Source organism: Eubalaena glacialis, chromosome 2, assembly GCF_028564815.1.
Source record: "Eubalaena glacialis isolate mEubGla1 chromosome 2, mEubGla1.1.hap2.+ XY, whole genome shotgun sequence".
NCBI lineage: Eukaryota > Metazoa > Chordata > Mammalia > Artiodactyla > Balaenidae > Eubalaena > Eubalaena glacialis.
The window spans coordinates 36,407,807-36,470,570 of NC_083717.1; the positions used below are offsets into that span (position 1 = coordinate 36,407,807).

Below are 62,764 nucleotides of genomic sequence, written 5' to 3' on the forward strand. Positions count from 1 at the left end.
TTATATATCGAACCTAAAAAACAAAAGAACAAACATGCAAAACAGAAACGGACTTATAGATACAGGAAACAAACTAGTAGTTGCTAGAGGGGAGGGGGTAGGGAGATGGGCAAAATAAGTGAAGGGGATTAAGAGGTACTAACTTCCAGTTATAAAATTAAAAAGTTGTGAAGATGTAATGTACAGCACAGGAAATATAATCAATAATATTGTAATAACTCTTTACAGTGACAGGCGGTAACTAAATTCAAAGTGGTGATCATTTTGTAACATATAAAAATATCAAATCACTATGTTGTACACCTGAAACTAATATAATACTGTAAGTAAACTATACTTTATATATGTGTGTGTGTGTGTTAAACTAAGATATATTTTGACTGCTAAATTGGCAAAGAATAAAAAAATAATTTTTCATAGGTTAGAGTCCAGACTGCTGGGAGGGGGGACGATCTGACAATGTACATCTCAAACCTTTAAAGTTTGAGACTCTGCAATATCACTTACATGAATTTATACTAAAGAAATAGTTAAGAGTGTGTCCAAACAACTATCCACCAGGTGGTTGATCAGCAACTTTGCTTAAGATTTTGGAAATCAGAAAGGAGCTATGTGTTAAACAATAAAGGTTATGTTGAAAAATGGTCCATCTAGCAAATGAAATACTATTCAGCCATTAAAAATGATGTTGTAGGGACTTCCCTGGTGGCGCAGTGGTTAAGAATCCACCTGCCAATGCAGGGGACAAGGGTTCGAGCCCTGGTCCGGGAAGATCCCACATGCCGTGGAGCAACTAAGCCCGTGCGCCACAATTACTGAGCCTGTGATCTAGAGCCCACGAGCCACAACTACTGAAGCTCTCTCACCTAGAGCCCATGCTCCACAACAAGAGAAGCCACCACAATGAGAAGCCCACGCACCACAACGAAGAGTAGCCCCTGCTCGCTGCAACTAGAGAAAGCCCGCACGCAGCAACGAAGACCAAACACAGCCAAAAAAATAAATTTATTTTTTTTAAAAATGATGTTGTAGAATTAATATTTATTGCCATGGAAAGATGTTCATAATAAACTGTCAAGTGAAAAATACAGGTTACCAAATAGTATATACAGCATGAACCAACTTTTGTTTTAAAAGCTGTGCATGTGATATCAAAGAGCCAGAAAGCTGTATACCCAGCATTACAGAGGGTGTCTCTGGGTGAGGAGAATACCATGGATTTTTCTTCTTTTAAGCTATTTTTTTTGCAAGTACTATATAGTGCTTTTGTAATAAGGAAACAATTACTTTTCACTTTTTAAAGGAATGTAATGTGAAACTGAGGGGGACACTCCCTTTTCTGAGATGACACTCTCAGATGCATAGGAAATGGAAACCAGGAGCAATGCGTAAACTGCAGAATAAAATATGGATGGCCTTGGAGGCCCGACTCTTTCAGCTGTATTCCCACCATAGTATTCTTTCCATTGTATTTCTACAATATTCTTTCCCCTGTATTCCTACAATAATATTCTTTATGCTGTTTTCCTACCATAATAGCACATGATTCTGCTAACCAAAGGGGTCTGCTCTTGGAGACTTCCCTGGTGGTCCAGTGGTAAAGAATCCGCCTTCCAATGCAGGGGACGCAGGTTCGATCCCTGGTCGGGAAACTACGATCCCACTTTCCGCAGGGCAACTAAGCCTGCGCACCACAACTACTGAGCCCACTGCCACAACTAGAGAGCCAGCATGCCACAAGGAAGATCCCGTGTGCTGCAACTAAGACCCAACGCAGCCAAAAATAAAATAAAATAAGTCATAAAAAGGGCTCTGCTCTTGAAAAAATTTGGCAGCTTCAAAGAAATGATGCTTCTTGAAGAGTATCGTGTGTTCTTAGAGAAATTTTTATTTCCCTAAATATCTTATCTCAGAATTCAGAGATCCCCCAAATCACTGAGCAAAGGAGGAGGTAATGACATCAAATTAGAGCAGCTTAATGGGACTCGTCTCCACTAACGATAATAACTAACATTTATTCAACACTTACTACTTGCCAGGCTCCATTCCAAGCATTTCTCACGCACTAACTCATTTAATTCTCACCGTGATGCTATACGCTAGGTACTACTACTAACCCCACCTTAGAATGGGAAACCGAGGCACAGAGAGGTTAGGTAACTCGCCTAAGCTCACAAGATTCAAATCTAAGCATTCTGGCTGTAGTCTTGTCAGACTTTTTAGGGTCTCTTTAACAACAAATCTATACTTCTGGGTCCAAAAAACATCTTGCCATCGTCATTTGGGAAAGCTTTCTTACCCTGTCACTGGGCTATCATTACTCTTTCTGAGAGAGTCAGGGTGGTCCTAGAGAAATGTCCTGTATCATCTATATCCATTTGCTCCCTCCTGATCCTAAAGATGTGGGGTTCCTTGGATCCCCTGGATCTCCTTTCATGTTCCCCAACCCCACTGTCCCATGGGTTCACATCCAGAGAGCAAGACAGGGATGAGCCACCACTGGGGCTTTTGGCATGATGGAGCCTCATAGCACTGTATCCTCAGGGGATTCGGAGTTTGCAGATCAAGTCCCAGTCTCTCCCACCAGATGCTACGCACTGGGCGCATCCAGGGCCAGAACCTGTTCGAAACCCCAAGGTGTGGGCAAGAGTCTGAATTTTCAGTTTTTTTCTGAAGTTTCAGGAAGTTATTTTATTGAGTGACAAATGGAGCAGGGAGCACAGGAGGAGTCCACCTTCAGTGCAGGGAATAAGGGGTGCCTTGTCCATAGAGAATTTAAAAACAATAACAGAACTAACTAAAAGTTGATCTGCTTTCTATTATCTCCATCGCCAACAATTCTAAACAATGTCAGTGATAAAAGACTCCAACCTGGTGGACTGGACCACTCCCCCCGACCTCACCCACAAGCCCTGGTACACCACGGCTTTGATTCCTAGCTTTTCTGATGTTCTACCGTTTTATTTGTGAGGCTGACCATCAACCCCCAATACCCTCTCTCTTCACTGGGGTTCTTGGTACCCCAAGTAATGGGTGAGGAGGATGAGAGGCTTTATTTGGGAGGGAGGGAACAAGATGGCCTTTAAAGGCTGGGTCTGTCCGCTTCTTCTCCCCATGATGGTGTCTGGGAAAGAGGAGTTGCGAAACCAGGCATGGGGCCCAACTCTGGCTTTTCCCCTGAGGGCAGACGTTGTCCCCAAACTTAGAGTCAGGCTCATGCTGGGAAAGGGAGTGTCTTTGAGACCCAGCCCTGATGTCCCAGCTTCTCTTAGATGTTCCCTGTGCCCCAAGGCAGAGTTAGTCACTTCCTTCTTGTGCTCCCACAGCACGTCGTACACCCCTTTTTTGGAGCGCTGGGCACACTGGAGCACTCATAGATCACCCCACTCTCCAGGCAGCTCCCTGAGGGCAGGAACTTACTTGTTCTTCTTTGTTCCCCAGTTCTGACGTAGCGACTGACACAGAGCAGATGCTCAAAAATGTCCAGTGGAACCGAAAATGGAACCACACCCTGTCCTCATTTTTCCCCATGAAACTTGTGTGCTATGGGTCCATGAGAAATATGGTCTGGGGTAAGGCATCATTCATTCATTCATTCCACATACACTTGTTTATTCTTTTTTTTTTTTGCTTGTTTATTCTTATGTCATCATCATTATGCTTAGGTGTTGTTTGTTTTTCTTTACTGTCATTGATCTGAGTAATTTCATTTGTTAAAGACATTAATTTCCTAAGCTGATAGAGGAACAGCAATTCAATACAAAACGGGGACGTTTCTGGAAAGAAATTCGAACATTGCAGATGGGAAGCTGGTGCTGTTCATTCACACTGTGGTGACAATGGGGACCTGCAGAAGGAGTGGAAGAGGAAGTGGAGGTTGGGTCATCCTCCCCTGGGGGCAAATCTGATGAGAATTGTAGTGCCCTAGCCATCCAACCCAAGGCCTACCTGGGGATAAGGAGTGTGAGGCCTCAGTGCAGTAAGGGAATTACTTACTAATAACGGGTGGGGATGAGCTGGGAGGAAAACGTGACAGGACTCGTTCAGTCTTGTACAGGCCACACCCAGTTTAGTCACAACGTCTGAACCCGAAGAATGTTAAAGGGACATAGCGGAGGTTGTACCTGGGGTTTAAAATTTTTTAATGTCCACCTGCTCAATCCTCTACCAGGAAACGCCCCACACTGCAAGGATGGTCTCGAGAGAAGGATCTGTCCTGAAGAACATCCAATCTTTTGACTGAAAAAAACGAGTGGCTGATCTGACCTACTTCCTCCCCTTTAAGCAGAAGAATGTGTACACTCACTTCAATGAGAGCCATGTCAGCAGCAATCACTGTGAAAAAAACCTTCTGCCAAGATGAAATTCAACCTTCGTGGGCATATGCTGTGGTGGCATTTTTAAAATATATTTTCTAGGCACCTGAAATGTAAAAGCATGTAAAATAAATAAAAGCCAATTAACACTACCATCTGGGGAGATGCTGCTTGGGGAAAAGAGAATGGAATGTAGGGGAAATCCTTGGGAAGCACGCAGCAGATAGCTTCAGCAGCACTTCCTGAGGCCTGGCTTTGACCTATTCTGAGAACCTTCCGTGGCCTCTCAGGCAATATTAGCACAGGCAGGGTTTGCAAACCGAAGTCCCATGGGTCAAATCCAGCTCACAGATGTGTTTCATTTGGCTTGAACAGTGTATTCATTTTTTAAAAGTTGAAATCTGTAAATAGGACGTGTGCTTTCTAGTTTACCACAGTCCTCACCACTCCCAATTGTCTTACATTGTCTTGTCCATAGCCAAGCCTCTGTGGGCACATAGATCTGTGACCCCTATGCCCTAGACTCTGGTTCTCAAACTTGGCTACCCACTGGAATAATCCAAGGGAGCTTTATAAAATACCCATGTCTGGGTCCTACCCTCAAAGATTCTGATTTAATTCACCTGGGGTACAGCCTGGGCAGTAGCTGTAAAAGCTCCCCAGGTGATTCTAATGTGCAGCAAAATTTGAGAACCAATGCCCTTAAGAAAGCAAACTGGCTGGAGAGCTCTCACCCCAGGATGTTTCCCACCAGGCACTGCTTATCTCCAAATTAACTGGTTCCTTTTACCTAAGGCTAGGCTACCTGGTCAGGAGAAGTACTTCCTCACCTAGACCCTTGCATTTAACCTTCTCTGAAGGGGCTCCAGGCCAAACTCCTCAAAAGATCCCTGATGACTTGGGAGATAATGATCCCTTTTGAAATAAGGAGTTAGGGCCATTTTTCTAGAGCTTTTAATAGTTGGTGATTTACCCACAGGCACATTCAGAATCAGCCAACTTCTTGTTTTATTTTTTTTATTTTGGCCGCTCCATGCAGCTTGTGGAATCTCAGTTTCCTGACCAGGGACTGCACCTGGGCCACGGCAGTATAGAATCAGCCAACTTCTATTAGGCATGAGGGACTTTCTCATTTGATTCCTCATCTTAGATTTATAACAACATCACAAAGAAGGTATTACTCTCCCATTTTATAGGTGGGCAAACTGTGATACCTAGCTCTAGGGCCATAAAAGCCCCATTTCGTAATTCAGGCTACAGTTGAATTTATGTCAATAAACATTCAGTGCCTGTTATGCCGTCTGTAGAGGGCTATATTCCAGAACAGCCCTAATGACTGTTAACAGCCAGCATTTGCTCTGATTGGTCAGTGTCTGTGCCACATTGGTTGGTAAACATTTGAACTTAGAGTCAATGGACTTGTATTAGGCACCAAGCACTTTGTCATATCACCCCTGTTGCTGGATCCACAACAAAGGTGATTAAAATATGGTCCCAGTGCTTAAAGGCTCAAGCCTCAAGGGAGAAGTAGACACTGTGAAATACTTATAATAGGATCTACTACACAATAGAAGAGGGTGTAAACTGAGTGCTGTGAAAGCACCAAGAGGGAAGCAACTATCTCTATTTGGAAACACCAAGGAAGGCTCCACAGAGCAAAAGATAGTTAAACCTGCATGTTGAAGGATGAGTAGGAGTTTCCCAGGCAGAGAGGGGATTAAGGGTGGAGGTACTTGCCGAGCAAAGGCATGGAGGTGCCCCACGCACAGCATGTTTGGAAAACTTGGCTTTGAGTCAGGAAAAGAATTTCAGGTTCCCTTGAAAGTTAGTTTATCCTGCTTATCTATAAACCTAATGGTTCTGGATGTCCTTAATTATTTTTTCAGTATTTTGGCCCATCAAGGTGAGTTGCAGATGAGTTTCCCAGCTGCAAAGACAGAGCTCACTGGTGTAACAACATCCTTCATCTGTTACCTAGCATCTTTCCCTTTTCAAATAGCATTCCAGAAATCTGAACGTGACCCTTAGCTCCAGCAGAAAGTAATCTCTTTTTCTCTCTTACAGTCACGGGCACACAAGCGTTGCTAATTACCTTATGTTAGTTAATTCCAACAGCAGCGTTATTTTAAAAATCACAGGAAAAGAGAGAAATCAGAGAAAAGGAGCACACAACGTAAACACTAATACTTTGGAATATTTGCTTAAAATCATCTTGGGACAGTTAGAACCTAAATCATCCCATTAATTACTACACATTAGTGTCTATAATTCCTCTTAGCCATGTCTTTTAAAATCCACACTTCGTCCGTTAACTCTGGATGACTCTCAATGCTGTTCAATTCAGAAATTATGGATTTTTAATATTCAAACGTGAGTTATCTAGAGGCTTATTTGATCTAATTATGGTTCCACCTTCCAAAGTGAATGTATCATCAGAGGTAGAGCACTGTCCAAGATCAGCCAAAATGTCTGTGCATGAGCCTGAATTCTCCTTTTCATGTGCATGTGTTTTAGCCCAGAGCAATGTACATGACTTTGATATCTTCAATATTTTCAAGCTGGAAGATCTGTGCAAGATTAATTACAAACTTAGGGGCCTAATGTAGCTCAGCCCTTCATTATCATTAATGAAGCTTTTTCGTCTGTACCAAGAAGAGAGCTCTAATTGGGTTTATTTCTTAGAGTAGAAATACAAGTATCCCTCAGAAGTTTACTTTGCCAACCTATTTTGTCAAGTAAACCTGCTAATTCATGCAAACTGGAGGATCCACTGAGAATAAGTAAATTTCATGACATTAGCTGGTTGGGGGAAGCCCCAATGAAAATCCACTACATCACAACATACATTTTGTTCATTAATCTGTAAGCAGAACCTGGCCTTAATTATTCATGATAATAGCCCTTAATATACTAGTTCGCTGCAGTGTATTTGGTATCAGTAATGGAGGTCTCTATCCTTTAAGAACTTATTACAACTCTCTGCTATTAAATCTTCACTGAGAGGTGGGGTAAGAGCCTGACCAGGGGTAAGAGCCATGGGAATGTCATGTTCGAAGCATAATAATCAGGCTTTGCTGTTCTGAAGAGACTTTCTTCCTAAGGATCTCAAAGTGCTTTATGAGCCTTCATTAGTGCCAGGAATACCCCGAAGGCACCAGGGTTTTACTATCTTTGTTTTTTATAGGTGAAGAAACAAGACACAGGCTGGTGAAGTGACTTGCCCAAGGTCACAAAACAAATCAGCAGGACATCTTGGAGGGCACAGGCAGGTTTAGGCAGTGACTGTTTTTCTTCAGCCTTGCAAGAAACCAGTTGTGTGTCTTCTGAGCTAGAGGGTCATGGCCATGACTTTAAATGTTTGGGTGGCCCCCATCCACTCCGGCACATACAAGGCACATAAGAGGACCTCAGTGCCTGCTAAAGGGAGGAATGAATGATAGTCTTACCAGTGCTTTCAATTCAAAAACTCCTTATTAGCTACTCAAACTCTTTTATATACAATTTCTCTCCCACTTTGTACAGCATGTGGAAGAGTCCTGTGAAGTATGCTAAATATGCCGCTATCTCTTTTACAGTTGTACTATGAAGAATTAAGTGTTTGTGGGTTTTTGTTCTTAGGAAGAGAGATTTCCATCTCCCATATTACAGGATTTTAATAAAGGTCCTTTGCTCAAGTTAGCTTCTGCTGTTATATTAGAGAGTTCTAGATAATTAAGTGGTAGGTTCTCCTCATAAATCCAGCTATTTTTTTCTAAACCCTCAAGCTTCAAGAAAACCAAGAGAGAGCTTTTAAAAAATTATTTTTTATTGCAAGTGACATCTATAATATGGGTCCCACTTTGAGGTTGGTGGGGGAGATCTTTTTTGTTTGTTTTGCTTTAAATGTGTGTATTTGATCCCAGCTCAGATTTACATTTAAAACATTTTAAAAGTGTATGCACTCCCAATTGTGTGGAATGTCAGGAAACGAGTTCATTCAGCGAGGAATGAGCTTTCAGCTCTGTCCTTTGTGACAGATTCCAGAGCGTCTCTACCTTAAGGCAGGCGGGTCACCAGGCCGCTTCTGTGACCCCCCCTAACCTGTACCAGGCTGCCGGCAAGCACTCCTGTCAGCTCTGTTTACTCTGGCAAGACTGATGGCATCCAGGTGGATTTCCCAACCCCCGCGCCTCCTCACTCTCCGCCCCCACTTCCCCCGCTCAGGCCCACGAAGATGGTTGCATTTGCCAGTTGAATAGCTAGGCAGTGAGTTGCTGTGCAAAACTACAGTCTGTGAAAGCGGCTTTTCTCCTGAGTTAAACCAGGGCCTCCACCTGATTCTTCCGCCCTCCCCACCACCAGCCCCAGCCCCGAACTCTGTCCTCTGGGTTTTAGGAAAATGTGCCTTTTGCTTGTTACTGCCCCTGCCTCTCCCTGGATAAAGTCACTTGCCTGGGAGGGCTGCACTGTTAGGTAGATAATCCTGTTAAGCATCTGGAGGGCCTGGTCAGGGGATGTTCAGCTCAAGAATGTCAGGAGTAGATGGAATGGTGCTGGAGGTGGGCTCCTGGCTCAGGGCTGAGGGTAAACAGGCTGCTTCCCTGCTGGACAACAGCCTCCAGTCTGCCAGCTCCCACTGGCTGGTGATAAGCTGCTGACCCTAAGGACTAACTGCTGTGATGGCTATTACGTACCAACAAGTGTTGTTTGGGCCCCTTGGATGTGGCGCTAAACACTAGGGACTTACTATGAGTAAGACTCCATTCCCAGGCACTATGTGCAGAGGTGGGGGAGAGGAGGGGTGAAGTTAAAGGACAAGAAAGCAAACGCTAAATAACATGTTACAGAATCCAGAAAGAGAATGATCCCTGGGGAGTGGAAGGATTCGAGATGGTGCTTGAAGGAACCAAAGGCACCAGGACATGGAGGAGAAAAGGGAGGGTGTTCCTGACAGGAGAAATGTCCTAAGCAAAGGTGCTCAGGCAGGAACTAAGAAGCTGCATTCGGGGAACAATAACAGAGGAACATGGCTGGTGCCAGAGTTCACACTGGAAAGTAATGGAAAAGCAAGGCTGCAGAGCCAGGGTGAGGCTGCGTGAAGAGGGCCTTGAGTGCCAGGCAGAGGGGTTATTCAGCAGGCAAAAAGGAAAAAGTTCTGGAAGGATTACCCAGGAAGGTCGGAGGTGACATGATCCAGGTGGTGTTCTAGAAAAATTAATCTGGCATCAGTGTGCAGGTGGAAAGAGACTGAAAGCAGGAAGCCGGTTGACTGTAGTAACCCACACACCATTTGATAAGGGCTGGGAGGTGGCTGCTTAACCTATTCACAGTCTAGAGCCTTCTTCAACCCCCACCCTCCACACCCTTCCATGGTTAACTTCATTCATCCCTTAGGTTTTGGCTTAAAGGCCACTTCCTCCAGGGAGACCTCCCTGACCAACTTCCCATTAGGCAGAGTACCCCTGCTATATGTTCCCATAGAAGCCCACTTGCTTTGTCATAATTACCTCACTGTGTTGTGTGTGTGTGTGTGTGTGTGTTAGAAAAAAATATATATAACATAAAATTTGCCATCTTAACCATTTCTAAGTATACAGTACAGTAGTGTTAAGTATGTTCACATTTCCATGCAACTATCACCACCATTCATCTCCAGAACTCTTTTATCTTGCAAAACTGGAACTCTGTACCCATGAAACAACTCCCCATTTCCTTCTCTCCTATCCCCTGGCAACCACCATCCTACTTTCTGTCTCTATGAATTGATCCCTCTTAGGTACCTCATATAACAAGTGGAATCATACAGTATTTGTCTTTTTGTGACTGGCTATTTCACTTAGCATAACGTCCTCAAGGTTCATGCATGTGGTAGCATATGACAGAATTTCCATCCTTTTTAAGGTGAAATATATTCCATGGTATACATATCATATTTTGTTTATCTATTCATCTGTTGATGTACATCTGCAGACTTTTTAAAAAATACAATGAACTCTGAATAGAACAGAATAAAAATAGCAGAGTGTACTCTTGTCACAGGGGTAGGTATTGAGAGAGAGAGTCGCTTACCAGAACTCCAATATAATGAGATGAGCAATACAGGAAATAAAATTTATATCATGTGCCCAGAATTTAGTAATATGAAACAAATCCCTTCTCAATCTTATGCATAGTACAAGTGTTAAGGTGGGTGTTGCTGACTTTACGTACTGACTCTTCTCACCTTAAACCACCACAGTGAGTGAATGAGGAATGATAAAGTGCTAGTTCTCCAGGCCACATTTCCCCAGGCATTCTTCACTCTGTGGCAGTATCTGTCTCAGAATACACACAGGCTGGCTGAGTAGGACCAGTCCTCTTGGCTGCATGATCCTAGAGGCTCTCATACAACCAGACTGTAATCCTCTGTTCACTGGCCACCGGAGTCTGGATTTAGCTCCTAGTATGAGCCTTAGAACCCTTTCCCTCCCAATGCCCTTCAGTTCTTTGCTCCCAGAAACTCATGTTAAACCCTAGACAGCAGTCCTTCCTTTAGAGCAGGTCAATAGGGGTTTAAGGCAGCTGTCTGAAAAGTTTATACCTTGTAGCTACAGGTACACAAGTGTTGGGGGAGGACACACATCGCACACACACACACTCACCCTGGAGCCGAGGAAGCAGAAAAGAGAGGCTGCAAGTATTCCTTGGTGACTGGGGGATAGAAAGAAGACGATATGGGTAACCAACACCTCAAATCCTTTCCCCAGTCATTGGCAGGGACGCCACCCCCTGCCCTCCATGTTATCACTTTGTTCTGGCCATTACACAGACGTTTGGTGGACATAGCATGATGTAAGTCTGCACCACAGTGCATAGCCTCTGTGGGGAGGGCCTCTGCTGACCTATGTCTAGTGCATTTGATTGCCCCCAGGCCCCGGGACTGCACTGGGCCAGGAGCAAAGTCATCAATAAACATCTCTGCCTGAGAGAACCAACCAAATCTGTATAAACAAGAACTGTGAGCTGGAAATAACTTACACAGGTAGTTGTTTAATATAACGGCCATGTCCCTTGACAGATATCCACAGTTCAAAGAGTCATAAGGCATTCAAGTTTAGGTAGAAGCTGTGGTTGGGAGAATAATGTGTAATATGATTATGCTAATTTTCAATACAGGTAATAAAATAGAAATTCAAAATTAAAGAATCATACCTAACGCTTGCTTGCTGTAAGTGAACTATAAAATTGTTCTTGGAAATCAGAACACCTATTGAAATGTAGAGACACTGAAGACATGAAACTGATACTGAACTTCTAATATAAATTATACATTTGGAAGCAGGACTTAGTCAAAATTGAGTTAAGTTTACACTTTAAGCCCCTCTCCAACTCTAACCACATGACAATGATAGATAAAATGTAAAAAGAGAATACTAAAAATGTATAATCATGCTCAAAAAGAAAATAAGCACTTCCATGGACTATATATTTATCAGAAATACAAGCTTACAAGTAGTAAGCACTGGTACTTTTGATGGGTTCACAAGTACCCCATAAGAGATGGGGAACCAAAGCCAGGATCACTGCAGAACCACACAGATCCAAACACTGAGCAATGACATGGCTTTTCTCAGGTCCTGGTTGCTAGGTGGAGCTTCTCTCACCTCCATAAGTATGTGGCTTTTTTAAGAGGTAATAGTCTTAGTCTATTTTTTTTTTCACGCTTCTTTAATGGGTAAGGGAGTCCCACCTTAATCTCAGTTTTATACAGTGATACTGTATCTGGTCCCCACTCTTTTTAAATGAACAGTGAGTAGATGAATTCAATCCAGATGAAATGACAATAAAAGAGCTATCTGAAAATGATTTTAAGATGACTGTTTCAGGGTCTTCAAAGAGCTAAATGAATGAGTAACATCCATAAAAGAATAAAATAAAAGAACAAAAAGTGGGACTTCCCTGGTGGCACAGTGGTTAAGAATCCGCCTGCCAATGCAGGAGACATGGGTTCGAGCCCTGGTCTAGGAAGATCCCACATGCCGTGGAGCAACTAAGCCTGTGCTCCACGAATACTGAAGCCCGTGCACCTAGAGCCCGTGCTCCGCAACAAGAGAAGCCATCACAATGAGAAGCCCGTGCACCGCAATGAAGAGTAGCCCCCGCTCACTGCAGCTAGAGAAAGCCTGCACAGCAACGAAGACCCAACACAGCCAAAAATAAATAAATAAAATAAATTAAAAAAAAAAAAAAAGAACAAAAAGTTATGAAACAAAATAGGCAGAAATGAAACACGAAGAGGGGAATATGATAAAGAACTTACAATAAATCTTAGAATTGAAAAATATATTTATTAATGTAAAATATATTCTTCTATATTGAACACAAAAAGAAAAGTAGAATGTTGAGAGATAATACCAGGAAATTTATCCAAATTGAGCATAGAAAGATGAAGATAAATAACAAAGAGCAGTTCAGAAACCCAGGATAGAGAGGTTCCAGCATATGTTTAACAGGAGTCTGGAGTAAGAGAATAGAAAAAATGAGGAGAGCAATAGTTGAAGAAATGCTGGCTGAGAATTTTTCCTTATATTGAAATGCACACCAAATATTGAGCAGGATAACTTAAAATAAATCATTCTTAGGCACATCTTTATGAAACTGAAAAAAATCAGGGATAAAAAGAAAAAAATTATAGCTGTGTAAGAGGCAAGACAGATTTCCTGCAACAGAATGACGTTAGATCAACAGTGAACCACTCATCAACAATATCAGAAGCCAGAAGACTTCTAATGGAATAAACAACCATCCGTTCAGAATTCTTCGCACAGCTAAGCTACCATTTATGAGTCAGAGCAAAATAAAGGCTTTTTCAGATTTACAAAGTCTCAGGGCATGCGCCATTCACAATCCTCACTGGAAAGACTACCAAAGGACTTACTTAAGCAAGAAGAAAAGTGAACCCAAAGGGATGCAAGGCAGTATGAACAAAGAAACAGAGCCCAAAATAGGGAAAAATGTATTGGTAGATTAACTGTTGACTGTAAGTTTGGGCCAGAAGTTACCTGAAGATGCATAAGATAAAGAGGAAATGTTGAAACATGAGCCAAAACAAAGAAATAATTCACCAGCATTAATAAGAAAGAAATTGGTCTGCCCTAGATTCTCTTTGTTCAGCCATTCAGCAGAGGAGGAATGAGTAACCTGCATCTATTGATTGCCTTATACTACAGTCTTATTCCAAGAAAGATTTAGGTTAGCTAACCTTCAGCTATTCCTGGTCTATCCTTCATTTTCAGATCCAGGAACTTCCTAAGGGAGTCATTGGCAGCCTTTTGATTGAACCTTTGGCACTAGTCCCAGGGAGGGCTCTCCATGTTAAAATGAATCATGGGATGTGGGTTTTTTAAGCAATCCAGTCCCTCAAGTCCTCCAAACATAGTAAAGACTTTTAGAAAAACTCAAACTCAAAGGAAAAAGAAACATGGGACCTATGAAAAAATTCTGCAGCACTAAAGAATACGTAAGACCCCAAGGGATACTCTTCCTCCTCAAGTAGGTAAACTTGAAGATAAAGCTGTTTTATATTTCCAATGATGTAAAAGAATTCATTATATCAATCAATGAACAGGTCAGCATAAAAAGAATGCAACAAAATTATACCCATAACAGCTGAAATTCGGTCTTCATTAAAAGTAATAAAAGCAGAATGAAAACTAGAGAGAATCTATTCATTCAAATAGATGATAATGTCAAGAATGATACACCAAATACAGAATAAATCAATATAAAATATTTTAAATGAAACAAAAAATAAGACAAGAGATATTAAAAACAGAACACAGATCTGATAGCCAAACTATGAAAAAAACGTTCCTGATAAAGAATGAACAGCTGGTTAAGAATTGATTATCAAAGCTCAATTTGGATATATCAAAGCAGAATTTCGAGGGAAAAAACCTGACATTGGAAATCAAGAGGACTCACTGGATTATCCCAGATAAGATCAATAAAAAGGAAACAATATTAACACACATCCTCATGTATTCTTAAACCTCAAAGGAAAGAAAACACCTATTATCTGATAATCAGTAATCAGGTCTTTGTGAAATCTCCTACCCTGCAATGTGAGCTGGACCTAGGGACACTCTTCTAACAAAGTAGAGGAAGTAATGGGATGTCACTTCCACGATTAGGTTACAAGAAGATTCTGGCTTCCACCTTGCTCACCATTTCTTGTTCTCTCTTGCTTGCTCTGCCATGTTGCTGTAAGCAGCCCTATAGAAAGACCCATGTAGCGAGAAACTGATAACTCTGGCAAACAGCCAGCCAGGATCTGGCGCCTGCCAAAAGTCACATGAGTGAGCTTGGAAGTCGATCTTTTGAGGCCTGCCAACAGCCACATGGGTGAGTGAGAAGCAAATGCTCTCCCAGCTAAGCCTTGGGATGACTGCAGCCGCAGCCAACACCTTGACTGCAGTCTTATTAGAGACCCTGGGCCAGAGGTCCTAGCTAAGCCGTGTCCTATGTCCTACAAGACAATAAATGTCTGTTATTTTAAGCCACTAAATTTTAGGATAATTTGTTACACGGCAATATATAACTATCATACCTATTGTCTGATTATATTTTATTATTTTTTTAATTAATTTATTTATTTTTGCCTGCGTTGGGTCTTTGCTGCTGCCCGCGAACTTTCTCTAGTTGCGTCGAGCACGGGATACTCTTTGTTGCGGTACGCAGGCTTCTCATTGCGGTGGCTTCTCTTGTTGTGGAGCACGGGCTCTAGGCACGTGGGCTTCAGTGGTTGCAGCACACGGGCTCAGTAGTTGTGGCACACGGGCTTAGTTGCTCCATGGCATGTGGGATCTTCCCGGACCAGGGATCGAACCTGTGTCCCCTGTATTGGCAGGTGGATTCTTAACCACTGCGCCACCAGAGAAGCCCTGTATTGTCTGATTATATTTTAGATTTTAGAAGAATGGGAAGAGGAAGAGAAAGAAGAGGGAAGTGCAGGAGAGCATAATATTTCTTTTTTCCATCAAAGGGAGTCAAAAGATACCAGCTTTGATTAAGTACAGAACAAAAAATTTATAAAATGTTTCAAGAAAATTATTACTAGGATTAACAATATGGTGATTGGCTTCCAAATAGCCAAAAGTAAACAGAACATATTTTGTGTGTTGAAATAGCATGAAAATAGCAAAGAAACACTGAGAAAGCGTGAAATGAAATCTCTTAAGTCAGAGCAAGTATAGCAATTAGACCAGGTACCATTTTAGAGGACAAGGAATCTCAGACTGGTTTAAAAAAGAGAATCTAACAATATTTACTTACTTGGTAAACAAATATATCTATTGGGCCTCTACTGGGATACCTAATGAACAAGCCTGATTCAATCTGACATTAAATACAAACAAGCAATTATAACACAGGATAGTAAATCCAACAATGAAGGAAGTATAGGACACAAGAAAAGTTGATTGATGTAACCTTTTCTACCTTAGTATTTTTAACCCCTTTTATTTTAGACAATCCACATATCAGCACCACTCTCCAAGCAGCCTTTCAAGATTCCCAAGCCCTAACCCTAAAGCACACACAGACAAATAGAAATTACATTAGCTATAATCTCTGATCATAGTGTAGTAAAGTGATAAAGCGTAAAGTTTAAGACCAAAACATAAGGTATTAATAAACTGGAAAGCCTTACATAACATCTGGCTCAAAGAAAAAATACTAATAGTACAATAAGAGATGATCCAGAAAAAAATAATTATGGATATATTACATAACAAAATATAGCAAATGTGGTTAATGATATATTCAGAGTTGAATTTGTAGCATGAAATGTTTTTTTTTAAAGAATTCAGCATTCAACTTAAAGTTCTAGATATAGAACACTAAAGGAATCCTAAGAAAAATTAGATTAAGAAAATAATAAAGATAAAACAAGGTGACTTGTTGAAGGAACAAATAAAATAGACAATATAGTGACAAATCTGATTAAGAGAAAAAAGGAAACAAAATTAGAATTGAGAAAATTGACATAACAATAGCTATAATATTTTTAATTATTATATAATTGCACACAATTATGTTATTTAATTTAAAAATAGCAACTAGATGGATATTTCTCCCTGAAAATAAATAAAATAATTGAAAGCAGAAGAAACAGAAAACTTGAAAAGAGTAATAAAGGAAAATGAATAGAAAAAAAAAACTATTAAAAAAAACCTCTCTACCCCTACCAGCAGGTTTCAGGAATAAGGCAATACACAGGTGAATGCTGTCAAATCTTAGAGGAACATAATTTCCATGTTAAAAAAACTTTTCCATAGCACTGGGAAAAATGGGAAGCTACCAACTGATGTTACAAAACAAACACATCCATGGACTCCAAACTTCTTTGACTTACATACACACAATTACAGGCCAATTTCCCTTACAAATAGAGATATGAAAACCTAAAATGGAATGGAACTCCAAAGGACATTAACTCTACCATTCAGTCCCTCAACAGTCATTCACTGAACACCTATTACTGGGCAAAGATGATACACCAAGCATTATGCTAAACCCTGGGAAATACCAAATCAGTAAGATATGGTCCTTGTCATCAAGGAGCAAAGAGTCTACTTGTGTGTGTGTGGGGGGGGGATATAAAAACAATTAAAATGTGTTAAATGCAAAGGAAATCTATTCTCAGAGTACAGCATGGAATAGGGACATCTAGCCCAGCGTGGAAAAGGAAAACAGAGGGCTATCAGTAAAGACTTCTTGGAGGACAGTGAGCTTAAACCAAGCCTAAAGGAAGAGTAGGAATTAGCCAACAGGGAGGTGGGGGGAGCAGTGTTCCACCTCAGCCGGTGAGGTTATTCCAGGCAAAAGAGATAGGAGTGGAGGCATGGAGACAAGCTTGCTTAGAAAAAGCTACTATGCACCACAATGGTCTACAGGCCTAAGACGGTGCATATGGTTTTTCATACTGTATGTGTAGGGTCTAAACCAAAGGAGGCAGAGTGTGAAGTATAAACAACAGGAGGCTGAGGACAGAGACTGAGGAACATGAAAAATGCAGGTGGAGAAAAAGGAGCCCATGAAGGACATGGAAAATATCTGGTGAGAGAGGAATGAGGAGAACCAGGAGCATGAGATGCCATGGAACTCAGGGAAATCGTGGTCCACAGAGACGAATACAGCAGAGAGCGGTGTGGACAACTGAAGAATGCCCATCAGATGAGAAATCGAGGAAGCGAGCAGCCAGTGTAGCCTACTTTGAAAAGCTTGGACAAGAAGAAGAGAAAGAGTGGAGAAGGTGTGAGATCAAGGGAATGTTCCGGTTTTTTTTTTCTCAGGGTTGTTTCAGATATCTGCTGCTGCACACCAAACCACTCTAAAGGTTATGACTTAAAACAAGGATTTATTATTTCTCAGGATTCTATCAATCGGTGCAGTAGCTCTTCTGCGGGTCTCTCCTTCGGTCACTCTTGGGCTATATTCAACTGGTGGGTCATGTGTTTGGGCTAGTTGGGACACTAGACTTTTCGCTCCACATGGTCTCAGATCCTCTCTCCCAAACTGGTCAGTCACTCTACAGGGCCTCTTCCACGTGGCCATTCTCTCCAGCAAGACAGTCTGGACTTCCTTACAACATGGTGGCTGGGCTCCAAAAGGGAATACAGTAAGTCCCCTACATACAAGCCTTTAAGTTGTGAACTTTCAAAGATGGGAAGGTGCGTTCGCAGGTCCAATCTCATAAGTTAGTTCACGTGTCTGTCATACATTGTCACGTGCGTGCATCCTCTACAAGTGGTTGCGCATTTGTGTACTTTACTGTACAGTACTGTATAGAATGCAGTAGTACAGTATCTTTATTTCAAGCCCAGGATGTCTGGAAGCAAGTGTAAAAGCAGCGGTGATATAGATGGTACTGCTAAGAAGTTCCATCTGTTGTACTGTACTTTTCAAGGTACTGTACTGTAAGATTAAAAATGTTTTCATTATTTTTTGTTTGTTTTTTATGTATTATTTGTCTGAAAAGTATTGTAAACCTATTACAGTACAGTACTACATAGCCGATTGTGTTAGTTGGGTACCTAGGCTAACTTTGTTGGACTTATGAACAAATTGGGCTTACAAACGCGCTCTCAGAACAGAACTCGATCGTATGTAGGGGACTTATTGTAATCTAAGAGAGATAAGCTCAGCGTTGCCAAGCCTCTACTTGCATCACAGCTGCTAATGACCTTTTAGCCAAAGCAAATTACATGGTCAAGCCTAGAGTTCACATGGGAGGGGACTACAAGAGGGTGTGAATACTGGGAGACTTGGAAGGACAAATCTATCGATATAACAGTTCACTGTAATGGTGTTTCTTTTCCCCTTAAAATGGGAGTTTAAAATGTTTATAGGCTGGGCGCAAAAGAACTAACTGAAAGGGAGACATTGAAGATACAATAAAGAGAGATTATCACTAATAGAACCCCAGAGGGTGCACTTGGTGGGGGAAGGAAGAGGAACAGCATCCTCTGAGACTGGAGGAGGTGAGATTTAAAACAGGTGTTTAGGACTTCCCCGGCAGTCCAGTGGTTAGGATGCCACACTTCCACTGCAGGGAGCATGGGTTCCATCCCTGGTTGGAGAACTAAGATCTCGCACGCTGCACAGTGCAGCCAAAAAAAGAGAGAAAAAGAGAAGAAACAATTAAAAATAAAAAAATAAAATAAAACAGGTGTTTAAATATATTTTGGTTAAATCACTGAGGGGGAATAAAAGGGGAGTTGTCCACGGAAATGTGGCACTGGGGTAGAGACTTGGTATTTGTGGTAACACCAACCCCACCGTCATTTTGCTTCTCCATCAACGCTCAGTCTGCATGTTGAAGCTGAGGAGGCTGATTATAGTATTGATCCAGGGGGTTTTTCTTAAAGAGGAATTTTATTTTATTTTATTTTTGGCCACGCCGTGCGGCATGTGGGATCTTAGCTCCCTGACCAGGAATGGAACCCACGCACCCTGCAGTGGAAGCTCCGAGTCTTAACCACTGGACCACCAGAGAAGTCCCCTGACCCAGGTTTAGAATCTGGTTGTTGGATGCTGCAGAAGGATAGTGGTGCCATGGAATTATGGATTACTGGAGAGGGTAATTTGAATAATAGAAACGGGGTTTTTACTCCACAGGTAAGAGACAGAGGCCAGGAAGAGACTGATAGAGGAAACAGAAGAGTCAGGAAACTAGAGGTCTTTATAAGTTCAAAATACACTGAAGTGTGAACAAAGATGTGAGAAAGGGAAGAGAAGTTGAAGCCCAAGGAGGTCCAAGAATCGTAGGGCCAGATTACTGGGTAGGCAGACCACATGAACACTGAAATCCAGGAATTAATGAAGGTCCAGTTGGGGTGGAAAGTTCTAAGCCAATCCCCAGGGTCAGCAGTGAATGATGGGAAGTGACCAGGAGGTGACAGTTCTGCTGAGGGGCTGCTCACAAGGACAGAGACTGGGTCTGTTGTGTCCTCAGGCACCAGTACAGTGTCTGACACATAGAAGGCACTCAGTATCAATAATTATTGTGCAATAAACAAATGACTTTAATCTACCTTCTTCACTTAACAGCTGAGAAAACTGAGACTCCCAAAGCTACACAGCTAGTGTTCAGCTAGCCAATGCTTCCCACCTCCTTACAAAACCACACTAAATATGGATTTCCTTCTCAACCTTCCCAGAGGCAGCTCATGATTTTATTACTTTATTATCCCAAAACTAGTGAAGTGGCATTTGTCATCCCTTGGGTGCTGGGATGGAATATCCTAAAGTTGAATGACTAAAGGGAGTGGCTAAAAACCTTCCCTGAGGCCTAGAGGGACTCACTTATTAGAAATACATCACATGCATTTTCAAGGCACATTCAAGGAAGTTGGTCCTGTAACCATATCCTCGCCAGTTTGCCAACATTTCATTGTTCTCTCTTCTTCAGGTGCTGTGGTCCCATCTTCTTCGCTAAGATTCAGAAAATCAGGAAGTCACACACACGCACCATAGCTGTCCATCCACAGTCACCATAGATTTTTCCATAGACTCTACAGGCTTAAAGAAATTAATTAGCCTTCAGCTGAGTAGGTCTGGGCTGTTAAAGCCTTCCCAACTCTTATCTTTAAAGAAAAATGAAAACATCTCCCCCAAAGGCTATTGTCCACTATGGAATCCAACTGAAGAAGAAGGAGGGTGGTGATATGCTCCTCTTTCCCACTGGACCAAAATTTCAAAGCTTCAAATGTGTGGTAAATTTAACCAAAGATAAAGATTTGCAGGTGTTTTTTGCATAAAAGCAAGAAGGGCAGATGTATCTGAAACGTGTTTCTAACCGAATGGGACATCTGCAATCCATTAGGGGTGTCCTGAAGAGAGAAAGTGAGAGGGGAGGTTCAGGCAGAAAGCCTGCTCTGCAGAAACCCAAGCATGAGGACGTGTGTGGACCCTTCTGTCAGGATTTGAGGACGCCGAGGTTCTAAAACAGGTTACCTTTTCAGGGGTAAATTTACATCTCTACCCAGTAAACCAGTTCCTCTTTTTCCTTTCCTTCCATCACGTTATCTCTGAAATGTCAGTGCCTTCTCTTTACTCAAGTACACCTACATGTTTTAGTATTTAAGACTTGGCAGCCACCTCAGATAAAGAGAACATTCCCCTCTTGGAGCGTGCAGACCTTCCTTTCCCAGCACTCACGAGAGCAATCGGTGTCCTGACTCGGCTTCTTACACTCCCACAGAACAAAGCAAAATTGTCACCACGGCATTACTTGCAGGTTACTCACTGGCTGTTATGTGCTCTGTTTCAGACTCCCAAGAAAACCACTAACTTTTATTAGAAGGTGTGTAACAAAGGCTGTTGCAAAATACCCACGGCTGTGAAAATGATTCTGAGGTGTGTGAATCCCAGAATGGACGTTATGAAGGTCACTAGATTTTAATATATAGGATCTATGCCCAGGGCTTGCTTTTGGTCTCCCTTTGAAGTCTTAGATTGAGCTTCAGTGACTGGGTCCAAATTGAGCATAACATGTTAACTGGCATGCTCATTACATGAGTTCCTTCATAAGCACACAGGTCTATTTTCCTGTATAATGTCTCTTACTTACTGACTCACCTTTTGATAAACCATTAGTACCTGGGCATTTTGTTAATTACTAAACTCCTGGTAACAGACAAAACTGGCCTGTTAAAACTTGTGTTGTAACTTGAGGATTTAAAGCCACCTCTGGGAAACGTCGGTATCAAAACTGATTTGGTGTCAGACACAAGGTGTTAGAAGCCACAGTTTGACAAAGTGGATTCCCAAGTACAGTTGGCAATTACATTTTTAGAAGACTTCAATTATGCCATTTACAAGAAGGTACTTTTAAGAAGCTACAAGTCAGGAATGTGTTTTTAAATCTCTTCATATATACATTTATAGGTAAGCCCATATTTAAGAAGCATCGACTGCATACAGAAGAGCACTGTTCTAGAACGGTAAAAGTCAACAGTCCCTACCCTCTGAATCTCAAAAGCCAAGAAGAAAAGTCTCTTCAAAAATTAAAGTATGTGGGGACTTCCCTGGTGGTCCAGTGGCTAAGACTCTGTGCTCCCAATGCAGGGGGCCGGGGTTCAATCCCTGGTCAGGGAACTAGATCCCACATGCATGTCACAACTAACAGTTCCCATGCCTCAACTAAAGATTCCTCATGCTGCCACAAAGATCCTGCGTGCCACAACTAAGACCTGGCACAGCCAAAATAAATAAATAAATAAATAAAATTTAAAATTAAAAAAATAAAGTATGTGGTCAGTGCATTTCTGGAAAATATTTTACTTAAGATCAAGGAGATAATCATGACTACAGCATCAATGTGCTTTAATTAGAAGGATCTCCTCACTTGCCCAGGGTCTGTGGATTGAGGGCCTGTGTTCGGAGATTCTCTCCTAATCGTCTATCACCAAGGTCATCTAAGAGTGAAAGAATGAACAAAGACTGTTATCAACATAGGGCACTTGGTATTTCATTTATCCTTTAACCCGGAATAATCTTCCAGTAAAACTGAATGTAATACCGCAGAGCAACTGGGTCCGTGTGCCACAACTACTGAGCCTGTGCTCTAGAGCCTGAGAGTCACAACTACTGAGCCCATGTGCCACAACTACTGAAGCCCACACGCCTAGAGCCTGTGCTCCGCAACAAGAGAAGCCACTGCAATGAGAAGCCCTCGCACCGCCACAAAAAGTAGCCCCCGTTCGCCACAACTAGAGAAAGTCTGCGCACAGCAACAAAGACGCAACACAGCCAAAAATAAATAAATTAAATAAATAAATAAATTTATAAAAAAAGTCTATATCAGCTGAGAAGCTTTCCATTGAAAATAAGGGGGAAAAAATCTCAAATTGACTTAAATTATAAAAGTGATTTAATTGTTCACAAATCTAAAAAGGCTGAAGGCTTCACGCATGGTTTGATCAAAGCTTCAGCTGAATTTCCCTACAATTCTCTCAACTCTACTCAAGTTGCAGGTAACATCGGGGATTACATGTCTCCTTCTTCATGCCTATGGGGAAAGAAGAACTTGGCTTCCCATGACCATCAAACAAAAGTTCTGAGCTTTGAGCTCATTGGACTACCCTGGAACCAATCCCTGGGACCAGGAAAAACCCTGTGATTGGGTTACCTGAACCAATTACCTGTGGGATTGGGGTTGGGTACCCACCCAGAAGAAATGGCTGCGACATGCTTTAGAAGGAATGAAATGGAGGTTGAGGAGGCAATCATAGCATAGTATCTGCTGCAATCCTTTTTCATGCCTAGACTCTGGATTACTAATTAATTTTTATTCAGTATCAGAAATGAGGGCTGTAAAGAGGCATCTATTTCCTCTAAGTTTGATAAATCAAATTTAAAGATGGTTTTACTTTTTCAAAATCATAAAATGCATAACTCTAAGTTTGTTTTTTCATAGCTCTCTTTTCCCTTAAGAATACACTGAAACTCCCAAAGAAATATTTTAAAAGTTTGCTATCAGTTAGTAATTGAGAATGATTTAAAGTCCATCCTACAGTCCATCTTCCCTAACCCTTTCTTCCCAATTTCCAAAAGCAATATGACCTAGCTTGGAATTCTCAGTTATAGTAACCCAAATATTCTCTCCTTCAACTTGAATAATAGGTTGTTAAATTTGCAGAAGATGCCATGTTCCAAGGTATAATGAACCTTAAAAGTTTTCTTCTGACACATGTTCACCCGCCTCCCAAAACTGTCCTGTCCTGATAAAATCCACTCCAAATTCATCGACTCAATATGCAAAGTGCCAGTCTAAGGGATTTTCAACAACTAAGTATTTCTTCTACACTTTACATAGAAATAGAGCTCCTTGAGTTCAGAGTTGCAATTGTAGTACTAAATAAAGTGTCCAGGGAGGAGTCCACCTGTGATATTTTCTTTCCACTGCCTTGGTGAAGAGAGGATGAGCTGTTTGGAAGGCAGGCCACAGCCTTCTTGTGACCGTCATTGATTGTTTAACGGCCATGGAGGACAGATTAAATGAGAAGCTAACTTCACGCATCCCAGACATATCAAAACAATGGTAGCCAAACTTGCAATGTTTTCTCCAAGCATTACACTTGAAAGAACCATCATAAGCCTTCAATCTGTCCGTGTCAGAAATGAATATTCTTTCCTGATTGCAGAGGATGCCACGGATGCTCACAAACTGCATCACTGTCAGACACACTCAGGGAAGCAGTTTAGAATCGGGCCTGGGTTTGTTTGCAGGTTGGAATTTACAACAGTATTTATCACTCTTCCTTACTGACATCCCCTCCTTGAGATCTGGCAGTCTTGGCTACCAAAACCCCAAATGCAAGACACAGTGCATTCCCCTTGGTGTAGCAGGACCTTCAGGGCATTTTGGTCCCCTCAATCCCTGACCTTGTGTGAGAGGTGGAGAAACAGGAACAGTTTTCTGCCACCAAAACCCTGTGCCACCTCTGGAATGGCCTCATCTCCTTCCTCTCAATAGGGAGCAGCCCAGGGGCTAGAGGGAAGAAGTTGCGACACCTGGGCCAGGCCTGTGGCAGGCCAGCCTGCCCCCCAGCAGGCAGCTGGGGAGGGGGGGCGTGCAGTTTGGCCTCAACGCGGCTTAGTCAGGCTCCAATGCTGAGCTGAGCCACAGATGTGCCCAGACCTGCCAGGTGTCTGTGTCTGGGCTGGGAGGGGACGGAACAAATGTGACTCTTGTCTTCCAGTGTTTCCCAGCACCGTCCTCAGAGGAATGTGGAAGACTCAAGTGAGGCCACCTCAGAAGACTTTCGACAGAGCCACAGCTCTCTGCCCACACTGCCATGTCAAAAGCCTTTCCCTGTCCTGCCCCTTTGGCCCTCAACACAGCCTCCTGCCAACTGCCCCAGGGCTAGCTCCTCCTCCGGGCCACTGGTAAGCTCAGGAGGGAGACAGCTACCCACCTGCCCTGCTCTAATACGCTGTTCCCATCAGTGGTGCCCAAACCTCCATAGGTAAAGGTGGGGGTTTTTTTCCCCTTTTTAACACGATGATCCCATGATTAAAAATACCCTTTTTTAATCAAAAAAAATTTTTTTTCAAGTTCATTTGTCCCCACTGAGGAAAAATTTTCTTGTGAGAATTAGTTTCCCAATGAGAGGCTATTCTGAATTTCACAGAACTATTAACAACTAGACAGAGACTTATCAGGGTATAAATATTACAGATGTTTACCAGCCCATTAGTGGGCTCTGAATCCAACACACAAAGGTTGTTACTCGTCTCTGTGTGGCTTCTGAGAATTCCATTTAAAGGTTAGGCGGGCTGTGAGCCATTCACCACCAGGAGTCATATTCACTCTACAAATGTTTACTGCACACCTACTATATACTACAAGCCCAGGCCTCAAGAAGACATCCCTGTATACAGCAGAGGGTGCAAATGAACAGCACATAGGCCAGATTCAGCCCAAAAACATATTTTGTTTGACTCACACCATATTTATCAAAAATTTGAATTAGTTGCCAACTTTTAAATATCAGAATATTTCCAACTTCTCTTGAAAACTCAGGAAATCTGGCAAAAGTGAGACCACATTCCCAGCTGATGACAAGCAGAACAACAACTGATCACCTCACACATGCACTGGCTCTCAGTTCACACAGCCCCCACCTGGCCTGCTTCCCCTGACTCAACCTGCCCCACCCCTCAGTATACACCAGTGGTTCTCAGGATGGGCAATCTCAGCACACCCACCTCAGGAAAGGCCTCACTCAGGGAGACAGCAACCCAACCAAGTCTCTCATTTAAGAAGAGCTGCTTCATGCCTCCATAAGAACAGGTCACAGGGATTTTCTTATTTTGTGCCTTCTCGACTTTTACCCTTTTTAATAAAGGTTTTTTTAATTCCTGGTATCAGTGAAGACATTGTTTTTCGTGCTTGCCACAACAAAAAATTGGACACAAAAGAAAAATGGCAAGGTGGAAGCACAGAAGCACATAGAAGCAAAAAGGCAGGACTGTGAGAACAGGGTAGGCCCTCAGGATGCCCCACTTGCCAGATGAAGAAGCTGAGGCCTAGAGACAGGAAAGTCATGCCCAGGTCCCATTACTGACCAGTAGGAGAACAGAAGCATGATCTGGATGATCTTTACCCAGCCGGTGCCACATTCTTTTCTATATTCAAGGATGGTTTCTCCGTCCCAGGTTCTGCTTACATGTTTCCAAGGAGTGGCAGAGAAGCCCATCAAATCTGGGAATAAATATGAGGACTGATTTCAGGAGTCACATTTATCAGGTATATGATTCTAAATGAACCTACAGAAGATTAATTAGCAATTTTCATCTAGTCCTCCTGATTCCATATATGGGGGTCCAAACTGTCATATTTGAAGAAATGTGTATGTGGATCCCAATGGTGCGTCTTGGGAGAGGTGGCCTATTTTCACGTTTTCAAATCGTGTATTGCCAAAAATCCTCCTTGTCTGTAACCAAAAACAGAGTTAAACAGGTTGATCCTGATATTTGTTGCTAGTGAAAAGTTTTACTAAAATATAATTCAGTTGCCACAAACACTGACAAAGATACTGACAAAAACCATCAATCAGACAGATTAAAGGTATTTAATTGGGCCATTGTCTGGGTCTTAGACATTTCAGTGTATTTATAATAAGTATATATGGCCATTCAATAATACTGCAACCAAGGACTCCTCTGGTAACAAATTTAAATTAATTACAAAATCAGTTTTATGTGCAGGAGAAAGGAAGGAGAACAGCGTTTGCAGAACAGAAACTATCTTATTTAGCTCTACCAATCTAGCCAGAAACAGGGCTTCATACCTACTTTTAAAGATGAGGACAGTATGAGGCCTAGAAAGCTGACTTTCTCAGTTTCCAATTGCATGAACCAGCTACACCCAAGCCATTCTAACTTCAAAACCTGAGCTTTGGGCTTCCCTGGTGGCGCAGTGGTTGAGAGTCTGCCTGCCAATGCAGGGGACACGGGTTCGAGCCCTGGTCTGGGAAGGTCCCACATGCCGTGGAGCAACTAGGCCCGTGAGCCACAATTACTGAGCCTGCGCGTCCGGAGCCTGCGCTCCGCAACAAGAGAGGCCGCGATAATGAGAGGCCCGCGCACCGCGATGAAGAGTGGCCCCCGCTTGCCGCAACTAGAGAAAGCCCTCGCACAAAAATGAAGACCCAACACAGCCAAAAATAAATAAATAAATAAATAAATAAAATTTAAAAAAAACAAAAAAACCTGAGCTTTGTCTGCTGCAGCAACTCATAACACAGAAGCCACTAAGATGAGTAATGACCAAAGAAGTTAAGACAAGGACACATCACAACCAGGCTAGAGAATGTAATAAGCACAATAAGAGAGGCAGATACAAGTGCTTGGGGGTCAGAAGAGGACAAAAGCACACAGAGTGGAGGGTTGGTGGATCAGGGAGGGCTTCTGAGAAGCGGTGACATTTGAGAAAGGTCTTGAAGGATGCACTGTGTTACAACAAGCAGAGAAGAGCAGCAAGAAGAAAGGTCGAAATGCTGGGAGTGGGAAGGAGGAGGACACAAACGGAAGGTAAGCAGTTTAGGTTTGGAATTCACAAAGCAAAGCTTCATAATAAAGTCAGCCATGTGAGAAAATGAATCTTGCCAACACCTGTAAGGCAGGGAGGGCAGAGGCCATCACATGAGGCCAGGCAACCTCATACCTGCAAGGAAGGGCACCACACTGCAGACCCAGGACATGGCCAGAACACCAGCTATGTGTGTCCAGCCTGCGGGGCACAGGCAGCAGGGGCTCTCTGGACCCCATGAAGCCCAGATACTTTCTTCCACACGCACCATGGTCGCTCCTTTCCCTCCTCTTCCATTCAGAGGCCTGCGCCATTCAGAGCCAGGACCAGTACCCTCCGTCTGAATGAGTGCAACTCGCTTCTTTTCCCCTTTCATCTCACATCTTTTTCCACAATGTGCAAGGGTTTTGTTTCCCTCCAAGGACCTCCACTAGCAGCAAGGTTGGTGGGATAACTTGGGGGACAAGGAAGTAGGATTCCCCCAAATCCAGCCTTCAGAGAATCCTTTTAGGGACCTGAAAAGGGAGAGAAGGCCTGACTCTCCTCAGGTTCTGTGTCTGCCCCAGGGCGGGGCAGAAGAAAAGCTGGGTCCTGCTTCAGCAGCTGTGGGCCATCTCTGTCAGCTCCTAGGGGTGAAGCATCCCCTGTCCCCAGGACAGGAAACCGGTTCTCCCGGCAGGCCCCCTCCCCATCTGCTCATGGCGGCCAAGCTCCTGTTTGGTTTTCCAGGACATTTAATTTCATTTCGTCCTTACTACCCAATAAGAGAGGTGAAAACTTAATCCCATTTTACCACAGAAGCAATTGAGGCTCAGGGAGCAAAGACTTGTCCCAGGAAAGTGGTAAAGCTGAGACTATAACTCCTTAGACCACAGAAGGGAAGCGGGGATGCCTGTTGGAGTTCGTAATAAAACTTCCTGGCGCCCCCCTTTCTCCACATCCTGGGACACGTCCCCACACTTCCTCTGGAAATAAAGTTTCTGGTGACGAGGGTGGCACAGCCTCTTCTTGGCCGCGGTGGGACCCGAGGGCGCCCCGGAGCAGGCAGGGCGGCAGAATCATCCCCCGACATGGGAGCCAGAGAACTTCAGAGCATTTCGCCCTCCCCCGGGACAGGCAAACACCGACACGTCTGTGTCTTTACCGACAAGTGCCTTCAAGCCCGGCGGGGGCAGACACCTCCTCGCCGGCCGCCGGCTAGGTCTCCGCTGTCTGCGGGGGCCACGGCCTCGCATCAGCTGCATCGATTTAGCGCGTTAGTGGGCCGCGGGAGCAGGAGGCGGCTTCCCGGGCGGCGCAGCAGCGCCCGAGCCTCGGGCGACTCAGCAGCCCGGGAGGAGGGGGAGGGGAGAGGAGGAGGGGCGCCCCCCCGGGGCGCAGGGGGCGGGCGTGCGGGCACACGCGGTGCGCGGCGCTCCGGAGGGCGGGGGCGGCCACCGCGCCGGGCGGCCTGGGCGCACGGGGGGCCGCCCACTTCGCCGCGGCGGGCCCCGACGGCCGGGGGTTGGATGTGGCGGCGCCCGCCGAGCCGAGGCGGACGCGGGGCGGCCCGAGCCGGGGACACGCGCCGGTAGCCCCGGCACTGCAGCGGCCGCAGGATGGCCGAGGTAAGCGTGGCGCCCTCCCCAGGCGCGGGGCCCCCTCAGCGCGCAGGGCGGGGCGGCCGGGGACGCCGCTCGGACCCCGGGCAGGTCGGTACTCGGGGGTGCGCTAGGGGCCATCTCCCCGAGGGCCACCTGCGCGGCGGCGGCGCGGTCTTCCCTGAGGCAGGGCGTGAGGGAGCGTCTCTGCGGCGGGGAGGGCCCGTGGGGGCGCTCGGACCCGTCGCCGCCCGACGTCCCGGAACAGCCCGACGCGCTCTGGGTGAGCGACCCGGGTTGGCGGGCGGGGGCGGGTCCCCGGCGTCCCCGGGGCAGCCCCGGCGCGTCGAAAGTGCGGGGTCGGAAGAGACTGGGCGGCCGCCTTCAGCACTTCTTCCCGCCCCCTCAGCACCTCGGCTTTCGGTCCAAGGACATTGGGACTGTTTCAACCGCTTTTACCTCAGAATTAATTAAACAGCTGATTTTTAAAGTGGCCTTTTTTTTTTTTTTTTTTTTACCTGGATTTTGTTTCCGGAGAATTAAGCGTGCGGTAGCCTTCGGTCACTCGGAGAACTGCGGAGCCGGGCAAGGGACAGTGACGGGGCCTCCTGTCCGGGGCGGGGGGGGGAGGGGTTGTCTACAAATCTTTTGTACAAAACTGCAAATGAAGACGCAGACAGGTCGGGTCAGGAAGCTTCCGGGACAGGATAGATTCGAGGGTGCAAGGTTAGGTTTTTATAAAGGTTACAGCTGACCTGCCGGGGGCGCGGAACAGTTCAGCGCGAGGTGTTTCCCCCCTGGTTCAGGCAGCCCCGGGAATCGGGGTCAGGCTCGAGGGTTTCCACGTCCAAGCCAGACACAGTGGGCTCTGGCTACTTGGGGACGGGCAGCCTGCAGGTGACAGGGGTGGACCGGGCTGCGGAGCCGGCGGCGGTGCCCACGCCGCACTCGGCATCGCCTGCAAGCGCCGGGGCGGTCGGTCCCGCGTCGCGGGTGTTGAACCCCGGCCGCCCTCGGCTTCCCGGCCCGGGGGCGCCGCGCTCGCTCGCCACCCGAGCGCCCAGGCGGGTCCCCGCTGCCGACAGGGCGGCGGGGCAGGGGACCGGGGGTGGGGGGTGCCCGAGGGCGGAGGAGGAGGCCGCGGCGTGGTCCCCGCTGCCCCTCGGGCGCCGCGGGCCAGACCCCGAGCCCCACCGGCCGCCTGGTTTTGCATAACCTCCTAAGGATTTGTCAGCCAGATGTGACAAGATTGTCGAGCAGAGAATGAAGGAGGAGATCTGATATTAATCAGTGCATAGCTCGGAGCCAAACTTTCTCAAATGCGGTGTAGAAACATGTTCTTCTCATTTAAGGCATCTCTTTGTGGCTACGGGGCTGCCACCGGTCTGACTTTGACAGTTAAATGGAATGCCAACTAGCAGCCTTAATTGTATGAGTAAAGTTGTGTGTATTGTTGGGGGGAGGATCAGACACTCTAAGGTTCAGTAATGTCCCCTAGTTTTATGGCCATGCTCAGCGCAGTCCTCTGAAGACAGGGCATTTAAATCGGGCCAGACGCGCCTGGTCGCAGCCAGGCCTCTGCTGTTAACACTTAAGGGGCCTAAAAGAGGCCCCACTGGTGTCCTGGGAATCCCTGTCAGTGTGTGTGTGTGTGTGTGTGTGTGTGTGTGTGTGTGTGTGTCCCATAGAGCAGATCTAGCAACAATTTTTAAAAAATATATTCTTCTTATCAAAGCAACAAAGATTTTGGCTGGACAGTAAGTGAATTGAAAAACAGCATTTAGCAGATAATTTTTTTTTCTGGTGTCCTTTTATTCCTTGCTGTTTTAATTTGATATTGGATTTCATGGGATCTTTTCATAAGATTTCTTAGATTGTTTTTTGCAAATACGTGCTTACGTGTTAAAACTTTTGTTCAGTGATAAATACACTGGCTTCTCAGCTGTCCCCAAATCTGTTGATATATATTACTAAAATTTCATTAAAATTGAATACGTCAAAATAAAAATTTTGTGCATGATGTAAAAGAGCATTACTTCAAATGTTACAGATTGTCCAGGATTTGATTTTTGCTTTAAATAGGTGTGAAAAGATAGCCACCACTTTTGCTAAAATAAATTTTGATAAATAGCTTTATCTTTTTTGTCATACCTAAAAGAATAAGATGTGAGTCATTATTTGATTTCTCATCTAATAAGTTTGCTAACTTTAATTTCCCCAAGAAAGTATTACCATTTCAACTCAACTGTTGGTTGAACATGTTCTGTTATAGTTAAATGCTAAGAAGAGGTGGTGAAATCTTAGAATAAGTACTGCTCATACTCTGGGAACTCATAAATATGTTCAGACATCTGCATATTTTAATTTGGAATATCACCTGTACCCATAGTTCCTATTCCCTTCAGAATAGTAAAGATTTAGCGATGTGCCCTTTCTTCAGTCAGACAGAGAGAGTGGTTAGTTTGAAGTGGTTATTTGGCTGTTGACATCTACTGGGATGTGGAACGATGATCTGTTTGCTCTGGTTATAATTCACACTAGAAATGTTAACGAAAATGGAGTAATTGCAGTGGAAGCATAAAGTTTACATAGAGGGTTATCTTTATTTTATTTTAATTTTTATGCCTCTCCCATGGATCAGTTAGGCCTGCGTCCCAAGCCCATGCCCGTATTCTGTACCTCAGAAGCATCAGCTTGGGAAGAAGGACGAACCAACCCATTGGGTGAGAAAAGCCATATCGGTTTCCCTGTGGAACAAGTAATAATTGTCCTTTAAGCATACACTTATTATTTCCGAATGCCTGTGGACAAATATAAATGGGAAAACATTTTAAAAGTTTAGTTTGTCAGTAAAATTAAACCACAGCATATGGGGTGAGGGGCATAAGTGTCTTTTAGCTTTTGTGTATGGCTTTAGAAGTTGTTTTGACAGTGGCCATTAAAGAGTTGCCCTGAAGGTTCCACAAGGTAAATTACTTGCAGGAGGAGCATGCTTTACCCCAGGGTGAATTTTCACCTCTACAGACATCATTTAGAATGAGTTACTTTAGTCAGAAACAGTCCTGTTTAAAAAGAACTAGATGTGACAAAGTGAGAGAGTGGCATGGACATATGTACACTACCAAACGTAAAATAGATAGCTAGTGGGAAGCAGCCGCATAGCACAGGGAGATCAGCTCAGTGCTTTGTGACCACCTAGAGGGGGGGGATGGGGAGTGTGGGAGGGAGGGAGACGCAAGAGGGAAGAGATATGGGAACATATGTATATGTATAACTGATTCACTTTGTTATAAAGCAGAAACTAACACACCATTGTAAAGCGATTATACTCCAATAAAGATGTTAAAAAAAAAAAAAAAGAACTAGAAATATCTTAGCTAAGGTGAAATCTCAGTGCTAGAGTCAATAAATTTTCTAAATTACTTTATTCTGAGTATTCTGTAGATTTTTAAATTTTATTTATTTAGATATTTTATTTTTGATGACTTATCTGAGAGATGTTAAAGCTAACTGATTCTGCACAGAAGGAGCATCTGGAAAGGGTTGTTTTGGGGGGTTTTTTTCCCCTTTTAAATCGGTTTCTACCTGAAAACCTTATTTCCTCTTATCTTGTCATTCTTTGAAGCCCTTTTTCCTAATTCTGGAAATTCCACGATTCCGGTGCAGCCCCATTTCTCTACTCAGACACATGCCTATTTTATCCAAAAAGGGTGGGTCTAAACAGAGCAGACCTGCTTCACCAGGGTCCAACTTGGGGCCTTCTCAAACTTCGCACAAATAAGCAAACCAGCTATCGCTGTTCCCGTCCACACGTGGACTCATTTTTATAAACCAGCCTAACAAATCACAGGAGGACGCTGCCTTGGGGGTTGATAATTTCACTCAGCTAATGTGAGAGAAAAGAGAGATGGACAAATAAAATGTTGTGAAGGCCAGGTCCAAACAGCCTATGTGGAGGGAAATGGTTGTCTCAGGTAAAGTTAATTCAGGCTAACTTTTTTCATAGGGTTATATTAGTTTGTCTCCTCTTACACATTATTTGTGTGATCCTTCAGTACATGCTAGCAAACATCAAAATTATTTTCCAGCTCTACATCAGCTTCCAGAAGCATTGTCCTTGCTCTGTAGCCCTCTGATTATTTCTTTCGTTATTCATTATGAGGATAAAATTTTTATACAGACAACTCTGTTTCACGATACACCACGCTGACTGTTAAGACAGTGATCAGGATGTCATAAGTAAGTCTGATCTTTTCTTTTTAAAAATTTCAATTGGAAAATCTAGGGGTTTTTTTACACTTCATTTTTAAAATCTAGTTCTCACTAAGTCCCTAAAAGAAATATTGGCAAAATTTTACTTAGCGATGTTCATAATGTCATCGTTATTTTACATCAGCAGCAATGGTGAAGTTGCATTGTTTGTATAGTTGAAATTATCCTGAAGTGTAAATGTCTTTTTTTGTTTTGGTTTTTATTTTTTTCCTTAGGCTGACTGTTGTGTCCAGAAGTTCCCTACATGTACGTTAATGTCCTTTTGTTTTTTGTTGTCAAAGTTTTCTGAAGATTACAACTGAGGTCTCTGAAACTTAGGTTATAAAGGAAAAAAATGTCTCCGTATCATTTATATACCTGTATAGTTTTTTGTTGTTGTTGTTAGTTTTTTTAAGAAGAAATATTTGGTTTGGTTTCTAAGGTAAGATTCACAAATTTTTCTACTTCTTATATTTTCTGTTTTTAGAACTAATAATTTTAAGGAAAAAGGCACAGCTGTTAAATTATTTTGGCACAGAGTTTATACTTTGATTTATAGAGATCAAAGGAACAGGTATTTTCCCCATCTCCCTCTTTGAACTAAACGGCAAGGGAAAACACTACAAGTGCCTCATGCATACTTTCTACTAACAGGTAGACTTGGCCCAACATCTGTTCCCTGAGTTCTACCTCCCACCTGCCGTTTCTCTGCCAGACCCTTCTCCACCCTCTCAGTCTTCTTTGACCGGCCTCTTTTCATCCCCATCCTTGCAGTGAGAAACCAGATTCTGTCAGTTCTCCTTTAGTGTCATTTTTATGTTGCAAATGATACCTGCCTGGTTTCTGAGCCTTCCCAGGGTCCCCTTTTTCAACCGTGCTCATGATAAACGGTGTCTTCCCATTGTTCAGAACGCTGATGGTTCCATGAACCCAAGAGAGAGACTCATGGCTGCCCATCTGGACAGCACCCCCCCCCCCTTTTGGCCTTTCTCGGTCGGCTCTTGTTGCCCATGACAGAAATCTGTGCTCTGTGGCCCAGCCTCCTGGGCTTGACACACATGTACAGGGTGAGCCTTCTTTACGCCTAGGACTGTGGCATTTCCTGCATGCACTGCTGAGAGCATGCCCGCTGCCTCCTGGAGAAAGCCTCCTCTGGGCTCTCTGCATAATACTGCCCTCTCCCTCTATGCCGTCTTACTCAAAACTAAAATTTGGGGGAGAGGTGGAGTCTTGATTTTTTTTTTTTTTCACTTTTTATTATAGAGTATTTCAAGCAAAATTGGACTAGTTTAACGAAGCTTGGTGATACGTGCTTGGGGATTCAACAGTGATCAACTTTGGGCCAATCCTGTTTCGTCTGTTTTCCCTACCCATTCCCCTCACCGTCACCAACACTAAATTCCTTTGAAGCAAATCCTGAGCATTCATTCATAAATATTTTAATATGTAGCTCTAAAATAAAAGGCTCTTTTGTTAAGAAAAGCAATATACCATATAGCATCTAAAAATTAACAGTAACTATGTAATGTCATTAAATTTCTAAAGTGTTCAAATTCCCTTGATTGTCCCTTTAAGTTTATATTATCATTGGTTTGTTCAAATCAGTATTCAAATAAGGTCCATAAATTGTGTCTACTGATCTATAGGTTTACATTTTACTTTTTTCCTTGCAATTTATCTGTTGAAAAAGCTGGGTCATTTGTCTTGGGGAGTACTCCCCAGCCTGGATTTTGGTGATTGTTTCCTCGTGATATCATTTAAACATTCCTCTATCCCCTATACAAAAAGGCTTGATCTAATACAGATTTGAACTTTTTGGGCAAGAGCACCCCATATGTAGTAGTATGTATCCTCCAATGCAGAGGCAGGTGACCTAGTTGTTATCTTTTTCATTAAGAGTTGCAGAATGCTGATATTCTAATTCTTCATTTATTTATTTACTGGAATACTATAAAGAGAATCTTTGCCTCGTCAGTGATTTGGTTGCCCTGAAGTACAATTTGTATGAAAAAGGATACATGCTTAATTCTTTCCCTTTGTTTAACATTTTTTGGTTCCATAGCATCCTCTAAAGGGGGCCAGTGAGTTTTACATTTGTTTTTAACTGCCTTATGAATTGCTAGATTTTAATACAGTAAATGACTCGCACTAATTTTTAGCAAATCATATTTTCTGTTCAGCAATTCTTTTTTTTTAATGAAATTTTTAGTGTGTATTTTGTTGTGTGACTGTGATACAATACAGCAATTTTTTAAAATATATTTATTTATTTATTTATTTTTGGCTGTGTTGGGTCTTCGTTGAAGTGCACGGGCTTCTCATTGCGGTGGCTTCTCTTATTGTGAAGCACAGGCTCTAGGCGCGTGGGCTTCAGTAGTTGTGGCACGCGGGCTCAGTACTTGTGGCGCACAGGCTTAGTTGCCCCGTGTCATGTGAGAGCTTCCCAGACCAGGGCTGGAACCCGTGTCCCCTGCATTGGCAGGCAGATTCTTTTTTTCTTTATTTTTTTTAATTTATTTTTCTATACAGCAGGTTCTTATTAGTCATCCATTTTATGCACATCAATGTCTATATGTCAATCCCAATCTCCCAATTCACCCCACCACCACCCACACCCCCCACCGCTTTCCCCCCTTGGTGTCCATACGTTTGTTCTCTACATCTGTGTCTCAACTTCTGCCCTGCAAACCGGTTCATCTGTACCATTTTTCTAGGTTCCACATATATGCGTTAATATACGATATTTGTTTTTCTCTTTCTGACTTACTTCATTCTGTATGACAGACTCTAGATCCATCCATGTCTCTACAAATGACCCAATTTCATTCCTTTTTATGGCTGAGTAATATTCCATTGTGTATATATACCACATCTTCTTTATCCATTCATCTGTCGATGGGCATTTAGGTTGCTTCCATGACCTGGCTATTGTAAACAGTGTTCCAATGAACATCGGGGTGCATGTGTCTTTTTGAATTATGGTTTTCTCTGGGTATATGCCCAGTAGTGGGATTGCTGGATCATATGGTAATTCTATTTTTAGTTTTTTAAGGAACCTGCATACTGTTCTCCATAGTGGCTGTATCAATTTACATTCCCACCAACAGTGCAAGAGGGTTCCCTTTCTCCACACCCTCTCCAGCATTTGTTGTCTGTAGACTTTCCGATGATGCCCATTCTAACTGGTGTGAGGTGATACCTCATTGTAGTTTTGATTTGCATTTCTCTAATAATTAGTGATGTTGAGCAGCTTTTCATGTGCTTCTTGGCCATCTGTATGTCTCCTTTGGAGAAATGTCTGTTTAGGTCTTCTACCCATTTTTTGATTGGGTTGTTTGTTTTTTTAATATTGAGCTGCATGAGCTGTTTATATATTATGGAGGTTAATCCTTTGTCCATTGATTCGTTTGCAAATATTTTCTCCCATTCTGAGGGTTGTCTTTTCATCTTGTTTATGGTTTCCTTTGCTGTGCAAAAGCTTTGAAGTTTCATTAGGCCCCATTTGTTTATTTTGTTTTTTATTTCCATTACTCTAGGAGGTGGATCGAAAAAGATCTTGCTGTGATTTATGTCAAAGAGTGTTCTTCCTATGTTTTCCTCTAAGAGTTTTATAGTGTCTGGTCTTACATTTAGGTCTCTAATCCATTTTGAGCTTATTTTTGTGTATGGTGTTAGGGAGTGTTCTAATTTCATTCTTTTACATGTAGCTGTCCAGTTTTCCCAACACCACTTATTGAAGAGACTGTCTTTTCTCCATTGTATATCCTTGCCTCCTTTGTCATAGATTAGTTGACTGTAGGTGCGTGGGTTTATCTCTGGGCTTTCTATCTTGTTCCATTGATCTATATTTCTGTTTTTGTGCTGGTACCATATTGTCTTGATTACTGTAGCTTTGTATTATAGTCTGAAGTCAGGGAGTTTGATTCCTCCAGCTCCGTTTTTTTCCCTCAAGTCTGCTTTGGCTATTCGGGGTCTTTTGTGTCTCCATACAAATTTTAAGACTTTTTTGTTCTAGTTGCGTAAAAAATGCCATTGGTAATTTGATAGGGATTGCATTGAATCTGTAGATTGCTTTGGGTAGTATAGTCATTTTCACAATATTGATTCTTCCAATCCAGGAACATGTTATATCTTTCCGTCTGTTTTTGTGTCATCTTTGATTTCTTTCATCAGTGTCTTATAGTGTTCTGAGTACAGGTCTTTTACCTCCTTAGGTAGGTTTATTCCTAGGTATTTTATTCTTTTTGTTGCAATGGTGAATGGGATTGTTTCCTTAATTTCTCTTTCTGATCTTTCGTTGTTAGTGTATAAGAATGCAAGAGATTTCTGTGCATTAATTTTGTATCCTGCAACTTTACCAAATTCATTGATTAGCTCTAGTAGTTTTCTGGTGGCATCTTTAGGATTCTCTATGTATAGTATCATGTCAGCTGCAGACAGTGATAGTTTTACTTCTTCTTTTCCAATTTGTATTCCTTTTATTTCTTTTTCTTCTCTGATTACCATGGCTAGGGCTTCCAAAACTATGTTGAATAATAGTGGCAAGAGTGGACATCCTTGTCTTGTTCCTGATCTTAGAGGAAATGCTTTCAGTTTTTCACCATTGAGAATGATGTTTGCTGTGGGTTGGTCGTATATGGCCTTTATTATGTTGAGGTAGGTTCCCTCTATGCCCACTTTCTGGAGACTTTTTATGATAAAGGGGTGTTGAATTTTGTCAGAAGCTTTTTCTGCATCTATTGAGATGATCATATGGTTTTTTTCTTCAATTTGTTAATGTGGTGTATCACATTGATTGATTTGCGTATATTGAAGAATCCTTGCATCCCTGGGATAAATCCCCCTTGGTCATGGTGTATGATCCCTTTAATGTGTTGTTGCATTCTGTTTGCTAGTATTTTGTTGAGGATTTTTGCATCTATATTCATCAGTGATATTGGTCTGTAATTTTCTTTTTTTGTAGTATCTTTGTCTGGTTTTGGTATCAGGGTGATGGTGGCCTCATAGAATGAGTTTGGGAGTGTTCCTTCCTCTGCAATTTTTTGGAAGAGTTTGAGAAGGATGGGTGTTAGCTCTTCTCTAAATGTTTGATAGAATTCACTTGTGAAGCCATCTGGTCCTGGACTTTTGTTTGTTGGAAGATTTTTAATCACAGTTTCAATTTCATTACTTGTGATTGGTCTGTTCATATTTTCTGTTTCTTCCTGGTTCAGTCTTGGAAGGTTATACCTTTCTAAGAATTTGTCCATTTCTTCCAGTTCGTCCTTTTCATTGGCATGTAGTTGCTTGTAGTAATCTCTCATGATCCTTTGTATTTCTGCAGTGTCAGTTGTAACTTCTCCTTTTTCATTTCTAATTTTATTGATTTGAGTCCTCTCCCTCTTTTTCTTGATGAGTCTGGCTAATGGTTTATCAATTTTGTTTATCTTCTCAAAGAACCAGCTCTTAGTTTTATTGATCTTTGCTATTGTTTTCTTTGTTTCTATTTCATTTATTGCTGTTCTCATCTTTATGATTTCTTTCTTTCTGCTAACTTTGGGTTTTGTTTCTTCTTCTTTCTCTAGTTTCTTTAGGTGTAAGGTTAGATTGTTTATTTGAGATTTTTCTTGTTTCTTGAGGTAGGCTTGTATAGCTATAAACTTCCCTCTTAGAACTGCTTTTGCTGCATCCCGTAGGTTTTGGATCATCGTATTTTCATTGTCATTTGTCTCTAGGTATTTTTTTATTTCCTCTTTGACTCCGTCAGTGATCTCTTGGTTATTTAGTAACGTATTGTTTAGCCTCCATGTGTTCTGTGTTTTTTACGTTTTTTTCCCTGTAATTCATTTCTAATCTCATAGCATTGTGTTCAGAAAAGATGCTTGATGTGATTTCAATTTTCTTAAATTTACTGAGGCTTCATTTGTGACCCAAGATGTGATCTATCCTGGAGAATGTTCCATGCACACTTGAGAAGAAAGTGTAATCTGCTGCTTTTAGATGGAATGTCCTATAAATATCAATTAAATCTGTCTGGTCTATTGTGTCATTTAAAGCTTGTGTTTCCTTATTAATTTTCTGTTTGGATGATCTGTCCATTGGTGTAAGTGAGGTGTTAAAGTTCCCCACTATTATTGTGTTACTGTCGATTTCCTCTTTTATAGCTGTTAGCAGTTGCCTTATGTATTGAGGTGCTCCTATGTTGGGTGCATATATATTTATAATTGTTGTATCTTCTTCTTGGATTGATCCCTTGATCATTATGTAGTCTCCTTCTTTGTCTCTTGTAACATTCCTTATTTTAACGTCTATTTTATCTGATATGAGTATTGCTACTCCAGCTTTCTTTTGGTTTCCATTTGCATGGAATATCTTTTTCCTTCCCCTCACTTTCAGTCTGTATATGTCCCTAGGTCTGAAGTGGGTCTCTTGTAGCATATATATGGGTCTTGTTTTTGTATCCATTCAGCAAGGGCAGGCAGATTCTTAACCACTGCGCCACCAGGGAAGTCCTTGTTCAGCAATTCTTGACCAATCAAGGTGTCTGACATTTTCCCCCCAATGAAGCCATGTGCTCCCCTAGAGCAGACACTGGGAGTTCCTCATCTTTGTGTCTCCCTGAGGCTCCCCACTGTTACCTGTACATGGTAGATGCTTTAAAAATAAACAATGACCCCCACAAAAAAAACGATTTGTTAAATAAATTGGTTTCATTTTGTCAGACTACTAATGGAAGGTGAAGGCATGATGAACATCTGGTCCATGTGTAATTCTCCAGGTGGGCGTCAGTCCAGTGCTGCCAGCAGCAGATAAGCTACCTCACACAAAAGGACCTCATGGGTTTTCTTCTCCCTTCATTCCAGTTGTCCTGGGACACCTGGCAAATGATGTTACTATTTTCAGAATCCTAGTTGTACCTCTGTGGTTTTGCATATGTTAGAAAAACAATGAAAAACTTAATGAAAAGTGTAAGAAGTTAGAGAAAAATGAGAGGAGGGAAGGTAGGGAGCAAAAAACAAGAAAAAAAGCCAGTTCTAGTAAGAGAAGTTAGAAGTATAAAATGTGTGTTAAGAGGCAGAGTAGCTCCAAAGAGCAATGGGGTAGAGACCTCCCGTCTTTGAATCAAGCATTTTCCCAAACCAGGAAGTCTAACTCTGCAGCCACAGAGAGAATGGGAATACAATTTCACTGGAGATGAAAAGAAAGTAAGTTCTCTCCCCACAAGCTAAGGGTGGTCCAGCCGGTTTAGAAGATGTTTTGTATTATAGATGGGCAGTTTTTGATATGCACTGTAGATTTCCAGGACTCAAACATATGAATAGCCATTGTGTATATTCAACATTTAAAAATAAAACTTGGAAAAACCCGAATCATTTTTATTCTAAAGCATGGTGACTTTTAAAAAGTGATTTGTGATTTAGCTGACTGGGTCCTTTGATTTCAAGTTGGAAAATTATGATTCTCAGAACTGAGAATCTGACACAGTCTTAGAATCTCACATTTAAGAGAGGACCATAGACTCTAAACTTGGCCTCAGTGATCTCTACTAGTTAGCAGTTTTTCACATGATTTTTATGTGGCACTCTGCACGGTCGATAGGAAGATCATTGTGTAAATTAGGAACAGCATTTGGCTGCTAGTAAAAGAGCTCCTAATTAATAGTTGCCATCCTTTCTGCTCAGCCATCCTTAGGGCTTGACTTCGAGGTTGACCTCAAGTTTGCATCCATGAGGTCCAGCCGTCGTGTTCTTGTTCCAAGAAGGAGGAAGGAGGAAAGGCAAAGAATTCCCCCAGCTGAGTCAGCTCCCATTTATTTTTATTTTTTTTTAACATCTTTATTGGAGTATAATTGCATTACAAATGGTGTGTTAGTTTCTGCTTTATAACATAGTGAATCAGTTATACATATACATATATCCCTATATCTCCTCCCTCTTGTGTCTCCCTCCCACCCTCCCTATCCCACCCCTCTAGGTGGTCACAAAGCACCGAGCTGATCTCCCTGTGCTATGCGGCTGCTTCCCACTAGCTGTCTCTTTTACATTTGGTAGTGTATATATGTCCATGCCACTCTCTCACTTCGTCCCAGCTTACCCTTCCCCTTCCCCGTGTCCTCAAGTCCATTGTCTACGTCTGCGTCTTTATTCCTGTCCTGCCCCTAGGTTCTTCATAACCTTTTTTTTTTTTTAGATTCCATATATATGTGTTAGCATACGGTATTTGTTTTTCTCTTTCTGACTTACTTCACTTTGTATGACAGACTCTAGGTCCATCCACCTCACTACAAATAACTCAATTTCGTTTCTTTTTATGGCTGAGTAATATTCCATTGTATATATGTGCCACATCTTCTTTATCCATTCTTTTGTCGATGGACACTTAGGTTGCTTCCGTGTCCTGGCGATTGTAAATAGTGCTGCAGTGAACATTGTGGTACGTGACTCTTTTTGAATTATGGTTTTCTCAGGGTATATGTCCAGTAGTGGGATTGCTGGGTCATATGGTAGTTCTATTTTTAGTGTTTTAAGGAACCTCCATACTGTTCTCCATAGTGTCAACTCCCATTTATAAGGAGCTTTCTGTAAAGCTGTACCCAACCACTTCTGCTTGCACACATTGGTCAATCCTTAGTCACCTGGCCACCAAAAGAGACGTGGAAATTAAGCTTCCTTTACAAAGGCAGATCAGGCAAAGGATATTGGATGGGTGTCTGTAATTAGTAAGCGTGGTGTGGCTTTCTCATTGATTCATTCATTTTTCTCTTAATACCAGTGGAAAGCTTACCAAGTATCAGGCCCAGTGCTAGCCACTAGGTATTGGTTTGGAGTTTCACTTTTGTTGCCTCTTTAGGGAATGATTCGTTATAGAACAACTTTTTTGGAGGTTTTTATCATAGGTATTTTTGGTAGCTCTGTCTGTGCAGAGTCAGATCACTAGAGCCCAGAGGACCTAAGATCTTGCTTGTTGTAGGCCTGGTAGCAACAACAGTTTCACTGTGCTAATTGGTCTTTTCAACTCTCTATCTGTATATCCTCTTTAATATGACTAATAGGCCTCTGATATAGGCAGGAACAGATATCCAGCCCATTTTATAGTCAAAGACTCCAAGGCATGGAGCTGAAGGTTATATGGCTTTACAAAAAGTAAGACATAGACTGAGGACAATCGTAGATTGTACTACCTCTCAGTGAAAGATGCTCAGTGTGATGAGGGGGAAGGACTTTAGGCTCCCCAGCTCTGCCTCCAGAGGTGTCATTTTAACAGGCAAATCATATTAGTTTCATACTTTTTTCAAAGGCTCACTGTTAGACTTAGGACAAAACCATACTCCTTGGCCTGCCCCACAAGATCCTATGCACAGTGGTCTCTGTCACCTTTCTGACCCCCATTTTCTACCATTAACCTTACTAACTCCACTCAGCTACCCTGGCCCCCTTTCTGTTCCCTGAGCACTTCCAGCCTCTTTTATGCCTCAGAGCCTTGCACTTGGTCTGCCCAAAACGCTTCTTCAATCTCCAGTTCTTCACTGGCTCCTTGCCATGCCTTAGGACTCAGTTCGTGTCACCTCCTCAAAAGCCTTCGATGATGACCCTGTCTAAAAGGCACTTACCACTACTCCTGCCTCTCCATGCCACCCAGTAAAATTGCTAGCAAAGCTTTCTGCTTATTTCTTCAATAGCACTTACCTTATTCTGAAAAGGTATTGTTTGTTTGTTTACTTGTTTATTCTGTCTCTCTCTTGTAGAATATAAGCTCCTTGAGGGCAGGGACCTCATCATTCTCGTTCAACACTTTAGCCCCCAGAGTTTAGAATGCCTGGCTCATAAACACTCAGTAAATATTTATTCAATGAATGGGGTTTCTTTACCATGTGGAACTTTAATATCCTTATAGTTTCTGTCGAGATTAAATGAAACCATAAATATAAGTGCAGTTAGTACCAGATACTGATAATTCAAGATATAATCTATGCTCAATGTCCAGATTTGAGACCACCCTCAAGTAGCCTATAAGTTCCTAGCTTCCTCATCTATAAAACGGGGTGGTGGTAAGAAATGAGATAACACATAGGTACTGCTTACTGCAATGCCTCACACATAATAAATAAGCAATCAGTATCATGAACTATGTGACCTTGGGCAAATTACAATCTTCCATAAGTTTGTTTCCTGAGAATAATTCCCTCCTCACAGTGATGTAGTGAGGATTGAATGCGATCACCTATTACGTACGAATGCCACCATGTGGAAGGGCAGATGCTGGAAGAATAGCTAGTCTCGCCTTTGGACTCAGAACTGCCCAGTAGAATTTTGTGTGATGATGGAAGTGTTCTGATCTCTGCTGTCCTGTATAATAGCCACTAGCCACATGTGGCTCCCAAGCACTTGAAATATGACTAGAGTGACCAAAGAACTGAATTTTTTATTTTATTTTATTTTAATTAAGTAGCCACATGTGGCTAGTGGCTACTGTTGGACAAGGCGGACTAAGTAACTTGACCCTACAAAGTTGTCTGGCTGGTATGAAGTTCAATTTTGTTCCTGAGCCAGATCACAAATGACTCCCCTCAAAGGGTCAGTACCATGAATCTGGAAATCCCAAAAGTCCTCTATGATTTTTCTCCTCCCCACTTCCATCTGGTCCCCCAAGAGTATCCCCCTGAATTTATCTTCAGTGATATGAAAATGTTTGCATGTACTAGAGATGAAAAAAGTTTTGAAGTGGACAGTTTTTGCTCTCAAGCTCAATAATTCAAATCCCATCAAAGGCCAGCACTGTCCAGCAGTGGATGTCTGTGCATCTACCCCACTGTGTGCCTGCACTGGCCACTGCTAGGAGTTCAAGTCAGCATCTACTGACAAAAGGCCCATGGCAGCATCTCCCCAAGCTGAAGGTAGAGGGTATCTGGGAGAGGAAGTGGGACCCTCAAATCTACCTAAAATCTAGGTCATAACTTTCCATCCCAAAACTGAAAATAACCAAATCATCCATCCTATACTAGGTGTGTCTGTAATTTCTGGGTGAATGAATGAGCAAATGATAGTTACAAAAAAGCAAACCAGAATTTTGAATGTTGATTGGTAGCACATCAAAGTGACTAATAACAATTCGGAAATAGTCTGATTAAAATGAGTGCGTAAAAAGCAATAATCATGTCTTGATGAGTTCGGAATGTTGTAAACATCTGCTTTATGTTTCTGAAGAATGGAACAAGTATCAGGATTCTGAAAGAAAGGATGTAAGTTTTAAGAGTTTTCCATTATTGATTTACATGAGTACTTTTTGTCCTGTAATTAGAATTTTTGATTTGATTTCATCTTAGAAGTTTTAATTTGTCTATAGATAATGGTGCTATAATTTTACTACATCGTGGGATTCTGAGATGGGTGGAAAAAACCCAAGGGCTTTAATATTGGAAGTTTTCTTAGACACTGTAATTAGCATTTTTAGTTCATAAATGATTCTTCTGAGATTTATTTCCATAGATGTTTAATGAGCTTTATTAAGCCTTATTCAAACAGGTTCATATAGAACCACATGAATGTTTTTTATAAAGCAGCATTCATACATTGGAATTGCAGATAAAACTGCTTAAAATTCAGTCCCCAAACTAGAAGCTGCTATAACTGTGAATAGTCAGGTTAGATCAGGGAGTGTCAGCTGGGGGCAGTTTTGCCCCTAGGGGCATTTGACAATGTCTGGAAACATTTTGGTTTTCACAACTGGGGAAGGGAGGTGTTACTGTGGCACCTGGTGGGTAGAAGCCAGGGATGCTGCTCGACATCCTACAATGCACAGGACAGCGCCCACCACAAATAAGTATCCAGCTCAAAATGTCTATAATGCTGACGTTGAGAAACCCTGAGTTGGTGTCAAGAGATGCAGAAAAAAATGAGTTTCAACCTTAGGCTATGAAATGTGCTTGGAATTGTTCCCTCTGTAGTTTCACTGTGCTGGGCCTGAGATAGTGTCACTCAGAGTTTCCTGGGGGCTTCCCATGAGTCAGCCTTCTGAGCAGACTCTTTAGGGAGTGGAGGAAGTATGTGCTCAAGGACATCTTTCTCTAATTCAGGCGGGTCCTACTTTCCAAGTAAATGAAATGTAAATTAACTTCATATAGTTCCAATATCTTGTTTTTAAAGAATGAATAGCATCTTGAGGGACATAATCCAAAATAAGAACTTTTCTTCTTTTAAAAATGTCCATTAAAACAGTCATATTTGTAGAATGTAGGTGGTGAAATATTTCAGAGGTTTAGTACTAAGTGTGCTGGTAGCTATTGAGAGTATAGATGATTGGTTTGCCTGTGAGCTGACGTTCAGGGAGTTGCAGGGAAGTTTAGAAACTGGACAACATAGGAATGCTGTAAACTGAGGTAATGGCACTCTTTTAAATTTTGACAGTGTGTAGTAGAAACTAAACCATTACTCATTTTTATCCTTTAACTTCCAATCAAGATAGCTATATAATTATGTGTGTAGGTATATAGATGTGTGTGTTTGTGTATTTATCAATAATACATTTGTATATGTTATGTGTACACAAGTAGAAACTCTATAACCAAAAAGTAAAATAATTTCTGTCATTAGAGCAATATTTCTTGATCTTTTTTTTCATTATTCACCCCCCCACACGCATCTAAGGAGACTTTAGAAATTTTTTTCTAATTGTGCCTACCCCAATGAAATTTTAGTTTCACACCATATACTATATATCTGTTTATGTATGTATATGGGTGCTTTATACATGAAAAGAATGGAACAGATTTCACCCTTTGGGGATGGTATACCCCAGATGAGAATGTATGCATTATTAGAGTGAGAGACTGTTCTGATCATCTGGAGTTCTTTATGTTATATTCTATGACTTTACAAAGAGCAAAACCCTTTACCCATATTTCCTGTTTTTTGATAGCCTATTGAAGGGATTAGGTAACACTGTTGCTGTCTGCTGCATACCTCAGTTATAAACAGCCCTATTCCTTCACCTGAAAATCTCTGTCTAGTTGTTCTGTTCAGGCCCATTGTAATCCAAAAGAAATTGTAGATAACAGTCAAATCATGTAAAGTTTAACCTGTATTTAAGGAAGGTCACTGGTTTTTTAAAAGACTTTATTTTTTTAGAATACTTTTAGATCCATAGAAAAATTGAAAGGGAAGTACAAAGATTTCCCATATATCCCCTACCTCCACGTAGGCATAGCCTCCCCTATTTTCAGCATCCCTCACCGGAGGGTACATTTGTTACAATTGATGAACCAACATTTGACACATCATAATCACCCAAAATCCATGGTTTAACCTTAGAGTTCACTCTTGGTGTTGTACATCCTATGGGTTTGGAAAAATGTGCAATGACAGGTATCTATCATTATAGTATCATACAAAGTATTTTCACTGCCCTAAAAATCCTCTGTGTTCTACCTGTTCATTCCCCAACCCCTGCCAACCCCCTGGCAACCACTGATCTTTTTACTGTCTCCATAGTTTTCCCTTTTACAGAATGTTTTATAGTTGGAATCATGCAGTATGTAGCCTTTTCAGATTGGCTTCTTTCACTTAGTAATATGCATTTACGTTTCCTCCATGTCTTTTCATGGCTTTATAGCTCATGTCTTTTTTGTGCTGAATAATATTCTGTCGTTTGGGTGTACCACAGTTTATCTATTTGCCAACTAAAGGACATCTTGATTACTTCCAAGTCTTAGAAATTATGAATAAAGCTGCTATAAACATCCATGTGCAGGTTTTGTGTGGGCATAAGTTTTCAGCTCCTTTGGGTAAATACCAAAGAGTGCAGTTACTGGATTGTATGGTAAGAGTGTGCTTAGTTTTATAAGAAACCACCAAACTGTCTTCTAAAGTAGCTTTATTACTATTTTGCGTTCTCATCAGCAATGAATGAGATTTCTGTTGCTCCACATCCTCACAATCATTTGATGCTGTCAGTGTTCTGGATTTTGGCCATTCTAATAGGAGTATAGTGGACTGATTTTTTAAAATAATATTTTTATCAAAATATAATTCACATACCATAAAATTCACCCTTATAAAGTATACAACTGAGTGGTTTCACTGTATTCATTGAGTTGTGCAACCATCACTACTATCTAATTTTAGAACATTTTCATCACCTCAAAAAGAAACTCTGGTCAAAATTTAAACTATCTGTGTTTCAAAGGGTACCATGAAGAAAGTGAAAGGATAAGCCAAGGATTGGAGAAAATATTTGCAAATCGTATATCTGGTAAGGGACTTGTACCTAGAGTATATAAAGAACTCTTACGACTCAATGCTAAAAAGACAACCCAATTTAAAAATGGGCAAAAGATCTGAACAGACATACAGATAGCCATCAAGCACATGAAAAGATGCTGAACACCATTAGCCGTCAGGGAAATGCAAATCAAAACCACAATGAGATACCACTTATACCCAGTAGGATAACTACAGTAGAAAAGGCAAACAGTGACTAGTGTTGGTGCGGATGTGGAGAAATCAGAGCCTTCATAGACTGCTGGTGGGAATATAAACTTTGAAAAACAGTTTGGGATTTTCTCAAAAAGTTAAACATAGAGTTACTATATAATCCAGCAGTTCTACTCTTAGGAGTATATCCCAAAGAAATGAAAGCATATGTCTGCAATAAACTTGAACACAGGGTTCCTTTTGGGGATGATGAAAATGTTCTAAAATTGTATTGTGATGATGGTTGTACAACTCTGTGAATATACTAAAAAATCATTTAATTGTCTCCTTTAAATGGGTGAATTGTATATGTGAACTATATCTCAACTTAAAGCTGTTTTTAAAAAACGATGAAAACAGGACTTCCCTGGTGGCGCAGTGGTTAAGAATCCGCCTGCCAATGCAGGGGACACGGGTTTGATCCCTGGTCCGGGAAGATCCCATGTGCCGCGGAGCAACTAAGCCCGTGTGCCACAGCTACTGAGCCTGCGCTCTAGAGCCCACAAGCCACGACTACTGAGCCCACGAGCCACGACTACTGAGCCCGCGTGCCACAACTACTGAAGCCCGTGCGCCTAGAGCCCACGCTCTGCAACAAGAGAAGCCACCGTAGTGAGAAGCCCACGCACTGCAACAAAGAGTAGCCCCCGCTGGCTGCAACTAGAGAAAGCCCGCCCACAGAAACAAAGACCCAACACGGCCAAAAATAAATAAATAAATTAATTAATTAATTTTTAATAAAAGATGAAAACAAACAAAAAAGATAACCCTTTCCCCCCACTACCACCCATTAGCAGTCCCTCCTCATCCCTACCTGCTCCCCACGACCCCGGTAACCACTAGTCTGCTTTGTGCCTCTATGGATTGGCCTGTTCTTGACATTTCACATAAATGGAATCATTCCACCTGTGACTTTTTGTACTTGGCTTCTTTCATTAGCATAATATTTTCAGAGTTCACCCATGTTTTAGCAGGTATCAGTACTTCATTCTTTCTTATTGCCTAGTGATATCCCATTGTATGGACATAACACATTTTGTTTATCCATTCATCAGCTGATCAATATTGAGGTTGTTTCCACTTCGGGGCTAATATAAATAATGCTGATTTTAAAGTTCGGGTACAAGTTTTGCGTGGACATATGTCTTCAGTTCTCTTGGGCTTATACCTAGGAGTGGAATTGCTTGGTCATATAGTAACTGTGTTTGTGAGAATCAGCCAGACTGTTTTCCAAAGTGGCTGCACCATTTTACAATCCCACCAGCAACTGATTTTTAAGTGAAGACTAGTTATATACTCCTTAAAGTGTCCTAGGCCAGATTCTCCCCTTCCCTGTCCCCACCCAAGGCCACATAGTCCCTTAATTGTCACATGGAGGGTTTAAACCCATAGTCGTAGGGCTCTTTCATCCCCTCCAAACACAGAGACACTCCCCAGTGTCAAAGCTCTCTTGAATCATACAGATTCCACATAGCGGCGCTTCCCAGGAATCTCACTGACAGAGCTCCTGTGAGAGCTTTTTCTCTTTAATAATAGATTATGTTCCTCAGGCCTCTATTCCCTTTTGAGAAATTCATCTTAAAAATACATGTGAAGCTTTGTTCTTAATACTAGAACTTTGTTGTCACGTACATCTCTAGTTTCAATTTCAGTTGTGTGTTTGCACACTCCACACCCCCACACCACACCCGACACTTCGACCTGCACCTGGGCATCGATGCAGGGCTTGTCCAGCCTGTGTGCGTCTGTCAGTCACACAGTCCAGTGAGCGGAGTCGGGGAATCATCGTCAGTGTGGTCAGCCATTGCATGTCCTCAAATCTATCTTGATATTCAGCCTCTGCCTCGTTTTGGGGGGTAACGAATTACACACGTGTGTTACTGTCAGTTCTGATTGCTCTCCTATTTACTTGTGTCAGGGTAGCCCGTGTATACCTTTCAGGGTTGCTGTTCTGGTCAACTTAGAGATTTAGTGAGAATGTGACTCTTCTTCACCCTTTCTGTGTCCTTAATAACAAGCAAGATGTTTCCTTCCCACCTGTAATCCTTTCCTTTTTTTTTTTTTTAATTAATTAATTTATTTATATATTTATTTTTGGCTGTGTTGGGTCTTCGTTTCTGTGCGAGGGCTTTCTCTAGTTGCAGCAAGTGGGGGCCACTCTTCATCGCAGTGCATGGGCCTCTCACCATCGTGGCCTCTCTTGTTGCGGAGCACAGGCTCCAGACGCGCAGGCTCAGTAGTTGTGGCTCATGGGCCCAGTTGCTCCGCGGCACGTGGGATCTTCCCAGACCAGGGCTCGAACCCATGTCCCCTGCATTAGCAGGCAGATTCTCAACCACTGCACCACCAGGGAAGCCCTGTAATCCTTTCTTATAAAGAGTTCCGGGATTTTAGCCCATTCTCGCATGCAGAATATCTGTGTAGCATGTTCACCATCTCCAGGTCTGGGGCCAGCTTCTCCTCTTTCCAGGATACACTGTACAGGTCTGGGCCTGGCATAGAGTGGGCACACATCACTCAAAGGACGTTGCTCAGTGGAGGAGTGTGTTTTGTTATGTAAATGTGATGTGTGTTCCACGCCACACTAACATGCCAGGTATCCCTGTGTTCTCTTCTGCAGGCCATCGGCTGTACTCTGAACTGTAGTTGCCAAAGCTTCAAACCAGGGAAAATAAACCACCGTCAGTGTGAGCAGTGCAGACATGGATGGGTGGCCCATGGTAACTTTATTTTGCCCCCTCTCTTGGCCTTTAGTGTACCCTTTAAATAACTTACAGTTATTCAGGAACAGATTTAATATCTAAGAATGACAGCTAACATTTGTAAGTTACTGCTATGTGCCAGGTAACAGCCTAAGATCTTTATATATGTTATCTCTTTGAATCTTAACAACTCTATATGATAAGTGTTTATCAACCCCCTTCTAAAGATGTAGAAAATGGTGCTTCAGGGCTGTCGTTCTGCAACAGTAGAAATGTTCTGTGCTGTCTAATATAGTAGCCTCTAACCCAGGGTTGCTAGGTGGAAGAACAGAATGCTCAGTTGAATTTGAATTTCGGTTAAACTATACATAATTTTTTAGCCTAAGTATATCCCAATGAATATTTTTGGTTTAAGTGTATACCACTTATTCATTTTTTATCTGAAATGTATATTCAAGTTTAATTTTTATTTGTATTTTTATTTGCTATACCTGACAGCCCTACACTAGCCACATGTGGCTACAAGTACTTGAAATGTGACTAGCGTAACTGGTGAACTGAATTTTTAGTTTTATTTAATGTTAATTAATTTAAATCTAAATTTGAACAGCCATATGTGACTGATGACTGTTGCATTGGACAGCAGTGGAGTTCAGTGGCTTAACTTGCCCAGCCCAACAACTAGATAGTGGCAGACCAGGGCTCAAACCCAGATCTGTTGGATTTCCAAGTCCAGGTTCTTCCCCAGACCCCATGCTTCCTGGTTTTCCATCCTCTTGGTTATGCACCTGCCGCCTTCGTTTTTACCCGTTTTCTGTGCACGGTCCCTACTTGCGGCTGTTTTACTCCTTAGGCATGCCACAGGAAAGGGAGAAAAGAAGCCTCTCAGACTAGTCCATTTTATTTTAGAAGTTCCTGAGAATAATTTGGAGCCAGATAGCTATTAAGATTATTAATTGTTTGCATATTTGTGGTTTTTCTACTGGAACAAATAACTGAGAGTTAGCGCTAACCTACTTCTGTGCAGTGTTTCTCTTAAAAGTAGAATCTTGAAAAACGATATTTCTTCAATTCACTTTTTCAGCTCTAAGTAAGCTAAGGATTCCCCCCGTGTATCCAACAAGCCAGGTGGAGATTGTCCAGTCCAACGTGGTGTTTGATATTAGCAGCCTCATGCTGTATGGGACCCAGGCCATCCCTGTTCGCCTGAAAATCCTACTGGACCGGCTCTTCAGTGTGTTGAAGCAAGATGAGGTCCTCCAGATCCTCCGTGCCTTGGACTGGACCCTCCAGGATTACATCCGTGGATACGTGCTGCAGGTATGGGGACCATGGGCACTGTTCTCCTAGAATGTCTTCCAAAGCTCGTGTCCATGGAACTGATGTAACCCAGTTGCCTACAGTGCTACAGCCATTGGTAGTCATCCTTCCCTTTCATAGTTATTTCTAATGGCTTAAGCCCTACCTCATGTTCTGGGTGAAATCCAGTGCCTTTCCTTAAGGTATCTGTGAGACTTCAGGATGCGGGAGCATTACATATTCTCTGATTTGGGTTTCACTCAGCCAGCTCTTCCACAGTCAGCCATTTGCCCCTTCCTTGGTGCTGCCTCCGTTTCTTTTATTATCCTCAAAGTATTTACTGACAAGACATCATGTTTCAGATTTTACTGAGAGTTTGGGGTTGAGGAAGGGAACTTACATTGCAGAAGGGCACAGCAAACAGTTACAATTTCATGCCACACCTTCCTGTTCTTTAAAGCCCTCTGCCATCCATCCTACTGCTAATTTTCATTCCCAGGTTCCATCACCTTGTGATATTTCTGTGTGCATGCTCTGGCTCATTCTCTCTCTGCCTCCCCAGTTCCTTTTGGCCTCCTCGCATTTTCTCTACGTCTCTCCATCATTCCATGCCTTTCGTCCCTTCTCTCATCTCTTTCCTTTGCAGAGTAGTTTTACCTCTCTTTCTGTACCATACTGTGGGGGGTAGGCCTTATGCTTCCTATCCAGAGAGGCTATCAAGGTGTTTCGACAGCAAAGAACATATTCCCTGGTGTGAATTATATCATTTCTCTGACATATGAAACAGCTACAGCATTTTCTTCCTTGTCACTACGCTAGAAAATGTCAGCTAACTTTGATAAAAATTTCAACGAAATGGGCAGATGAATGTTATTTCCAAGACTAACATACACTTCAGTCTAACTCAGCTGGGCCATAACCCTGAAACAAACACTAATAACAACCATTTATTGACTTAGACCCTCATCCAGTAATCTCACAAGGTAGGTAGATTATTCCCATTTTCCAGTTAGAAAACCAGAGACTGAGTGCTTCTAAATCTTTCTGAAGTCACTCAACTTGTATGCAGCAGACTGAGAATTTGAACCCACTTCTTTCGAACTCTGACAATGCCTCCAGTCTTCCTCTGGAAACATGTTTGCTCACCTCGAGTGCAGGACCCCCAGCAGGCTAGAAACCACCTTTTATGTAGAGCAGCATTATGATCTTACATTATGACATAGATCAATATTTAATGATCCTAATAATCTTGCTTTCTAGTGTTAGGATTAAAAATATGGAATCAATTACCTTGAACCTCTAGTGCATGAAAAATTTATGATGTTACATTCCTCATCATCTTCAAAACTCTTACATGCACTGTGAAAAATCTCAGTAGGCCATCAAATACATGTTCTGTGATAAAATATTTATTGTAGTTTTGGGAAAAGTTAGGCCTTGCTAGAGTTTGAAAGATCTCCAACACACCAGTGTAATTACAGCTCTGCTTTGTGAACATAGGCAATAGATCAATACAGGTTCATTTGTTTTTCAATGTTAGTTGCTTGGGAAAGATTATTAAACTTGCAGCGAATAAATACTTGAACTATATCTAGGCCTGATTGCCTCATCTGTACTCTTTAGATAAAGAAGTTACTATTGTTCAAATGATACATATTTTAATTTTAGTGGAGGAAAATTATGCCTGATGCAAGACAACCAATTGGTTTGAAATAAGATGGAAAATAATCACCAAACTTCCCTTAGGCTTGAGTGATATAATTTTATTTCTCTCTTCTGGACCACTGCTTACATTTGTGCAGTTTATTTTCTGCACAGAGTTTCTGTCCTAGGACAGTGGGGTGAGCGAGGGCTGAACTCATCAAGCCTTGTGCTCACAGGGGTGTCTTTTTCTAATATGTACAAAAGTGCCCTGTGGTGCTGGTGGACGCCCTGACCACATACATGGTTCCTTTCTTAGAGAAAAGGGTAAGGAATAGTAAATTAATTGCCTGTTTTAATTCTGGTTTGGGTTTAGGATGCATCAGGAAAGGTGTTGGATCACTGGAGCATCATGACCAGTGAGGAAGAGGTGGCCACCTTGCAGCAGTTCCTTCGTTTTGGAGAGACCAAGTCTATCGTTGAGCTCATGGCAATTCAAGAGAAAGAAGAGCAGTCCATCATCATCCCGCCCTCCACGGCGAACGTAGATATCAGGGCTTTCATCGAGAGCTGCAGCCACCGGAGTGGCAGCCTCCCCCCTTCTGTAGACAAAGGAAACCCCGGCAGTATACACCCCTTTGAGAACCTCATAAACAACATGACCTTCATGCTGCCCTTCCAGTTCTTCAACCCTGTGCCTCCCGCACTGATAGGGTCAGTGCCCGAACCATATGTGCTGGAGCAGGGTCAGGACCAAAGTCAGGACCCCAAACAGGAAATCCATGGACCCTTCCCCAACAGCAGCTTCTTAACTTCCAGTTCCACCCCATTTCAGGTTGAAAAAGAGCAGTGTCTAAACTGTCCAGGTCCTGTTACTAAAAAGGAAGACAGCGCCCATTTAAGTGACTCCAGCTCATACAACATCATCACAAAGCTTGAAAGGACACAGTTGTCCCCAGAGGGCAAAGTGAAGTCTGAGAGGAACAGCCTCGGCACAAAGAAGGGCCGGGTGTTCTGCACAGCGTGTGAGAAGACCTTCTACGACAAAGGCACCCTCAAAATCCACTACAACGCCGTCCACCTGAAGATCAAGCATAAGTGCACCATCGAAGGCTGTAACATGGTGTTCAGCTCCCTGAGGAGCCGGAACCGCCACAGCGCCAACCCCAACCCCCGGCTGCACATGCCAATGAACAGAAACAACAGGGACAAAGACCTGAGGAACAGCCTGAACCTGGCTGCCTCTGAGAGCTATAAGCGCCCGGGTTTCAGGGTGACTTCTCCAGACTGTCGGCCTCTCCCTGGCTACACTGGTTCAGGGGAGGATTCCAGGAGCCAGCCAGCCTTCCCAAGCATCGGCCAAAATGGAGTGCTTTTTCCCAACCTGAAGACAGTCCAGCCGGTCCTTCCTTTCTACCGCAGTCCGGCCACCCCGGCTGAGCTAGCAAACACACCTGGGATGCTACCTTCCCTCCCTCTGCTGTCCTCTTCAATCCCGGAACAACTGGTTTCCAACGAAATGCCATTCGATGCCCTGCCCAAGAAGAAATCGCGGAAGTCAAGTATGCCCATCAAAATAGAGAAGGAGGCTGTGGAGATAGCGGATGAGAAGAGGCACACTCTCAGCTCAGATGAAGACATGCCCCTGCGGGTGGTCAGTGAAGACGAGCTGGAGGGCTGCAGCCCCCGGTCAGACAGAGCCCCATTGGGAAGCTTAGGGAAGCCTGGTCCTGAAGGAGAGAGGCCCTGCCATCTCAAACCGGCAATCGAGTCCAGCGGAGCCATCCGCCAAACCCCCGAGCAGGCCACATACAACTCAGAGAGGGAGACTGAGCAGAAGTCAGTGCTGACCGTGGTGCCACGGGACGGGGAGGATGGTGGCCGTGAACCTCACCTCACCCCCGGGCTGGAGCCCTGTGTCCCTTTTCCTGACTATGTCAAACTGCAGCAGCGCCTGCTGGCTGGGGGCCTCCTCAGTGCTTTGTCCAGCCGGGGGATGGCTTTTCCTTGTTTTGAAGATTCCAGAGAGCTGGAGCACTCAGGTCAGCACGCATTAGCGAGGCCGAAGGAGGAAAATCGCTTCCAGTGTGACATCTGCAAGAAGACCTTTAAAAACGCTTGCGGTGTGAAAATGCATCACAAGAACATGCATGCCAAAGAAACGCACACGTGCACGATGGAGGGCTGTAAGGCCACATTCCCTTCCCGCAGGAGCAGAGACAGGTAAGACGTCTGGTGGCAATCATTTCTTCCAAGGCAGTGGTTCTTAAACTTTAGCATGCATCTGAGTCACGTGGAGGGTTGTTAAAACAGACTTCTGAGCCCTCCCCCTAGAACTTCTGCTTCAGTTGGTCTGGGACGAGATGTGAGAGTTTGCATTGCTAAGTTCCCAGGGGACACTGATGCTATTCCAGGGACCACAGATTGAGAAACAGTGTTCTATAGATCCAGATTTCCTGGATTTTCAATTCCAGAATTTAAACTCATTTAGCCACAAAACCTGACCTGAAATGATGTGAGGCTATTTTAATCTTTTTAAATCTCCCTTTGTGTGGATTTTTTAAATATATATTCCATACAGAAATGTGAATGGATTTATTATGGGGGCATTGCCATGATATGACAGTATATGCATCATTCTGCCTTTTTAAAGCCTGAGAAATTCTGGATTCAGAAACATCTGGCCCCAAGGGTTTGGGATAAGGCATCATGAACTAGTTCACACATTAGAGAGGGAGGAAGCGGGGGAGCTTTTAAAGTTAGGATTGTAGCTCCCCAAAACTTGTCTGATTTTCATTTCACACTATCAAGTCCACAGAATGAAACGTTTTCTCCGATTTCTATTTAACCACTATTTTTGAAAGGAAGAATAACTGCCTGATTGAAGATTTTTGAAATACTAAGATATCAAAGAGTAAAGGCAATTAACAGGTTATTTCAGTGTCTGTGATGTGTGGTTCAAAGATGAGAAGACTTTCAGTGCCGGGTTTTCATGACCCCACCACACAGAGTCAGACTGTTTGTACAGAGTGCCCGGGTATAGAGTATCTCTCATCACTCTGGGGACACAGCACTGGCGTTACTATCTTACTTGTGCTTTTCTTAATGAACTTGAGTCGCATAACCACTCTTCAGGTCGCCTTCCTCCCCAGCCTATAAAGGGAAGAGGAAGCTTACCAAAAGATGACCTCAGGAGGCTTTAAGGAGAGAACCAGCTCTCTGATGAAATGCAGCATTATGGATGCTAAATGGTTCACAGAATGTTAAAATGTTACATTCGCTCGAACAAGCTTGACTTCTAACAGTTCAACACCACCATTGCCTCAGTCCAAGTTGTAGCACCTAATTTATTAAGAGGGTGAAAATGTATAGACTCCCACACACATTCCTGGACAGGGCTCCTAAGAACACACACATTGTCTTGAGCAGAGAGGATAGAGCAGGGGTGATATTAGTTAAAATTCCTGTTTCTGTTGCTGGATGTTGCACCAAACCACCAAGATACCAAAATTAGTGAGCCAGTGCCCCTCCTCTACCCTCCAAGAGGGATGTTCATTCATGAATAAGCTGTCATTATAAAGAAGAGATAGTCGTATCGATCAGGTTATCCTTGATATTTATGATACTATTCTGACCTACATTGTCTACTAAATTAGAAGGCATATTGAATTTACGATACTATTTATATTTATTTTTCATATATTTAACATTTTCTTATTTTGGGACCTATTTGTGATGCAAGCCTCCTGCCCCACCACAGGAAAACATCTTTCGTTCTAAATGTAAACCACTAATTCTAGTAGTCTAGAACTTGGACTGCATTTTCCCTAGAATCTGTGATTTAAATGATACCATTTTAAACAGGACTTTGTGAGCAGTCCCGGGCCCACCACCATTTTTCTGAGTCAGAGATGAGAATTGCATGGCTGTAAGGATAACTGACTTCCTCCCTTCAAGCCACTGCTACTGCCAACAGCAGTTCCTAGGACCCATCACCAAGGGACGAGGACAGCACTGTGGATACTTATTTAGCCAACAAATAGTTATTAACCTTCTGTGTTAGGTGTTCTAGACACAGTCCCTGCCCAAGAAGGCCAGTGGGGAAGACAGAGCAGTAAGCAGGTGATTACAGCTGAAGGTGGTGGCTGCTAGAAGCGGGGGTATTGTGTTACGGGCACGTGGGAGGGCGCCTAACCAAACTCTGAGAAGTTAGGGATGGTTTCCCAGAGGAGTTCTGTCTAATCCAGCAGCTTGCAGAAGTTTTGGTCTCACAGCCCCTTTACAAATTCTTAAAACCTCAAGACCCTCAAGAACTTCTGTCTATTTGGGTTTATATCTATCAATATTTACTGTATTAGAAATTAAAATTGAAAAAATATGTATCACATCACTTAATAAACCTATTATATGTTACCATTACATTTTTATGAAAAATAACTACATTTTCTGGATCAAAAACTTAGTGAGAAGTGGCTTTGTTTTACATTTTGCAAATATCTTTAATGTCTGGTCCGGTAGAAGACGACTGGGTTCTCATACCAGCTTCTGCATTCAATCTGTTGCAATATCACATGTCACATAGCCTCTGGAAAGCTCCACTCTACACTAGTGAGAGAATGAGCCTGAAAAGGGAAAATAATGTCTTAGTATCATCATGAAAGGAGTCTGACTTGAGGGACATCCTGAAAGGATCTCAGGGACCACTAGGGGTACCCAGGCCGCAATTTGAAAACCACTGGTCTCAGCTAATCTAAATAGTTAAAAACGGGAGGGAAGAGTTGGAGGGGGAGGTGTAGAGGTTGGAGGGAAGAAATGCAGACCTGGGCAGTAGGCACAGCATTAGTCCCGGAAGCAGAAAGCCTGGCACGTGGTCCACAGGGTTTTTGCAGCTGTGGTACTCACTGGTCTCAGGGTACATGGCACCTTGGAAAGTGCATCTAACCCTCTGAGGATGGTTAAGGAGGAGAGAGGACTGCCCACATGTTAGCTCTTGGTGTTCATGGGATCCTCAGGAGTTGAGCAAAGGGCCCAGAGGTTTGCTTTGTTGCATCAGGGACCTTTCTGTGCAAGGTGTTCCAGTAAATGTGTTTGTCAGACTTTTTTTTGACCACTTGTGTATACTGGAACCTGTATGTCAATCTAATGTCTGGTTTTCTGCTGAGACATACCTGCCCCTTCAACCCAGGGTGCTGACATAATCACAGGGCAGAGTTGCAGTTGAGAAGAGCTGCTTGCAAAGTGGGTGATCTGGGAGTATAATTCTGATTATGTCCCAAGAAAAGAATGTATAATTTGATACATTTTATGAGTAACACCCCTCCCATATGTCTTTGGAGATTTAGAAGAGAGAATTTGATTCCTTGTTATTTAGGTGAGGGTGTTTTTCCCAATTTGACCCTGGCATGCATTCTGATCTGTGTTGGGGGAGGTATTTTCCCTGTTTGGAATAATTCTCCAATCACCTTTAAGATTGTACCCTCTGGTAAGGGGTGTTTTTGCTCATCAATAGTTAGGGGATCTCCGAGCAAGGCCGACGTTGATTGACAAGTTACATCCAAATGATACCTTATGAGTAAAAGGCATGTGTCATAATGGATACTCATTATCTGCCCTTTAGGAGTAATCATTGGGTAGATGATTGGCAGTGTACTTACAGTGCTGCCTTTGCAAGTTTTCTGTCTGGTATATAGTGAAATGTTGCAAATATGAACTAAATTTAGCACACGCACATGTGCACACACACCCCCCACACTCATGCACACACATACAATTTCTAGCCAATCAGATTTTCACACCTGTAGAACTTGCGTGGGGATGTGTATGCAAATGCTCTAGACCACCATGCAAGCCACATAGGAAATTTTAAATTTTCTGGTAGCCACATTAAAAAAGTAAAAAGAAACAAGTGAAGTAAGTGTTAGTAACATATTTTATTTCACTCAGCCCATCCAAAATATTATCATTTCAATATATGACACTAGCCACCTTTCAGGTGCTCATACACTTATGAGTAGCTGTCATACTGGACAGTGCAGCTCTAGAAGATAATATTTCCTGGTTTCATTGAAATAAAGTCCTCTGCTTAGTTCCTTATTGTTTGTGACCAGTTTTCTTCTGGGATCTCCTGGTTTCAGTGTCCCAGTTGAACTGGCCTAACTGAAGTAGTCTAGCCATTCTCTAAAGATGAGGTACAAGAACTTATGTGTCAATCAGATTGTGGAAATTGAAGAGAACTACATATTCTGTTGACCTTTCTGGTCAAATGCTAACTTGTGACAAGCGGTGAACGGCAGTGGGCAGTGTCCACCACACACGCACTGTATCACTTCTCTCATGCCACAAGCTTTCCTGGTATCTGCCTAGTGTCTGTACTCAGAATGAAGGCTGTCTTTAACACAACAGAAACAATAGCCCAACCCATTGCTAACCATCTTTTCACTCTCGTAGACACAGTTCAAACTTAAACCTCCACCAAAAAGTGTTGACTCAAGAAGTGTTGGAGAGCAATGAAGACCATTTCCGTGCAGCTTACTTGTTGAAAGATATGGCTAAGGAGGCCTATCAGGACGTGGCTTTCACACAGCAAGCCTCCCCGACATCTGTCATCTTCAAGGGAACGAGTCGGATGGGCAGCCTGGTTTACCCAGTAGCCCAAGTCCACAGCGCTGGCCTGGAGAGCTACACCTCCGGTCCGCCAAGCGAGGGCACCATCCTGGATTTGAGTACTACCTCGAGCATGAAATCGGAGAGTAGCAGCCATTCCTCCTGGGACTCAGACGGGGCAAGCGAGGAAGGCACCGTGCTCATGGAGGACAGTGATGGCAACTGTGAAGGGGCGAGCCTGGTCCCCAGGGAGGATGACTATCCCATCTGCGTCCTGATGGAGAAGGCCGACCAGAGCCTTGCCGGCCTGCCGTCTGGGCTGCCCATAACATGTCACCTCTGCCAAAAGACGTACAGTAATAAAGGGACCTTCAGGGCTCACTACAAAACTGTGCACCTCCGCCAGCTCCACAAGTGCAAAGTCCCGGGCTGCAACACCATGTTCTCGTCTGTTCGAAGTCGAAACAGACACAGCCAGAATCCCAACCTGCACAAAAGCCTAGCCTCCTCTCCAAGTCACCTCCAGTAACAAGGTAGTGGACCACGTTTGCTCAGATAAGCATTTGTCGTAATTCAGGAATAAGGTAGTCCAAAGAAAAGTTTCTAACTCTGTTTAGTTACCATTTGGGGCAAGCGAGGCAAAGAATATTTGAGTTGACTTCATAGTCTTCTACAGCAGGATGAGCAGAAGACAAGCCTTGTGAGAAGTTGTCATTGGGGTGGCGTTTCCTATTATTTTTCTTAGCCCAGGAGGTTTACCACTGACATAACAAAAACTTGCAGAGATGTGGTTTTCCCCAGATTTGTTTACACATTCCCTGGGAGAGCTCCAGGTCTGCAGGTTGACAGCAGGGGCCCAGGACCTGGGGGCAGCTTGAAGTGAGGCTTGTAGTAGTAAGGGTCAGTCGAGTGTCCTGGGACACAGACTGTCACCACAGGTGACACTCCCGTCTTTGGGAGCCACTCCCAAAGATCACATTTTTGAGTTCCTGCTTTAATGAGTCTGAAATCCAAACTGGAGTTTGGGAAAATGACTATTTGAGACTATCCCTCCATGTAGATTGGAGAATTGCCTTTTTTCCCCCTGAAGATCTCATGTGTTACTCCAGGGAGTTCTCAAAGGAAGCACGTTGGCCTCTAATACGTAGGAACACGAATGTTACCCAAGATGTTAGTTCTCGCTCTGTAACACGCATTAAGAAGCTAGGGGGAAATACTTCATGCACTTAAAAATAGCGGTCTTCAATTTAATTTAAAATAAGTTTGCTAATATTTAATTTGTGTTTATATTATGTGAGTGTTTGTGGTGAGTGCAGACATGTCACAGTGTGACCACTGGGTCTCTGCTCAAAAGCAGAACGAGTGACAACCTGAACTGCAAAACCACTGCCCATTTTCGTTTGGTGACCTTCGGCATCTGTTCATTTAGATCCCCTGTGGAACAAATGCAGGCGTGACTCTGGCAGGACCATTTGTATATATTCAGCCAAAGTGTTTAGAGAATGTGGTCCTGATGGTTGTGCATTTTCATTATCACTGGATCCCTCAGTCTTCACCCTTTTATAAATGTGTAAGGTTAGGATGAACTTTTGAATTTACATGGTAGAAAGAAAAGTAGGACATTATTGCCATACTGTATGTCTTAATATTTAACTTATTCTGAAATATATTCTGTACCATTATACACAATTGCTGTTGTAGAAAAGAAGCATAATAGGTCCTGTGAAAGGAGACCCTCTCCTGAAATTTGGCATTTACAATACCCTAAAAGTCCATGGTTGGGAAAAAGAAATTGATTTTGTATTAAAACTTCAAGTTAATCACCTTTTTAAACTCGTGGTTGGTTTGAGTAATGAAAAGCATCCTTAAGGAGAATTAGGGCTTTATAAGAGATACTATTCCTCTGACCCAAAGGTGAAAAAAGCCAATAACCTGTTACTGATTATTTCAACATTTTTTTAAAAAATAAATGTGACAACTTAAAATTTGTCTCTGCTTAAAATGAGATGTATCTTTCAACTGTTTTGTTACCCAGCTGTTTAATATTCCATTGTCCCCAAAGTGGAAAAATTTGTGTACAAATGAGTTTTCTATGATTTAATAAAAATATATGACACACTTTTTGTTTAAAAAGGCAAACATTTGTCAAAGCAGTTTTGTCATACATACTGTGTGTTGTGTGAGTGCATGTGATCATCATACACACACACACACACACACACACACACACTTATGAATTTTACAGATCTAACCACCCAGGGAAGGTCTGGTCTGGTGGACAGGAATCAGTAACTACTGCCCCATCCTGACAGGAACTGCAGCAGTTCATGAGTTGCAGAGAAATTAAGTGGTTACTTTACTGGGAGGAGGGGCTAGGTATCACTTATCAAGGAAAATACAGGGATTTTTTAAAAATCTATGCTATCAAAGATAAGTCTTATGGCCAATGCTCAAAATGGAATGCAATGAAAGATTTAAGCCTCTTCTTTCTTTCTTAAATATGCAGGGTTTTTAAATTTTATTTTATTTATTTATTTTTTTTATAGTTTTGTGGGGTTTTTGGGGGGGGTTTTTGTTTTTTTTAATTTTTATTTATTTGTGTATTTATTTATGGCTGTGTTGGGTCTTCGTTTCTGTGCGAGGGCTTTCTCTAGTTGCGGCAAGTGGGGGCCACTCTTCATCGCGGTGCGCGGGCCTCTCACTATCGCGGGCTCTCTTGTTGCGGAGCACAGGCTCCAGATGCGCAGGCTCAGTAATTGTGGCTCACGGGCCTAGTTGCTCCGCGGCATGTGGGATCTTCCCAGACCAGGGCTCAAACCCGTGTCCCCTGCATTGGCAGGCAGATTCTCAACCACTGCGCCACCAG

General features: G+C 42.7%; 1 protein-coding gene across 1 annotated transcript; it reads left to right on the plus strand.

Annotated features, from left to right (window-relative positions):
* Window positions 1–30,274: 30,274 nt before the first annotated feature.
* BNC1 (basonuclin zinc finger protein 1) lies at window positions 30,275–60,427 on the plus strand. Its single transcript, XM_061181736.1, has 5 exons — window positions 30,275–30,352; window positions 50,274–50,373; window positions 51,440–51,675; window positions 53,672–55,518; window positions 59,743–60,427. The coding sequence occupies exons 1-5, from the start codon at window positions 30,275–30,277 to the stop codon at window positions 60,425–60,427; spliced, it is 2,946 nt and encodes a 981-aa protein (XP_061037719.1).
* The last annotated feature ends 2,337 nt before the right edge of the window (window positions 60,428–62,764 follow it).

Excerpts from the sequence above, each read along its gene's own strand:
- BNC1 (XM_061181736.1), top strand. The coding sequence starts at position 30,275 with ATGCGGTGTAGAAACATGTTCTTCTCATTTAAGGCATCTCTTTGTGGC. Across the intron at positions 50,374-51,439 it reads ACATGGATGGGTGGCCCATG|CTCTAAGTAAGCTAAGGATT; the intron begins GTAACTTTATTT and ends TCACTTTTTCAG. Across the intron at positions 51,676-53,671 it reads TCCGTGGATACGTGCTGCAG|GATGCATCAGGAAAGGTGTT; the intron begins GTATGGGGACCA and ends GTTTGGGTTTAG.